Source organism: Cyrtonyx montezumae, unplaced genomic scaffold, assembly GCF_038088225.1.
Source record: "Cyrtonyx montezumae isolate F1298 unplaced genomic scaffold, pur_monq_1.0 scaffold_11, whole genome shotgun sequence".
Classification (NCBI taxonomy): domain Eukaryota; kingdom Metazoa; phylum Chordata; class Aves; order Galliformes; family Odontophoridae; genus Cyrtonyx; species Cyrtonyx montezumae.
This window is the reverse complement of record NW_027071837.1, coordinates 16,906,726-16,974,401: the sequence shown is the minus strand read 5'-3', so window position 1 is coordinate 16,974,401 and position 67,676 is coordinate 16,906,726. Positions and strand designations below refer to the sequence as shown.

The 67,676-nt window shown below is 47.7% G+C and overlaps 1 protein-coding gene across 1 annotated transcript; it reads left to right on the top strand.

The window, feature by feature from the left end:
• The first annotated feature begins 10,963 nt into the window (after positions 1–10,963).
• GPR50 (G protein-coupled receptor 50) lies at positions 10,964–37,296 on the top strand. The gene is made up of 2 exons (XM_065729687.1): positions 10,964–10,983; positions 33,883–37,296. Exon 2 carries the CDS (start codon positions 33,981–33,983, stop codon positions 34,746–34,748), a length of 768 nt encoding a protein of 255 aa, XP_065585759.1. The 5' UTR covers positions 10,964–10,983; positions 33,883–33,980; the 3' UTR covers positions 34,749–37,296.
• The last annotated feature ends 30,380 nt before the right edge of the window (positions 37,297–67,676 follow it).

Genomic DNA, 67,676 nt, shown 5'->3' with positions numbered 1-67,676 from the left:
TGTGCCTCCTGAGTCACGAGGGAGAAGACTGGAGATGGCAGCACGTGGAAATCTGATGGGAAGTGGTGGAGCAGAAGAGAAAAGCGATGGCATCGTTTCAGGAGCTCTACTGCTGGTCCTATTGTCTAGTTGGCAGAATCTCCCCTCAGCCACATATGGGAATTAGTGTAGATCACTGTTGTGCAAATTGGGCTTGGCTTTGAATTAACTGCTAGTGAGCTGAGTCCCTATTGATAGTATTAGCAAATAAGAGCTGGAGCTGGCACCTCTTTGTCTTCGTTATATTGGAAATCCATTGTGTTGTGTGGCTTGATGAAGGTCTTGGGCCATAGGCACTACCTATTCCTGCTTGGCACACTGCTGAAATACAGAGTGCCTGGGGATGATACAATGCTAGCACAGGACTCCGAGGACTTGAATTTGGGTGTTGAAGACGCAGTGCTAGTGCTTCTATCCCCTTGGTGCTCTGCCATTGATAAAAACCCCACCACGGATGTATGTAAATAACATAGGATTTTTCCCCTGCTCCCCCCCCCCCCCCCCCGCTGTGATTTGTGTTCGGAGATGTTGTCATCTCAAATATTGGGATCTGCTTAATTGCACGCAGCTCAGTTAGAGCACTCTGACATGCTTGTGGTGTTCCAAACAGACGGTTCTGCTTTGGGCTGCTGTGCAGCTGAGACTCCTTGCTCAACCATACTCCAAAGCCGTGCGGAGTAAATGTGTCTCTTATTAGCTCCACTCTGTAAAGAAGGGTAATGATGAAATAGATGGAGAGGAGGGATGGAGGGAGGCTTCCCGTTGTGTGACTTTGCTGGAGCTGGCTGTGACACGGCTTTCATTCCCAAAATGTGCTCCGTTGCATCCCCCTGTGCCTGCCCAAGGGGAGCTGGTCTCAGCCTGCACAGCAGCTGCAGGACCCCTTTGCCTTTCTGGGAAGGCAGATGGTGGCTGGGCTGGTTGGGTCCCCTCTCTGGATGCCTAAAATATGGAGTAACAGAGATGAAATTGTGGCCTTTGCTGGTGTGTGTGGACCAAAAGCGCCAACTTCCCTCACCACGTGTCTTGTCTGTGCTTGGTGCTGCTGGGGGTGCTCGGGCGTGCTCAGTCCTGGGGGCATGCTGACTGCCAAAACATTCCAAGTCCTCAAACTGAGCTGTCTGGGGAAGGTGTAGCACAAATGCGGCTGCTCCAGTGCGGGGTAGAGCCTGCCCTTGCCTAGCTCAGCCCTGCAGTATGGCAGCAAGAGCTGGGGCTGCAAAGTGATGCTCTCCTGCTGCTCTGTAGCCCATACAATTGTAAATCCGGTTGAAGTCTGGTAAATGTTTTGTGTGAGCTGAATGCACACCCTGGGACTGGGGCGGGCTCCCAGGTGGAACCGCTTCAGCGCAGCCCCAGCATGGGAGGGGGGTTGGCCCTCAGCAAAGGCAGCACTAATGCATGTGTGAGGAAGCAGCGAGTTAATTTTTCTGTCATAATATTAATTACAAATCCAGATCCAAATGCACACAGAATCAGTTGGCAGCAAGCAGCTCTAGCAGAGACCCCAGGAAGGTGGGAACCTGCTGGGCTGGGGACGTGGCAGTCACACCTCTCCCTGCTCCCCATAGCAGGCCAGCTGGTGCCTACCTGCGCTTACTGCCTTGCTTACTGTGAGGGCTGCTGCTGGCTGTGTGTCATTGTGCAGCAGTTGGATGCTTGCAGCTTTAGACCTCCGTCTTGCTGGGCTGTGATGCAATGGACTGGACTGCAAATTGCAGCTGCACTGTAGAGCAAAGCAGAGGGGACCTGGCTACCAAGCAGTTCCTCTCTGAGTGTAGCACGGGTCAAACAGCCCTGTGCCTGGTGGGGAGTGCTGCCTCTCCCACTGTGAGTGCCTCATGCTCTGGAACTGGTGGGGAGTCTTTCTGAGCAAGCCGCGGGGTGAAGGTATCAGTGAAAGCCTTAAGGAGAGCCCTTTCTTCAGGGGCTGCTCTGGAGCTGGGATAAGCCCTGAGGAGCTGCATCCAGCTGCCTCACTGAGGATCTGTTGTTCGTGCTGCTCGTTGGCTGGGGGTGATGGTGGCCCTTGTGCCACCAGTGTGATGCTGGTGGTGGGAGATGGGAGCAAGGAGTGGCAGAGGCACGTCCACTGCCTTGTGTTTGAATGCATGTAGCAGGAGCCATCTCCCAAGTAAGAACAAGAAGTTTTTGCTTATTTATTTACTTTCTCTGCAATCTTTGCATTTTTCCCTTGTTCCTCGAGGAGCATAAGCAGCACTCTGTGTACACATGACATAGCAGTGCACAAACTCCCTTTGTGACTTCTTTCTTTCGTGGGGGAGAAATGCATTCAGGGAAAGCAGGGCCCTGACAACGAGAATCCAGCGTTTCTAAATATGGACATCCCTTTTTGGACTAAAAAGTCTTTTTTGTAGCATGCATATTTCCCCTGTTAATCATTTCCTTTTGTTCCTCACAAACTTTGGTCCTCCGATGTTATGGAAGGAATTACATACAGCTGCTGTGTTTGTAAACTTTCCTTTACGTTGTGTTAGCTGGCTTGTATATTCATGGATCTGCTGAGTTGTTCTTTTGCACTGTGGTCAGGAAGGCCAGCACTCTGATCGCTCACCTTTTTTTTTTAAAAAAAAAAAAGTCATATTTGGCCTTGTCCTGTCTTGAAATATTGGGCATTTTACAGGCCAGTGAGCTTCTCTTGGTCCCATTCACCGCTTTTGTGTCAGACTAATTGCCTCGATAAAGGCGGAGCTGGGGCTGGTGAAGTGCTTGTTCTCCAAGGTGAAATGTGAGAGGGAAGGGGGAAATATTCAGATGTTCACTAGCAGCTGGGTTAAGCTGAATGCATCAGAAATCAGCTAGAGCTCAGACAAAGTAGGGGATTAGAAGTCTGGGGTGGGAGGGAGGCCGGACATCTGGAAGCCTGCTGCACAGGGGCAGCTCAGCTGGCCGCTGGGCATGGCTGTTGTCAGGGATTGCTCCAAAACCAGTTACTTGTGCCATGTGTAGAGCAACCCCTCCCCTTGTGAGTCCCCTGTCTTTAAGGAAAAAACCATTACCACTGCAATCACTGTGCTCAGAGCTCCCTGTTGGCCCCGCACTGGGGGGCCCAAGGGCACCTTCATACCCAGCTCCTGGCCCTCCCCGGACCAGGGTGCTGGGGCAGGTTGGAGATCATCTTTCTTTTCTTTGACGATGGAATGGGAGTAGAAAAAATGTTTTTGAAAGCAAAATATTAGAGAAGGAATTCACGTGTTGTGAACTGAAATAACCCAGTAGTGGCTTGACTGTCATCGTTTTGCTTGTTTGTTTACCTGGGTTTTTGTTGTTGCTTTGTTTTTCTTCCAAAAGCCTTGCGTCTCAGTGTGTGCTGTGTTTCTTCATCCTCCTTCATGCCTGACACTTTGCTTTGCCCCTGCTTCCATCACTTTGTAGTGCATGCAGGTGTGAGAGCACAGCTCCTTCTCTTACTGCCTTGTTCCACACCAGCTGCAGGACATGGACGGCTGTGCCAGAGCTGCTCCTGTGGCTGGGATGCTGCCCTCCCCTTGGCCCAGCCCCGAGGAGAGCCTAAAGCCTCGGTCAATAATAAGCTTATAAGGCAGTAAATCTCAGTAATGAGAAAAATAGAAGACGGCATCTGCTCAGTATGACGGTGCTGCGTATGGTAAACAGCCACGGGATCAGCCACCATCATCACAGGGGCTGTGGCTGAAATGCTGCATTTCCCGGCAGGAGCTGCAGCGTTCGGAGGGTGCAAATGAAGAATGCTGCATTTCCCCATTTTCTCCATCTTCAGAGATGTCAAAGTGAGGTGCGGTGGACAGCAGGCACATGGGGAGGAGCAAGTCGTGTGGGGCTGTGTTCCTGTCCCACATCTGCTCTGTGGGGTCTCCCTGTGCCTGGTGCTGCTGGTCGCCCTTGGTTAAGTCAGGTCTGCAAAGTAGGAGAAGGAGTGAATAGTCCATGGGAAGGGATCTGCATGTGGTGTGTAATGCTTTTATGAATTGGGTCTTTAATAATTTACAGTGCCAGTTTAATACTTTGAATACAAATTATCTCACCCATATGCTGTGCTGACAAACATAAAAATGGAGTAATCAAAGCTGTAATAGCACTACAGCAAAAAGACATAAAATGCCACTAGAAGGCTTTGGATAAATTATTGCACGCACACGCTAGCTCTATGGCTCCCTGGTGCCAACGGATGCGTTGCAATTTCTTCCTCAGACTTCACATTCTGGCTGGAGGACTGGTGCAGTACCAGGAGCTCCGTGAGCCGGGCAGTGCTGAACAAAGAGGAGGAGAGGGAGAGGCTCCGACCTCCTCGGTGAACACCGCAATTTAAATTCTGCTCTGGCATTCCATGGGCTGAGAAGAAAATATGGCCCTGGTATTCGTAGGGAGCCCCTTCCTCCTCCAGCAGGGTTATTTGCATGTATGATAAGTGGCAGTGTTGGCTTGCCATCTTCAGGCGGCTGTCTCGAATTGCGCAGCATCCCGAGCAGCCTCATGCATCCTGCACAGCCCTGGGCCCACTGTACCCATACCATGTGTCTGCCCACGGATGGGCTGCGGGTGCTGTGTCCCACCAACTGCCCTGAGGGACAGCCCGGGTGGTGGGCCAGCACTGCGCTGGGGGAGCTGTGAGTTTTGTTCTATTCCCCTCCTGTTTGCTCTCATGCGTCCAATGCTGAGCTCTGTGGGGCTGGAGGAGGGGAAGGGGCTGGGTTGCAGTTAGGGCAGACCTGGGTGCTCCCAGTAGTGGCATCTTTTTGGTGACCTGTGCAGCAGGGTGAGTGGGAGCACAGAGCTCATGGAGACAAGCTGTGTTTGTGGATGGCAGTAGACTGTGTGCTGTGCCTTGTGGCAAAGGCTCTGCTCTGACATACTCATCTGTTCGCTGGTGCCACATCACAGAGATGTCACTGTGCTGGCTGATCTTTTGTAGAAAGAGCCATTTAAGGCTCGCATATGCATACATTGAATTTCTCAGCTATCAAGGTTATTCCATGTGGTAATCCGTCCCGCGCTTCTAATGTGATCAGTGAGAAATGAGGTTTCTTCCCAAATAAATCAGCAGCAGCCACGCTGTGCAAGTGCCATGGTCCTTCAAGCAGGCAGAGGAGCAGGGCAGCTCATCCAGCATGGCTGGGACACAGCCCTGCACAGTGAGGGCCCGCTCCTTCGGCTCTGTATACGGATCGGTTGGATCAGGACCATAGTGAGAAACATTCCCACCCTCATCCAGAGAGGAGTTCTCGGCGTAAAAGCCTTGTTATGACTCATAAAGCATAACATCTATTTCTGCACACGAGGTAAATATTTCCCCCTCCGAACGTCAAAGCAGTGCAGCTTCGTGTGATGCCCTCCGTTTGCTTAAGTGTGGGGATGACAGTAATGCCTGCCCGGCCCTCCCCAGACCCCATGCCCTGCTGCCACGTGGTTGGCCTTGTTCCCAGCGCTGACTGCCCACCGTCAGTGACTGTCCCACACTTTCCTGTGCAGAGAAAGAAGCACAGAGCACCTCAGTGCAGCCCTGCTGGGGAGGGCAGGGGGAGTTGCGTAACATTTAACCCTAATAAATGATATCATGGACACCTTGCCTGCTGTGGCTGCGGGACCTGTCACTGTGCCCTACAGACACTGCTGGTGGCCAGAGGTCGGTAGCGAGGAGCCCTGGAGCTTTGCTTTTTTACAACTTAACAGCGTCCTGTTTGCTTCTTGCTGTTCTGGAGGGACTGAGGAGGTTTGGTCTTTCGGGGGAGGCAGAGCCAAGTGCAGCCCAGTGATGCCCGCATCATTTCCAAGGCTGCTGGCCGTGCTCACAGTGCTGCAGCCTGCTTTGACTGTACATACCGTGCTGTCTCCTTTGCTGTCTGCATCTTCCTTTTTATTTTATTCTTTCCCCTTTTTTAAAGGACTCTACATCTGAGGCTGCTGCACAGAGATGGCAGTGTTATTGTTTGCAGTGATTCCTATTTCCATAGCTCCAGAAGAGAGCAGACCCTGCTGGGCTGAGTGCCGCACGCACCGTGACAAAGAGACAGTCCCGGTGCCAAACAACTTGCAGTCTTCTCCTTAATGTAAGGAATGTGAAATTAAGATCACTATAGCAACACCCTGCTCACACTGAAACGCCTTGACAGTCTTTATATATATATACAAATGTAAGATATATACAAGCTCTAAATGTCCCTGGCAACTTTCTCCCGCTGTGGAGGTGATGTGTGGGTCACAGCCCTCTGCCCTGCTCCCTGTGAGCCGTGTCCCTGCAGGGGCTCTGCCTCCTGCCCAGGTGCCAGGGGCTGCTCCTCCATGCAGAGACATAGGGCAGTGCTGCCCAAGCTGTGCCCAGCCTATAAGACTTCACAGCTGGATTCGAAGCTCCAAACTTACTTCCTTCAGTGTTTCAGGGGCGTGGAGTGAACCTGAGACATGCAAGTCCATCTCTTTTCTCCTCTTCCCATTTCCCTTTTCTAAAGCTAATGGTTCAGCTCTGTTAAATGAAATTTCACACCCGTTATGAAGCTTGGCTCTGGCTTCTGTATGGCTGCACAAAGCCTGGGCCAGGGTGTCTATGGCAGAGCAGGGTGGCAGGAGGCAGACACTGGCAGCTCAGTGCTACTTTGCTTCTCCATAAAGCCACAGGAATTCGAGTGTGACTTTCATCTTGCCGTAAAGGTAAGTGCAGCTACCGATCAAGGTGAGCTTTTCCACCAAAAGAATCCCACAGGAGGTGCTGTCCCAGGTGGGAGATGTGTGGGGTGCCCACAAGGAGCAGGAGATGCGTCCCCAGCAGTATCGGGGCTGGGGGCTTCTCTGGGCAAGGCCTGGCTGTGGTGGGCAGAAGTGCTGCTGGGGAGGATCAATACTGACCTGCAGAGCCTGTGGAAATACTGCTGGGTGAGGAGCTGGTGCGGTGGTGGAGCTTGTGTGGGGAGAGCACTGTGGTCCAGGAGGTCATTGGCTAAAACATGGCCAGCAGAGAGATGGAAAAGTTGGTCCCGCAGCGCTCTGGCTGTGCTGGGGCCGCTGGTGAGGCACTGTGTTTCTCCCAAGCTCTGCATTTCCATTTTAGCAAGTCTGCCACCAGGAATGCAATCAGGGCCCTGCGCTCCTGTTTCTGCTTTCACCCAGCAATTTGCAGCAGGCTGTAGAGCACTCTGCTCATAAGTGACAGCAGAAAGCAATACACTTCATAAAAGGAAACGTCTCCACTGGTGGCTGGATCCCATAATGAAGACCAAGAAAGGAGGCCCTTATGAGCAGCCATGGGTAGTGGAGCCCCTCACTGTGGGCACAGCGGTGCTGCTTGGTGTGTGATCAGGAGCTGGGTGTCAGGAGCAGCCGTGCCACACTGCCCCCCACCCATCACGATGAGGTGCTTGGTGCCGAGTGTCCGTGGTGCTGCAGAGCCGGGGCTAGAAGGAAGAAATAGCAGAGCCAGGGAGGAGAGGGGCTGACAGGCACGGGGCAAGCAGGAGCCACCCATCCAGCATCTCCTGCAGAGCTGGGGCTGCACGAGCAGCAGGATCCCTGCCCGCAAAAAGGACAGGAAAGTGAGCGGTGGGAGGGAGCTGCCAGAAACCTCAATGGGAACAATACCAAGTGCTCTGTCTATTTAACTCTTTTTTTATATATATTTTCCTCTTGTTGCTCAGGAAGCCTCAGTATCATGAGCAAGTCCTGCCCGCAGCCAGCCCCACGCAGCCGCTTGTCCAGGGGCTGCATTCGGGCTCAGGTGTGAGAGGATGCCTGCTCTGCCTGCTCTTCCTGTTCCTTGCAACAAGCAGGGATGCTGTGCCACTCTCCAGGGAGTGGCTGCCAGGGGCAAGCTTTCCTTTTTCTGTATTTATTGTCTTCTGAGGAGCACTAAGCACCGAAAACAACTTGTCTGCTGTAGGGCAAATGTAGGAGGAACAGTTTTCTTGCTCAGGATCTAAAGCCCTGGGCAACTCCTCACCCAAATAATGAGTGGGAGGGGTGCTCCCATTTGAGATTTTGGGCGGGATACAACGAGAACATTCACAAAGCCATTGTATCCCAGTGCTAGAGGAGTGCAGCTGGACCGGCTGGAGGCAGCAGGGTGCTCACGGGGTGCCCCCGTTCAGGCTGTGACCCTGCAATCAGAGCAAGGTTTGGGTCGCTGACGCACTGCAGGCTCTCTGCACATGTCACAAGCACTGGGGTTATTTGCCAGCAGAGCCACGCAGATTGTGTGCACAACGTAGCCACTGCCTTTGTGAAAAGCAAGGTTTGGTGGCAGCACTTTGCAAGGTGCTCTGATGGCAGGTGAGCCCCTGCCTCACTCCTGCACAGAGAAGCTGTGGGGCCCCATCAAAAGGCGACGAGTTCCGCAGAGCCAGCTAAGGGATGTGGGTATGTCTCTGCCACTGAGCAGCCTTGGCCAAAAGCACAGGCTAAATTGGGCCTCACAGTGCCAAGCAGCATAGTGGCACTTGTGGAGAGCAGCTGTTATCTCCGTGTATTTGACAAAAGTGAATAGTCTCTTTTACATTGACAAAAATCAGTGCAGCAGTCAGACCGTCCCATATAGGGGGAAGAATCCTTCATTTATAAGTGATTCATTAAGTAGCTTTAAAGCTGTCTCTGAAGACAAAATAATCTTTTTAAAGAGGACTCAAGGTACTGAGAAGGAAGATTAATGCCTCAGCTATCTTTCAATTATGCAAGCTTTCATTTGTTACCATACACCTGGTTAACTCTTCCCAAGTTGAGCGTGGTGGGGAAGGCAGGAGGGGAAGGTAGTGCTCCAGGCCTGTGGGCACCAGGAGCATTCTGCTCCATCTTCCTCCCAGTGTGTGTGTGCCACTTGTGCTTTGGGAACCATGGAGCTCTGCTTGCTGACCCTCATTTGGTCTGCTTCTCCTGTGATCACATTCGCAGTTCTTGTGCAATCAAATGAGCCTAACACTCTGAATACTTTAATTTCAGCATGATTTACATCAGAGGTTCTGGCAAAGTGTAATTAGGAAGGTCTTATTGATCCATCCAGCTTCCTTTCTTTTCTTGCCACTGATTCCTGGCACACCAACTTTATCTTAATTGAAACTGTGAAGAGTCCATTTAGCAAGGAAGGTGGGAGGAAACAGCCTGAGAACGATCCATCTCAATTGCTCCACCGATGAGAACAGTTGCTTGCTCCATCTATCATAATTTCTTCTGAGTGTCATGGGGAGATGGGCTCTGTAAGCGTGCAGATGTGCACACGCCTGGCGGAGCCGGGCTGCTCACCAGGGCACTGCTGTGGGGAGCACACTGCTTGGTCTGTTCTGCACCGAAAGAAGTGATCAGGTGAAAAGAGCATTTCTTCATTAAAGTCGCACCGCTAATTAAATATATATGTATGTATGAACACGTAAGTGAGGTCGAAGTCTTCATTGGGCAGCTTCAATGCTTCCAAGGGCGCTCTTGCCCAGGACATTCCCCAGCAAGCAGCTCTACCCGGCAGCCGTGGGAGCAGTGGGTTTGTGGTGTCCTGCGTTCCCTTCCCAAGTCATTCAGCAACTGGTCACACGTCGGCACCGCAGGACAGGACCCCATGGGCACCCAGCTCAGCACCGCCTCGCTGGGGGCTGGGGCAGTGCAGGAGGATTTTGTGCTGGCAGGAGATGATCGGTCTGGTGTGGTTTTGCTGGGACTCTTGAAAGCCTTCCAGCTGGAGGAGAGGCAGGTGGGTCGTGATCGTGGATACAGAAGGCTGTAGAGAAAGATGTTCAGCAGAGATCGAAAATATTTGCAAAATTGTGTAGAGTTGAACAAGTTCATCCAAGGGATAGAACAGAAAGAAACTGAACAGAATAGCTACGAAGGAAGGAACCTTCCTGGAGTCCAACTGCCAGTCTTCCCGAGCTGAAAAAGTCAGAGCGCATCAGTGAGGGCATTACCCAAACGCCTCTTGAACACTGCAGTGCTCGGGCCAACAACCCCTCTCTGGGCAGCCCGTCCCACGGGCGCGGGGCAGCCGCTGCTCCCCGCATCGCCACGATCACCCCTTTCTGGCTTCCGCTTACTTTCCAAACCGAGCTGAGAACGGATGCGGCCGCGGGACGGCAGCGGCGAGAACGAACCCGACGGCGGAGACTCGCGCACGGTGGGACGGAGCGAAAGCGAACCCGCACGGCACCCCACGTCCCGCAGGACACCGCCGGCGGAGCATCGAGCGGGGCGGTGCCGGCCATCCCCCCCACCCCCCCCCCCCCCCCCGCCGCTCGGGCGCATCCCACCGCCGCCGCGCGGTGTCGCCGTCGGACAGCGCTGCCGTCTGCCCCGGCCCCGCTCCGGTCCCCCCCTCCCCCCCCCGCCCCGCCCCGGGCCGGGCCGCGGCACCGCCCGGGGGAGGGGGCGGCGGGAGCCCCCCGAGCCGCGGCGGGGAGGAGCGGGCGGGCGGCAGCCGGAGCGGCCCCGGCGGGGCCGGGCGGAGCGCGCATGGAGCGGCCGGGGAGCAACGGGAGCTGCTCGGGCTGCCGGCTGGAGGGGGGTCCGGCGGCGCGGGCGGCCAGCGGCTTGGCGGCCGTGCTGATCGTCACCATCGTGGTGGACGTGCTGGGCAACGCGCTGGTCATCCTCTCGGTGCTGAGGAACAAGAAGCTCCGCAACGCCGGTGAGCGCGGGCGGGCGGGGGGCGGCGGGCGCGGCGGCACCGTGCCCGGGGCTCCGCCGCCCCGCGGGATGGGCTCCGGCCCCGCACGGCGGCGCTGCCCCTCGGGGCGCGGGGCGGTGCGGGACGGGCGCTGTGCGGTGGGGCCGCCCGCCGCTCCCCGCCGGCCCCGAGGTGCTGCCCGGGGCTGCACGGACTCACTGTGTATTTTGTTTTTTCCTTTTTTTTTTTTTTTTCCTCCCTTCCTCACGTCGCTTTTTTTTTGTTTTTGTTTTTCTTTTCGCCCTCCAACTTCTTCGAAGTTTTGTCTCCCAGAGACAGCTGCACATAAAGGAGCCCGTCCTCCGGTCGCGATCCAGGTAAAGCCCTCATCGGTTTCAAGGAGAAGAGAGCCGGGAAGGAGCAGGGGAAGCAGGCGGCGGTAGCGGGACCTCTCAAGCAGCGGCGCGGGCGACGATGTCCCCTCCGTGCGCACAGCGGTGCTCCGCGGAGCTGCTGAGCTTCGGGTGACCGAGCGGAGCGGAGCGGAGCTTCCGCACGGTGCTCTGAGTGCGCGCTTTGAAGCGTTGTGCGCCGGCTCGCGTAACGAGTTAAATGTAGGGAAGGGATAACGGCTACGCTGCTGTTAACCCTTCTAAGGAGAACGGTCTGTTTTGAGGGTGTGCTCTTTTTCGCCTTCGAAGTTGTGTTGTCTGGATCGAAGTACGGAAATGGCTCCAAGGGGAGCTGCACGGTGCTGCTGGCGAGCACCGCGGTGTGCCTTTTGCCGAGGGTACACTGACTGCTTTTACAGCCGGAGACAACGAGTGACCTTTACTTTTATAGCTTGTTAAATGGCTTGGATGAAACGTTTCCAGTATTTATAACACGTAAGCGAAAGTGAAAAGCATTCTGGAGATGCTGTTCTTCTGTAAATGTGGAGTTGCTCAGCGGGGCTCCGTACAGGATGGGTAGGGGCTGCACCGGGAGCGGATGGGACAGCGCCTGATGGCTCCTGGCAGCGCGGTGAGGTTCTGCCTGGGGCCGCTGCGTTTTCACCGGCACACAGAAAGCGCCCTATGGCCTCCGCGGGACGTGAGCATGCTTTAGGTTTTCTGTTGTCTTCAGCTTTGTTTCAGAACGTGAGCGGTGTGAGCTTGGGGGCGGTGGGAAGGACGGGCAGAGCCCCCAGGCACCCGGTGGTTTGTGCTGTCAGCTTGGGGAGCATGGTGAGCGGATTGGGAACTGTCAGCTTTCATCACCTTTCACGCTGTTCACCCCTTGGATGGGTTGCATGTTGCAACACCATCTCCCCTGTGAGCTAAGTTACTGCCAAAGTGGAGGGGAACGACTTTCCATGATACTGGAGATACTTTCAAAATCTTTGTCCTGTTGAACAGCCTGTGGTTCTGAGAAAGCCCCAGGAGCTACAGCTGAGGCCAGCACAGGTGAAGCCCTCACTGACCATCACAGATGGATGGTGTGCACAGAGCCTGAGGTGCTCTGTGCAGAGCGGCGGCAGCTGGTGTCAGGGGACCTGTCCTGCTTCGCTGCTGTGGTTGTGGTGTGATGGGAATGGCAGCGGAGGGGCTCAGCAGCAGGACAGGAGGTGGTCAGGCAGGTGGTGGTGGTCTGAAGTTCATCAAGGCAACACATCCAACCAGCATCCGATTGTTGTCCTCTTGTTTGGCTGAGAGGATGGTGTGTGTGGAGGATGGCACATTGGCACGTGCTGCCCCTTGGCTCCTGAGCAGTGAAAAGGATGCCATTGTGGATGTGGCAGCTCTTGCCAAATCTGGGTTGCACCAAGTTCTGTTGCTGGAGCTTGTAGGGGATCCGGCTAGAGAACAGCTGCAGCACTGTCCACTGGAGCCAGCGCTGTGCCCAGGCAGAGCTGGACCAGGCTGGGCTGTGAAGCTGGCACTGCACAGTGCGTGATCGCTCTCGTGGGGATGGGGATTTGGTCCTGGGCAGGACTTAGCACAGTGCAGCGGGCGTGTGCGTGGCTGCCACTGGGTCTGCCTGGGGGGCAGAGCAGTTGCCCAGCATTGGATGAGTGCAGGAGGTGATGCCTGGGGGCAGAGGGGACCCAGGTTCATGGAAAGCTCTGGGCTTCCCCGGTAGTGGTTGGTTCAGCATTGTGCCTCCCTGGAATGCCCTGACACCTGTGTCTGTGGAGCTGCTTGTGTGGCCAGGGAGCTTCAAACAGAATCTCAGGCTTCAGTCTTTGTGTTCAAGGTGCAGGACACTGAGAAGGCTGAGACAAAGGGCATGGGGCAGAGCTCTGCTCCTCAGATGGGAGAGGTGTCCATGTGCCTTTATGGAGGCAAATGAGGCGGAGTGAACTTTTCTGGAAGCTGAAAGCCTTTGCATTCTTAAGCTGTCCAGGAGAAAGCACTGTGCTCTGCTTTCCCTGTGGGGAGGAGGACATGTCAGACAGGTGATGGTGTTCCTGTGTTGTTGCTGGATGGAGCTCAGAGGGCTGAGCATGGCTTTAGACCCCGGTGGGAGATAACAGGTGTGTTACATGGCACGTGCAGCCACACGCTGCTGTGCTTCTGAACACACAGGATGTCGTTTGTGGATGCTGCCAGCTTTACAAATGTGAAAGCTGCACTCAGATATAGTCAGCATACTCAAAGAACGAGCCTGTCCTTCGGGCAGAGGCTCTGGATATGCGCTTCTGTAACCCTCCTGAACTTCATGCAGACAGAGGCACGCAGCCAAGATGTGCATCTTTTGAAAACCCTGTGCAGCCTGGAGCTTCCCCGTGGAAAGCTGCCCTGCTGCCTCATGGCTCTGTTTGGTGCTAGAGACGTCGTGTGTTCGGGGAGCTGGGGCTCCATGGGACACCACAGCAGGACCCCCAGGCTCTGCTGGCCCCCTCTCGACTCACACGCGTTGTGCCAGGGGTTTTGTGGGAGGCTGTCACCCCGACCCAATCCAAGTGCCACGCACAAGTCTGCACGCGTTATGTCAGCACGGTTACCTTTGTCAGCCAAATGTGCAGTCTGAGAGGAGCTCGCAGATGGGACTGACAGGCCCTCCTCCTGCCGAGCTGTGCTGACCAGCACTAATTGTGTTTCCGCCTCCAGTCCTGTGCTGCTTGCTCTGCCCTTCGCCTGACCCTGCGGGTTATCAGCCCGCGCTTCCTGGGTCAGCCCTTCTCCACCCAAGAATGTTGGCATGGCGTGAGCTTTTGTGCTTGAGTGGGCTTTTATTTATTGTTCCAGGACCTCCGGAACTTGCGCACGGCCCCGTGACATGTTTCTCTGCTTTCTTTCACGAAGGTCATTCGGGATCTGGGGAGCTCCCTGGCACGGCCTCGCTCCTCGGTTTGCAGACATGAAAGATGTGCAGTAGTGTTGAACACTTTTCCCACTTGCTTCTGGAGTTCAGAGGACTCAGTCCTGACTGAGACGTAGACAGGTCGTTCCTATCTGCAGCAGTGAAGAGAAATGCCTCTGCTTTCTACACCATCAGGCTGTTGTGTTGACAGGTGGTCGCTTCTTTTCCTGACATACCTGTAGCCATTACTCCTTCGTTACTGTTTAGCTTCCTTTATAAAATGTGTTATTTCCAGCTATAAATTGTGGGTTTTCTATGTGTTATTTATTTCTCCATTTGGCTCCCATCTTGATCCTTATTTTAAGCAAAGTAAACTTGTTTGAACGTGGCGTTGCTCCTTTTGGAAGGAGGAGGGCTCTGCTGAGGTCTCTTTGAACATCTCTGAGTGAACACTGCCACGTTTGTTTTTATTGAGGTGTTTTCGTTCAGTCATTTTTGTGTCTGGTTGGTTGTGGTCTGGGGAAACTGACCTTTTAGAAGCATCATGTTGGACCGTGTTCTGTTTCATCTCTCGTATGCATCTGGGAGCTGTGGCTGGTTTCCTCACAGCTCCTGCAGGATTTCCTTGTCCTAGAAAGCTGCCAACTCCAAGTAGGTGGTTTGAGAGTATTTTTTTTTAGCACCACAAACCCTCCAGCATCTGCTACAAGCCTGAGATGACATAATTTCTCTCTGTACTTTGTGGGTAGCTGCTTTAAGGAGCTGCTCGTCTGTTCTGCCAATTCATTTGCGTGATGCAGGCTCCCACCATGGCCACTGATCTCTCCTGGCCCCCTGGGATGCAGGACTCTGTTGGGATCACAGTTCCCTGCTGGGCTCAGCCTGGGAGAGATGCTGCTGGTCATCCCTTTTTCTCTCTTCAGCGAGGCTGTAGCAAACACTGGGCTGTGGTGCAGTGCAGTGTTCCCCAGTTTGCCCCGTGGGCTCCAGAAGCGATGGGGTGGGTGTGCTGTGGGGAGGTGGTGGTCCATCCTGTGGCAGCGGTCTGGCCAGAGCCTCCTGGCACTGCAGGTCCCTGCAGGCTGAGTAATTCTGCAGTGGCTGGAGGTTTGAGTTTTCTTCCATCCAAGTGAGAACCCTTCTCTCAGTGCCTCCTGGCAGGCTGACAGCAGCACCAGCACCTCCTGCCTTGCAGCACCGCCTCCTGCCTTGCCCCATGCCTCAGCAGATGCCCATGCTCTGAGGGCTGCTCTGCCACGCGGGCACAGTGCTGGCTGGGCTCCTCATCCTTCTGCACAGAGCATCTGGCATATGGCAAGGCAAAAACAGAGTGCACTGGGTGAGCACCTGGCTGATGGGTCAGGTCCAAAGTGACACAGTGAGTTCCATCAAGCTGGCAGCTGGTCGGTGGTGGGGTTCCCCAGGCCTCTGCTTTAGGGAAGTTCTCCTTACTGTCTTTGTAAATGAGTTGGATGTAGAACTAGAAGGTGTTCTGAGTAAGTTTGCTGATGTCGAGTGCGGAGAGTGCCTCTGGAGTGCCTCTGGAGAGATCCAGACAAACGAGAGACCTGAGCCATCATCGACTGCATCACATTTAACAAGAGCAAGTGCTGGATGCTACACCTGGGAAGGGGCAGCCCTGGCTGTACATACAGCCCAGGGAATGGGACACTGCAGAGCAACCCTGCCGAGAGGGAGCTGGGGGTCTTGGCCGACAGCAAGGGGAATGTGAGGGGCTGAGGGGAGGCCTCATGGTGGCCCAGCTCCTCACAGGGACGCCCCAGCAGAGCCATGCTGTGACACAGTGCTCTCAGGACAGGCTCAGTTTAGAGCAGGACGTGCCTACAGCACAGTATTTGTGCCTATATATATTGTGCTGAGCTACGTGATGCTGCAGGTGTCCACACACTATGGTCGGATTAGTTATAGCGAAGTTCCTCTAATTAGGAAATCTGTGTCAGACTCATCTGCGTCCCCTGGGGGCTCTGCTCACTGAAAGAAGAAAGCTCGTTTCTGTGTGGTGTCAGGAAGAGAGAAGGTGGACATACGTGCTCTGTTTGCTTTTTTTTTTTCCTTTCCTTTTTTCCATTTCCTTTACATTTTGTTTGCTTTTCTTTCCCCGCTGTGGATGGGTAATGTTTAATCCCATCCAGAGGCTGTGGCAGAAGGCAGCAGGAGGATGGGCTGGGGGCGAGGAGCAGAGTGCTGTGCCAGGGTCCTGCACAGCCCCACACTGCTTTGTGCTTTCTCATGTTCAGTCATTCTCGCTCCTGAACATTGAAGTTTGGGTTTAAGCACTGAGTCGGTGTCTTCTGCCACCATCCACTCAGTGTCTTCTGCAGAGACCTCAGGTGTGGGTGTGTTAAATGATCTCAGCACTGCTTTCGGGCACAGTCCCCCAGGTGCACTGTCTTGAGGCTGGCCAGACACCCTGGAGCTCGCTGATGGGTGCTGGGCAGCCAGCCCCGAACCACCAGGGCTCAGCAGAGCCACCAGCACACTCTGCTCGCTGCAGGACAGCCCTGGTGACCATGGCACAAGTCTGGGTGGGCACCAAAAGGCCGAGTGATGCTGTCTGCCACAGCTCCAGGACGACAAGATGCTGCCAGCCTGCAGGAGTGCCAGAGGAGGGGTTTCTGTGCAAGGAAGCCAGGGAGTCAAACTGCCTTGCCCTGCCTAATTAGAACAATTAGCTAACTAGCTAATGAGAGGAGCCTTCCCGGTGTGGCTTTACCCTCGGAAATTGTTAATTAAAATCTTGGTAAATCCCAGCCTAGACAAAGCCTCTGCGATTAGTGTGGGTGGGTGAACACCAGCACTGTGTCCCTCAGCACCGGCACAGCCTTCTCCGCCTTCTCTGCAGAGTCTTTAAAATAATAAATTTGCTTTGGAATAAATTATACAGAAATGGAAGTGAAGCTGCGGGCAAGCAACAAGTAGGTCTTACAAGGAGCGAGACTATTTCTGCCTTCCCGCGGTGGCATCTGTCCTTCCTTATTTACATTTTGACTGCAGTTCTCTCCTCTCTGCTTCCTTTTTTGAGTCCTTTTTTTCCCCCCCCAGAGCAGGCTGCAGATCTTCTGGTGGATCCTTAACCTTACAGAGCAGTTTGCAGCTGCTGGGGCGCTCACATTGCATTGACCAGCAGGTCCTTCACCATTTTCCTACCTTCCAAAGTGATGCTTTTGTCCATTTGCACTGAGTGTTGAAAGGTGCCCACTTTGCCTTGCACGTGGGATGAAAGCAGGCTCTGATACTTCTTTTCCTGCAGTGCACTCCTGGTTTGTAGACAACTGCTTTTTTTCTTGTTTCTTTTCAGTATGAAAATCATATTGTAATTACACGGCAGTTAAATATGTGTCATTTCTTGTCAGCAGAGTATCTGGGAAACTTATAAAGTCTTTTTCTCTTCTTCCATGGTTATTTTTGCTTTGCAATTGAGTCAGTGGAGCCAGGCTTTTTTACTTTAGAAAGTGGAGGAAATACTGCAGATTAATAGGAGATATTTTATTAACGCCACCGTGGGGGAAGCCTGATTCAGATTTTATCAGCAGAAATTTCATGCTGCCTGGCAGACTTCCTCCCGGTTTTACTGTTCAGTTCGAGTGGAAAGCTTTACTTGAATGTGGGCTTGAACTTGAGCTTGCCTGTGAGTTTTATTGAGATCCGAATGCGCACATGGAGACAGTAAGAGTTTAGAAGAAACCATTAGCAAGAGATCGCTGTAGTTAGTGTTTTAATTCATATGTCTGTTCAGAACAACTTTGTTCCAAAAGCTTGTTTACATTTCAATTGATTGCTTATGGCAACTAGACAGTAAGACACTGCGCAGAGCAAAAAGCCACCGAGCACGCGGGGTTACTGAGCCACAGGTAGGGCCGTGGTTCACATCGGCTTGCACTAACGATAGTGCCCATTTAAAGAAAATGCTGTAATTTTCTGTAACACCCTGTAATTCAAAGTGTTTCAAAACTGCTACTAATAATTACATTCTTAATCACCAGGAGGCAATGTTTCGTTCCCTTACTGCTGAGGAAATCTCAGTGATGCAGGTTTTACACTTCCCTAAGGTGTAAGCCTCTCATTTCTCCAAGGCACCGGACGTATACTGTTGTGTGGGGTTATTTCCCTCTACTGAATGGAGAAAATACAAGATTGCAGATTTGGTCCTGTGTGATGTTTTGGGAAGTCAGTCGTTGGACTCTTATTTCTGCAGCAAGGTCTCCCGTACTTCGTGTAGAGATCTTTGGCAGCAAGCACAGAGCCGACACCTGCAGTGTGTGTATAATGGATGCAGCTTGGGCCATTCTCTGCATGATGGGCTTTACTCTAGGCAGGACATGCACCTGGCCTGGTTAGCCAGCGCATCTGCAGGGACTGCCGGGCTTCTCCCACTCTTTGTTACCTGTGGAGCCTCAGTCCCCCAGGCAGCCATCGCCCAGGAGGCACGGCTATGGCTTTGTTGGAGATCCCTGAGCTACCACCAGGTTGGGCTTGTGTGAAGCAGGCTTCTCTCAGAAGAGACTCATCAAGATTTGCCTGCTTTGTAACAGTGTGTTTTCATGGAATCTGTTATGTTTTCTGGCCACTGTCTGCACCTGGGCCCTGGCAGCATCATCTCAGCACAGCACCTTCCCTCCCTGCCTGGCCTCAGCTGCTGCTTCCTCTCCTTATCTCCTTCCCCAGTTAGCTTCATTAACTTGCTAAGTGAAAGCTTTATGCGCCAACCGCTTTGTAAAATTTTCTTGCATATTTACCGGAGCAGCGTTTAAAAATGAGTGCTCTCATTAGAAAAGCGAGTACGTTTTATTAATATTGCATGTGAGCGTGGAGTGCCTGGCTGTGTGTCAGGAGGAGTGCTCCCCAGGGCACGCTGCTCACCGCAGCCCAGTGCGCGTTCCCTGGGAGGCAGCAGCTGCTGCTGGCGGTGGGAAGCGGGACAGATGACCCCCAGCTCTGCTGCGACTCTCCTGAGAGCGTGCGTGAGCCTCCTGGTCTCCATGGAGTAATCCAGCGTGGTGAGTATGGATCTTATTTCCTTGGCTTTCTGAACACTTTTCGGTTCCAGTGGTACTCACAAAGCCCAGGACGTGGTTTGTATTCCAAGTTGAAAGTGCAGTGTACCGAGGCAAAAGGAGAACAATCAAAATATAGAACCTTTCTACAGCCTGCCCAAGATGGCATGTCTTGCAGCCCCTTGCCTCGGGGCTTGGTGCCATTTCTTGGGCTGGGGCTTTTTACATTTGAAATACTGTACAAATTAATCCCCATTTAGAGGGGAAATTTGAATTGTCTAAGAATGAGCAAGCACTTTCTGCAGTTTTGATTTTGTGCGGTGATTGATGCTCTTCTCCTAAAACCTGAAAATGAGGTGGTTCGTGCTTATATGTGGGGATGGGTTGGAAGAACAGAAAAGGCCCAGAAACAAGAGCTTAACTTGTGATGCTGCCTGCGCAGCACTGTTAAGTACATCTGTCAAAGCCATCCTTCAAGGCGATGCTCCCGATGTTGCTGCTGCAGAAGCAGTGAGATTGGTCGTGCTCCCTCAGGGAACTGCACTGCTGGGAACGTCCCGGTGAGGGGGAATCGCTGTGCTGGGAGTGATGGGAAGTGCTGCAATGGGTTTGGCTGCAGTGGTGTCTGGCTCTTCCCTGTCCTTTGAAATACAGAAGAAAGCAACAAGGGCCGAGGTAGAAATGGGAGGAGAGGAACAGCAGGAACTGTGGGACGTGGATTTATGGCTCTCATAATAGGACTTGTGTTTGCAAATGTCTTCCTGCTTTTCCCAGTAAGATACGGCAGCCCAACTCTGCACTCCCTAAGAGAAAGATCATTTACGCTCTCAGCATGGATGCGATTTCCAATTTTCCACATCCTTTCAGTGTCTTAACAGTCTCTTGTGAGGATACAGTGTGTTTATTCTTTTCCTGATGAGGTTGTGTGGTGTCCTCCCATTAAGGCCTCTGTGACTGTGTGTCTCTGGGAGTTGAATGCAGATAGGTAATTATTTGTGTGATATCACGTGCTGGAGTCTGTGCCTGTGCAATTATCTAAAGATTGAATACCTCGCGAGCTACAGAATTGTACAAGTTTGTGACTTCTCATCTGGCCTTTATCCAATACCTAGTTTTGTCTTGGATGTTCTATGGGTAATGAAATATATTTTGCATTATGTCATTCTAGTTTCCAAAATATGTCTCCAGAGCATTGGTAAACTCTGAATTCTATTATCCTGGATCGGGCATTGGAAGATTTCTTGGATGCTTTCATAATGACTATTAATGGTAATTATAAGCATATCATTTTTAGGCTCTTGAATTTGTATCCGTTGGATGTTTGTGTGCCTGTTGCAATAGCCACAAGTGTTGGTGTAAAAGAGCATGTCTGTGGAGAACAGTCTGAATAGGCAGGAGGTGGCTGCACGCTGTGGAGCAGGGCTTTGCTCCCCTGCATTTACAGTGGCACCAGAGCTGTTACCTTCCCAATACATTTTCACTTTCACTACTTGGGCGGAGCGTCAGCTTTGCCTTTCTTCACAACAAAACTCCCAGTGTGGATAACAGTCCCAGCATCACTTCTTCAGAGTCCTGCAGAGTCCCCTCAGCTACCTTCAGCTCCTCCAAGGAATGAGACAGGTTAGGTATCGCAGTGAAGTACTCCTCCCTGTAGTGCTCATTCAGAAGCCCTTGGCTGATGGATGTGCTGCCAGTGACATTCCCTGCAGCACCGATGTGCACACGGGGCTTCCAGAACACAGGACAGGGTGTGTGGGCTGTGCAGTGGGGTGCCAGGCAGCCAGAGCCCACGTGGACATTGCCAGCCCTCCCATTTTCATGTTTCTGAATTGCCGAGTTTCTCTTTTGTCTTGCATGGAATGACACAGACCCAGCTCCAACAAGCAGCCTGCCTTCAATGGCCTGATAAATTGTCCTTAATTTTCTGGAATAGGTTAATTTCATTTAGGTAAGGGGAGGCAAAAAGAGCAGACTTCTCAGGGCACTGCCAAATCAGAAGATTAAGTCAGCATCAGATCCATTAGCGAGCCAATTTGTCTGTGCTGGCTAGCACTACTTCAGCCTCCTTGTCTTGCTTTTTCTTTCTCGAGTGGCAATTTAGGTAACCCTCAACCTTCCTGCTGTACTGCGGCATTACGCAGCGGTCGTTCCACTTAAATCTAGTTTTGCTGCCCTCCTAACGTATATATTTTTAGCAGGTTTAGCTTATTTATTTATACTGTGGCAACTGTTTCTTCTGCAAGGGGAGCGTTTCTCCAAGAACTCATGGGAATGAATTCCCGGAGCATGCAGTCCTCATCGCTGCAGGCTGCTGCACAAAGATGCTGCCTCTATTGATTGCACGTGCGTGCCCCTCACTAATCAGTGCCAGCTTGGGGCTTCCCCTCAGGGGCCCTGTTCCTGGTCTCCTTGCTGGGCCTGGATTTGTCTCACTCTTTTCCCCCCGTTTTGTTTGCTAATGGGCCCCATGGGCAGAGGCTCTGCTATCAGTTGGAGCCTGAACTCTGATGGAGACTTTCTCTGCTGCTGGGACATATGTGATGCGTGTCTTCTGTGGATTATCTGCTGATTTCCCGGTCTTGGAGTGTGCAAGTTCAAAGAGACGTCGGTGCTGAGTGCTGCCTTCACTAGTCCTGCTGAGCAGCTGGGGCCTGGAGGAGCAAATAGCTCCATGCCCACGATGAGACATGCGATCCCTCCTTTGGGCTGAGGGATTAAAGATGGGTTAATTCAACCCGAAGCTGGCAGTGACATCTCACCAGCACTGTTATTACCTCTGATTTTTCAGGTTTTGAATGTCATTCATACTGAAGCTGAGCTAATCCTCGAGCTCTGTTATGAAGCCAGTTTTCCCAGTGCCGGTTCTGCATTGTGTACATATGAACTTCCACGGTCTGTAGCTTTGTAAAACCTGAATGCCCTGCTTTGCTGGAAACCTTGGGTCACCCTATACCTTTGAAACGAGTGTGATCACAAACAATATCCCCTCTCTGCTGGAAACCATTGTTTCCATTGTGTAGAAACCGTTTACTTTTTTTTTTTTTTTTTATGAGTCATCCACTCCTCTATAAAATGGGAATGAAGCTGGCCTTCAGAAACAAAAATGATCGGGGAAAGGCAGGCATCATGATCAGACACACTTCATTTCTCGAGGGAACTGACGGGAAAAGAGAGGAGCAGCACTGACACTCTGCAGTTTGTACACAAAAGGGATGAGTTTCTGCTGGGCTGTGAGCGCAGCTCGCTGTGCTGCCTGCAAAGGATTGAGACAGAGAATCAGCTAACCTCTCATCCATTCAGCCCTGTTATATGCACTTCTGTGATGAGCAGAAGAGACTTGCTGGAAGATGACTTTGTTGTAAACGCTGCCATTACCCAAAAGTGCTGCTGTGTATGCTTCAGCTCATGTCAGTTTTCCAGATGGTCTGAGGAAGCTCTTGTGTTTACCATCACGATTCACAGTGCTGTGTCCTCCACAATGGCTGCTCCGTTTGGGGATTGTGCCAAAAAGTTCTGACTTAAAAAAAAAAAAGTCAATAATTAGGAAGAGTGACGTGAGGGGGAAGGTCTGAAGTGCAGCTGCAGCCACTGCTGGTGCCTGGGCTCCATCGCTTTGCATCTCGGCCATGTGTGTGCCCAATGCTGGCACGGGGAGCAGGGCGTGCTGTGCGTCACGCTGCCTGCACGCAGCACGAGGCACCTGGCTCCTCAGTGAAAATGCCACCTCTCTGTGCTTCCTGTGTCCTTGTTTCTTGCCTGGGTGCCGTGGTCCTAGAACACCACGCAGTGCAGTGCTGGCAGGTTGAGCCGTGTCATTCCTCCCTACAGTCACGCAGTGCTGCTGTGACAGCCAGGGACATGATGCTGTGCTGCTGTATGCGAGTGCCAAAGCTCTCTGTCCTGGCAGGTGAGTAAGTGTTCAGTTCCTGGAAGCCAAGAGGTGTGTGTGAGCTTTTAGTTCAAGTGAGGCCCGCTGGGAGGTGTGCAGGCAACAGGAGCCCTGGGGGAAACTAGGTTGTCCCTTAGAAACCAGTTGGAGGGGTTTCTCCTGAGCAGACCTTGGGGTGCTCTGCAGCCTGGTGCAGGGCACATGTACCAAAGTGCAGACAGTCCAGGTCCAGGCTGTGTCCAGGTCCATGCTGTCATCCAGCTAAGAGCATGAAAGGTTCCCAAGCGGGAACAGCAGGTCAGCTCCGGGTGCAGCAGTCTGTGTTGGAATTTGTCAGGAGCTCATCTGGTCGGCACGGCTGCCATCATCATCCTCTGTGCTGGCAGAGCAGGGAGCTGAGATGCCAGGTGGTGGTTTGCTCAGTGCTGCATAGCAATTACCAGGCAAATTCCTTGCTGAAACCCCAGTGAGTCTCCTGTCTGCCTCTGCGGTCAGCGCTCTGAGCAGGGCCTAGCTCCAGGTGATTCCCTGCAGGACTGCCTGGTGCCGTTGCCTCCTGCCTGCTGCAGAACTGCAGAGCTCAGTCAGCACAGCATGCTCCTGCTGAGGGTAGTCTAGGCCTGGCTGGCAGGTTAAGTATTTTGTTTGTTTTTTCAGTATTTATTTTGGATCTCATAGAAGCAGAATGCTCCCATCCCCTCTGGAAGTCAGCATCCTTCAGGCAAAACTTGTCGCTTGGCTTACAGGACGCTTGTCAGTCCTGGGCATGTTTTGTAAGTGATGCTCCTGACCCATCAGCATCCCTTTCTCCCAGTCAAACTGTTTTTAAGCGATATTGTAACACCAAGTGAATAATGGTGAAATTCATTCTGGCAAGATTTATGACTTTAATATTGGACGGTTCCAGTTTAATACCAGATGAATGTATTCCGAGGGTTTCAGCCACCGCCTGGGAGTTAACAGTTACCTTTCAATCTGAAATCTTTGCCAGGGTCTTGTGTCATGTCTGCACTAATGACGCAGTCTTTATAAAAGGTTGAATTTCTTTTCATGGTGTTTTGAAACTAAATATGAAAGGGAGAAAGTGGCCCTTAATTTTAACAAGTTCCCATTAGGTTTAGCAGCTGCTGTGAGCTCTGTCTCCCCTTTTTGGCTGTATTTGCCACTTTGACAGTGTGTTTCGGGCTGTCAGGGTCTTAAAGGGTTCTAATGAAGTGCGACACTTCTTTCTGTTCCCCACAGCTGTTATTTGTCATTTGATATAAATCTGCCTTGTTACAGTTTCATTCCCGAATAAATGATAAAAGGACAGTATCAGAAGGCTGCGCTGGCATGAGAGCTCCGGCTTTGTTGCTAACGCAGAAGAAACCATTGCTCTTCTTTTCAAGGCTTTGTTACGTAGCTGAATTTGGGAAAGACTCTGAACTGTTGGGGAGACCAAAGCAGACTTCTTGCCCTGTTCTACCCTTCACTCTTGCCTTGTCCCAATTAGTGGCTCAATTGTGCTCCTGATGCTGAGATGCTGCTTCTGGTGTAGGCTCTGTGTGTAGGACCCTGCTACCTTCAAGCTCTGATGTTGCATGTCACCCCTGGGTCCCTTGAAGTGCATGCAGATGCTTGCCTGAGCTATTTCAGGCTGTTGATAGCTTCACATGGAGTGCAAGGACAGTCCTGTAGGACTGAAGATGACCTCCTGGCTCTCGGCTGTCAGTTGAGCTGCATCGGTGGGGGCACAGCCGCTGTGGGTGCGTTCACATCCCCGCCAGGGAAATGCACTCACATCGACCGTGCTGCCAGCTCTGCTCACAAAGCACGGGGCGTTTACTGGACTCTGCTCAGTTTCTCATTAATGTGCAAAACTCTCACACGTTTCCGGCAATGGGCCAAGCAAAATTTCTGACAGAACTTCTGTGAAGCTCTCTGCAGCACGCACTATACTCATCTTAGATCTGCCTGTCCTGACTGTGTTCCTAACAGCTTGATATGGGGGCTCCCTTTGGAGAAGGAGGTGGGCAGCGTGCTGTGAGTTTTTGTTCCCTGCCTTGGGTCGTGTGTTACTCTCCTGCTGAGGACTAGAAATTCCCAACCTTTCTAACCCTGTCAAAGCAGCCTCCTCTTGGAGAGGTATTTTTAATGATATGTGATACTGCCCTTTGGCACTAAACACTTCAAGATGAATGTATGACATCTGTGTTTGCATTTGGATCAAAGATCTCTCATAGACACCTCTGTATTAAGCCCAGCCTTTGTTTCACTCTAGTGTAGCTCCTTAGGCTCTCTGTCACTTTGGAGCTTGTTGATAAAAATGTGTCAGCAGGGACAGCTAACAACATGGGATTTCAGCAATGAAAGGCAAAACTATCAGTGAATCCTGCTGAGCAGAGGAAATGGAGGGTTACAAATGATTCTGAAGAGTCGGGGAGACAGGAATTCGTATCTTAGGTTTGACAAATGACAGCTCTTTAACAATGCTGTTTTTAGACAAGGAAAGCCTAGCAGTGAGGAAGAGGGCTTTTCAGAAGTGGCTGAGTGAGTGAGGTTTTTCTCTCAGAAAAATAGGAATCTTGACCATTGGTCTTGTCTTTGGAGAGAGTGGCAGATGAAAGGGTGTCCTCTAAAGCCTTCAGGAGTTGTAGCACCTCGGTAGCTCTTCTCTGCTTTGCCTTGCCCAGGTGAGCTGGCACGCTGGCTGGAGGTGTTGCTGCATTCTTCCCTTGTTTCTAGGCTTGCTCAACCAGTACACAATTAAAATCTCTATTTGCAGCATGCGGGATGGGAGTCTGCTTGGATTTGAGTTAAAGGCAACGTCTTTCATCTTCAGTGCCCCATCTTATTGGTAATGTTTGGGATGAGAAGCTGTGCCTGCAGGGATGGTCAGCCGACCTCTGAGGTGGCTTTCAGCTGTGTCTCAGGTGAGTTTCTTGGCCATACTCCAGCCCTGCAGGCACTGGAGGGGAAAGCAGCCTCCCCAGCATCCACTGACTGCCTTAAATGCGGGGCTGGCATTTGAACGTAGTCCTCTCTCTAAGCCTCCCTGGCCTGTGATGGGAGTCGTAAGGCGAAAGTTTCATGGTACCACTTTGAAGTATTCTGGTAGGAATGTTAAATAGTTTCAGAGAGAAGAAATCCCTGTGATTTATTTCTTGCTGAGAAAACTTCAATAGAGATAAAAAGGGAAAGGGCAGAAGAGTTTAAGGAGACACTTAAAAGCCCCATCGCTTTTTGGTGATTATGCAACTCTAAAGTAGGTCTGCCCCCATCATTACAGACAAGAAAGTAGGACTCCAGGTATTTCAGGATTAGGCAACCTCAGAGTTTCTCTGGTTCACAGGGATGGCTTTTTTTTTTTTTCTTCTCAGAATCTTTTATTCTTTCTGGTGTTTGTTGGTTGGTTTTTGCTGAGGTTAAGATGTTGCTGTGTGAGAGCAGAATCCAGCAGTGTGCTCTTGTGTTGGAAGCTGTTGGTAGCAGAGGTGTCTGCTCGGCCCCGTTGGCTGTGCTCCATGAGTGCAAGAACTCCCATTTACCATGTGTATATCTGCCCACACATGTGAGGTCCTTCCGGCAATTTAGGTGTCAGAGTCCCATAAAATCTTATCTCTAATCATCCAGTTGGATATTAGCTGCTGTATTAGAGTTCCTATTGTGATCAGCGTTGGAACATAACCGTTTAAACCACGTTCACGTGAGCTTATGTTGGAACAATTTTAGCATGGATTGCTTTTCTCTTTTAATATCTGCATACATTGCACCTCGGAGATGATTAAATGTCAGAAGGCATTGGGAAAAAAAAGCCACAACAGAGTAGATGTCCTCTTGTAAGTCGCTTGGGACTCCCCATTCCCAGGAGTTTCTCACATCATCAATAGCTGTTTGTTGCCCATCCTGGATTCAGGCTCGACTTGAGTCCTGTAAGCCCCATGGAATATCTAAAGCAAAGATTTTGTTGATGATCTGGGAAACATTGTTTTTGGACTAATTTCTGGGAAAAGTAAAAAGGTCCTCTAGGGCTTGCTTTGTTGTCTTTTTTTGTCTTTAATTTGAGGTAATTTTTTCCAGTATCCTTATTATTATTAAATCAGCTTGAATTGTTTGCACTGGACTTTGGCCAGTGCAATTGTATTGGAGTCCCTAAAGTGTTCCCAGGTGAAAGGAACTCAATTTCAGTGGGATTAGTAGCTAGTTGTGAATGAACAGAAGGTCTAGCAAAGATTTCCTTTCTCTTCATGGTCTCCTCCTTTACATGCACTGCTTCTCTCTCAGTTCTCAAAGCTATGGCCAGGCCAATGAACGACAGGTTTGTTTTTCTCCATCTGTGATGCAGGCAACCTTACTCCTCTGAGCAGACTGCAAAAGCTGTTGGAACAGTAATTGAGAGAGCTCAACCTTTTTCTGTGCGGGGGAAGGAACAGTTTTCTTTAGCATTCTAAAGAAACTAAGAATGGGAAAAGCAGACAAGCTTTCTCTGAGTCCTTAAGCCCATGTTAGCATCCCTGAGCTGAGGATCCTCTGAACATAGATGCTCTATTTTAGCATGTGTACACAGCATAACTCTGTTCTGTTATCTCAAGGTCTTCATTATTATTCTTCTAATTATTGATTTAGGCTTAGTCATTTTATAAATCAATTTTCTTTTGTCTAGAAATGGCCTTGGTCTTTATATGACAACCGACTTATTTGGATGCTCTCTCTTGTTCTTGCAGGACAGAGTGCTCAAGGTGCAATGCTGTCAGGATCAGTATGTGTTAGAGGGCTGTCCTAAGCCACCATTAGAAGGTGAGGTTGGATTCAGGGCAGCATTTTGTGTTGTGCTGATCTGTGTCCAGGCTGAGCTTTTCCTCTGTTGTCTAAGTTCAGCTTTCTCACTCCTAGAGCTGAGTGTTGCACAACACTGCCTTATTTCAAGTCTGAGTCTGTAAAGAGGTATTCAGGCGCATCTTGAAAAGGGCGTCTGAATTTAGTACTACAGCATCTCCTGAAGGCTGAAAGTTACTGGCACCAGAGGACTGACCCTATTTTAAAGGTCCAGAAGAGAAGGGAATTCAACTCATTTTATTCAGCTGAGAGTCAGTGTCCACCTTTTATCTGCAAGTACCAAGGGAAGATGCGCTGGTGTTTCTGTTGCTTCCCATGTACTGGTAAGCAATATAAGGGAAGATAGGAAATGCTGCGAGCAGGGCTGGTCTTCCATTTCCAGCCCATTTCCACAGGCTGACAAGCTCGGATCTGACTCTGAAGCTGGCTGGCTTTAGCCAAATGAAAGTTGTGAGTCTCTGGAGTGTAAACAAATGATTGCCCTTCACTGCACTCAATTAGAGCGGCTGAAGGCATGGCTCAGCTATGTTTTTGACAGCAATACAGTTAAAGGTCATGACCTAAAAGTGTCTAAAATCCAGTCCTCTGCCTAGCAGTGTAAGCAATTCCTTTCTGTAGCTAGCAGTCAAAATAATACGTGGAGCAGAAAAAAATGAATGTGATGGAAGTGCTTGGTAGCTGGTCCTTTCTACCTCTGTGATTATGGTGGGGTTTTCTCCTCCTCCAGGAGCAAACCTTTCTCACAGAGCCAGAGGGCAAGGAGCTTCCTTGTGGCCACGGCCACAAGCTGGTAAGGTGGGCCCCGAGGCTTCCAGTCATGGTGCCAAAGGGATGCTGGGCTGATGTGCCCTCACTCCTGCACAGATGTGGTTCTGCTGCAAGACAGGGCAGCACTGAGTGCTCACCTTTCCTTTCAGGATCAGTACCAGCAAGACAGGCGATGCTGCATGCAGAGCTCACCGCTGCTCTCTGAGGTCAAAGTCGTGTGGAGAGAGCTCAAAGAACTTTTGCCAAGAAAAAGTTAAATTATCCTGCAGTGTTTTACCTTTGTCTGGGACCTTCACTGTGTCCTTACATAGGATATTTCCACATTCTGTAACCTTACATCGCGAGCACGCTGTGTGCCCCTGGCTGTTCATTACCCTCAGTATCACTTTATGCAGCACAGTCAGAATTTGAGAGTGGCCTTGTCTGCTCGGCTGCAGGAGACCACGCTTTGTACCCTCTGAATCCTGGGGGAGCAGCAATGTGGGATAATCGATCAAATGCTTCTTCCTTTCTCTTGTTTATTCCTGTCTTGGAGCAGCCTTCCTAAATACCCAAATCCTCAATTAGAATTTATGGATTAATGAATTAAGCAGCAAGGTTTCTTCCTGTTGCTGGGACCTTGCGGAGAGTTCCTCACATTTTCGCTTGAGCTCCCCTGTCAAACACTTCCCCTTGTCAAGATGTCAGTCTGGACTTTATTTGCCATTTTGTTGCCGCATGTGCAATGCTGTCAGGGCAAGCACCCAGCAGCCCAGAGCTCGTGTGGAGCAGCAGCACTGAGCACAGGCCCCGCAGGAGGCTGTGCTGATGCTCTCTGGGCGGGCGCTTACTTTGTGCCCTGCAGTCATCCTTTGCAGCTCCTGATGCTGGAGATGCTTGACAGTGAGGGCTACAGGACCAGGAGCCACAAGCACCACGAGGTTATGATCAGTCCAAAACAGCGGTGTGTGACAGTGAGACTGAGAACGCTCACTGCCATCTTTATATTAGGAAAAGAACGAAGTTGTTCTGAAAGGGGTTTCTGTGAACTGCTGCTTGGTGCAGAACCGAGCTTGCGCTCTGTGTCTGCAGAGTGGAGGTCGGTGTAGTACAAGCAAATGCTCAGAAAGTGGCAGGTGGAAACAAACACAGAAAGGAGGCTGTCACAGCTGATAAAGAGTCTTGTTGTGTACTGAATAAAGCTTTTAAGACTTTATCTATCTTGCTTGGGGCAAGTGGTGCATTTTTCCTCTGTTTTGCAGTGAGGGTAAGCTTTCAAAGGTTAAATAGAGAGTATTAGCTTATGGTAAGTGGTCATCAGAGGCTTGCTTTACAGTTCTGTCCTGTTAAATTGTTTATCAAACCCTATTTTATATACATATAAAATCTCTGAAGCAGATGCGGGTCTCAGTTCCAGTTTATCTCCTGGACATGAGTCATAGAATCTTTCACATTGGAAAAGATCACTAAGATCACCCAGTGCACCCCACCATGCCCACTCCCCGTGCCACATCTCCATGGTTCTTGAACCCCTCTGGTGCCACGGTCTCCCTCAGCTCCCTGGGCAGGCTGTTTGTTATAAAGAAAAGCATAAAGGTTAAAGTGCTTCTTATTGCAAGTTGCAAATAGAGAAGCGTCACCGCAAGCACACTGCTCACCCCAGTGAACTTCTGACATTTTGTGTACCTTAGCATGTTTTCTCAACATATGCTCTTGCACCTGCTGCCCTCCAGCTGTCAGTCACTGCCTGCAGCTGGGCAGAAGCGTGGCACCTGCTCTGGCTGCTGGGGTAGCCCCATGGCACCTGCGTCCAGCCCGCTCCTGGGTCAGCTCCTCCCTGCAGGGCTGTGACCCCTCTGTTTGCACAGCGGCACTCGGTTAATCTCTGTAGAGGAGTGATGTGTCTGGCAGTCAGGTGGTGGTCGGGCAGCCTGCCATTGGAAACCTTCCTTTGTGGGCAATTGGTTTGCAGAACTCATTGCAGGACTTCCACGTGTGTGAAGGCTAGTGCCAGGCCCTGACAGTAAGTCCTCAGATAACCTGTGTGGTCAGATAATGCAGGCAGAGTGGGTTCCGGGAAGCTGCTGTGTACAGCAGTGGCTGCAGTGAGCAGAAGCATGGGTGTGGGAGCATGGCAGTGAGGAGGAGAGCTCACAGAGGGCACCCTGGGATAACCTGCTGCATTACCTGCACGTGCTTATAGCCTGCTCTGCTGCCAGGCTTTGGGCTGTTCTGTGTTCCAGGTAACCTGCGGATTACACTGTGAACTGTGTTGTACCTCTGTAGTCCATAGCTCTGTGTTGGACCCGTGGCACGTGGAAAAGTTGCAAGTTTCTCTGGAAATGTGCTCACTTCTGCACTGGGGCAGGCCGTCCCCACCACTTGAGATCCTGTTTTTCACAACTAGTGAGGATGGAGCACAGGGACACACAAACCAATTCATACCGTGTTAAAAACATGATGGAGAGTGTGCAAGTCAATGAGGAATTACAGTTGTGTGCTCACAAAGAGAAAAAGACACATGAGAAATGAGTCTTACAGCAGCAGATAATTTTGAGATGATGTCCTGCTGGTATTACTCCTTTGTTTTCTCTTAGAAGAGAATAAAAAATTCAGTAGTGAAATGTAAAAGATGATTTGTAGAGACTGTTTACGTTCTGTAAGAGCTGCGTATTAGATGGCTTTGCATTCACTGCTGAAGTTCACATGTTTTTTAATAAAAAGCAGCAAAATTTCGTATGTTGAAGGGCCTGTTCTGCTTGGAGGTGTGCAGTGTGCCCCCTCAATGGAGCACTCAGTCATTAAAAATGCCCTGATTGCCAGGACTGGCTGGCAAGGACCAGCATGCTATATGACTCTGATCTCTATATTCACCTCCCAGGAGAAAAATAGGACAAATAAAAGGGAAGATGAGTGTTTTTCTGCAAAATGGTGCCAAGTTAAGCTTTCTGACTTTGTTTTCAGGTACCAACACCATGCCAGGGCAGTTGCCCTTCTTGCTGGTAGGAGGGCTGGGAGTGCAGGGAGCTCAGAGCAGAGCCTGGTACGTCTGCTGTCCCATAAGAAGAGTTGGATTCCCAGTCTTGTTCTGCATTGCTTGATTCAGAGCCAGGTGTTGCACATGGGTGCCTTCTAGCCCAGCAATGCCAAGGTTTGCAGTCTAATGTGTTCAGGAAAAGCTTCCTAAAAGGAGATTCTGGTGCTGAGGACCCACTCTGCCTTTTGCTGAGGTGACGTGTTAGTGACCGCAGGAATGTTTTTGTTTTGCTGCAGAGCAGTGCTCCTTCTCTGGGTGCCTCCGTGAGCTCTAAGCCCGACCACAAGCGGTTCTGCACTTGACATGAGGCACAAGCAGAGCTAATTATGTGGGGATCAGGTTCGGTGATTGCATTTTAAAAAGCTGCAAGTGAGGTATGAAATCAGCAAAACGCACAACACTGAGGCAGGGCAGCCCCAGAAGTGGAGTGCTGTGTTAGGGCTGTGCACATGAAACCTCTCCTGCTGTGCTTTCAGTCCTCTGCCTGACCCGTGCTAATATTTGCTTTAGAATGATGCTTCATGTCAGCTATCTGAGCTCCGTGCCACCATGGGCCATTCTCAAGTCTGGACTGTTTTCCAGTCGGTGTGAAGTGTGCTGTGCTGCCTGATGGGAGCTGTTGACTGGCGCTGATGGTTTTTTATGGGAACAAACGTAGCAGTGAGCCAACTGCATTGACAACGCAGCTGTGATTTCTGACAGCCCTTGGGTATGCTTTCCAAATACCAAAGCCAGTGACCCAGCTGAATTGAGCTCACACAGAGCTTCTTCACATATACTACAGAAAAAAAACCTCTTTTTAAATTTAAATTTAATTTTTTTTCCCTTGGGTTGAGATAATCTGGTAGACAGCAGGCCTGAGGGTTTGAAAAGAGGGTGCAGACATGATTGTTGGGCTGGGGTCTTGCCAGCAACACAGGGACATAGATGTTAACACCTTGCATGTATTAAACATATCCTCTACCCATACTCTAGTAATGTTTTCCTTCCTGCTCCTGCAGACGTAACCTGCAGGTAGTGATGTTGGGAAAATGGCTTTCCTCAGTGTGCTGTCCTCTCAGCATTGCTGAATTCCACTGCAAGTGGTGATATGTCTAGCCATCAGAAAGCTGCAGTTTGGCAGATAATCCCTTCCAGCATTACGGCTGCTCCTGTCGTTCTGCCAGCTCCCTTAAGACCTCACACTTCCTTTCTTAATGTGCTCCTCTGGTCTGACTGGCAAAATGAACAGAAAAGCTTTTTCCCTACCTAAAAATACACCAGACTCAGAAATATGAGTGGTAACCTCTGCAGCCCTGGGAAGGAACAGCTCTTGGCCGCTTCTCCATCTCCTTGGCTTCCTCGTGCTGGCTCTGCTCAGCAGTGCCTGGCCTTGGCAAGCAGCAGGGCCCTGTTGCAGAGGTGACAGTGTGACTTGCACGAGTGTGGCCTCTGCTCTTGTTGCATCTATTCAGCGTGGAGTCACAGGACTTCTGATCCTTTTGGAAAGATTGTTTAATTTAGTTTCAGGTGCAGTTTTCAAAACCAGAAGAGTTAATTCCAAACCTCTCAGTGGTGAGAAGGTGTCCCTTACTTCTGCAGGCAATGCTTGAAGCTTTGCAGCCCTTCCCAGCCTTTGGAAGCCACCGTGGGAATCACGGGTTGCCCAGGCCATTGGCTGTCCATGCAGCGCTGCTGGCAGATGTCTTTCCATGCAGTGTGCCACATTCAGTCCAGCAAGGGTTAAATTACTTCATGTCTGCACAGACTCTCTGCTCTCCTGATTTTAAAGCCTAAGTGGACAACCTGCAGCATACACTGCAGAGTTGGCTGACAGCAGCTTATTAATCATATCCCCTGCATAGGCCCAGACGGTGCAGGAGTGATTGACCTTTTCTATTGCTCTGGATGACTTTAAATATTAAAGGAGCAGGAAGAAGTACCAGATAAGGTAAGCACATAAAGGCTGGCTGCACTGTCTCCTGGAACGCATGCTCCTCAGTGTGAACACTGTGAAGTTGTGGTGAAAACGTAGCTTTTCTTATGCGAATGGACAGAACAAGCCTTTCCCATGCTACTGCTGCCAGTACAATGAACAAACTGCTGAAAACTTACCCTGCCTGCCCCAGCTCTTTGGGCCATAATGAGCAGAGCTTCTGTGGAGCTGGGGGTTGGACCAGACGGCCTCTAGAGGTCCCTTCCAATCGAATTCATGAAGTGTCACTGTACAATAACACACCAAGTATCGTGTTCTGTGTAGTATGTAAAGTAATGAAGCTCTCTGCAGGACAGCGAGTGCTGTGTAGCTGTCGGGTAGCTGCTACTGTGCTGGCCAATGCACAAGGACAGCAAAATCTTACCCACCTTAGAGGAAATTTTCTACAATTTCAGACTCCAAATGATGGCTGGAGTGAGGGCTGCAAGCAGTGAGGCTGAAGAGGAGCTCTGAGCTGGAAGCTGTCTGTCGGATCTGTGCTAACCACTCATGGTTTCTTCTCCTTTTTCCTAGGCAACATCTTTGTCGTCAGCTTGTCTGTCGCAGACTTGGTAGTTGCAGTGTATCCGTACCCTCTGATCTTGAGTGCCATTTTCCATAATGGATGGACTATGGGAAACGTTCACTGTCAGATAAGTGGGTTCCTGATGGGCTTAAGCGTCATCGGCTCCATTTTCAACATCACTGCGATTGCAATCAACCGCTACTGCTACATCTGCCACAGCCTTCGGTATGATAAGCTCTTCAACCTGAAGAACACCTGCTGCTACATCTGTCTGACCTGGACGCTCACGGTGGTGGCCATTGTGCCAAACTTCTTTGTTGGCTCCTTGCAGTATGACCCCCGGATTTACTCCTGCACCTTTGCCCAGACGGTGAGTACGTCGTACACCATCACAGTGGTGGTGGTCCACTTCATTGTCCCGCTGTCCATCGTGACTTTTTGCTATCTTCGGATCTGGATTTTGGTGATTCAAGTCAAACACCGGGTGAGACAAGACTGCAAGCAGAAGCTCAGAGCTGCTGACATCCGGAATTTCTTGACTATGTTTGTGGTTTTTGTCCTTTTTGCTGTGTGCTGGGGACCATTAAACTTTATCGGCCTTGCTGTTTCAATTAATCCTTCCAAAGTGCAGCCACACATTCCAGAGTGGCTTTTTGTCCTGAGCTATTTTATGGCCTATTTTAACAGCTGCCTCAATGCTGTGATCTATGGGCTGCTAAACCAGAATTTCCGAAAGGAGTACAAAAGGATACTGCTGATGCTCCGGACTCCCAGGCTGCTCTTCATCGATGTGTCCAAGGGTGGGACGGAAGGGCTGAAAAGCAAGCCGTCCCCAGCTGTAACAAACAACAACCAAGCTGAAATACACTTATGAATCAAAACAGCACTATTTATTCTGGGTCACACTTGTATATATAATATATAAGAGCCTTTCTGCCTGTGTATTTCACAGCTGATGTTGCTGGATCCTAAACAGCCGTCCCTTCTCATGCAAGGGAGGAGCCTGCAACCTTTTGTGCCCAGCGTATGCTCATGACAGCACAGCTTTGAGTAAGGGTTTCCAGAAGAGTAACAACTGACCTTTACCTTTTATTTTCCTGTGCCATCTTTCACTGTGTGCCTAATTAATTGCTTTGGTTGCTTTTGCCACAAGCATGCCGATACCCTTGAAAAGGGAAGCACTCAGAGTGCATGGACAAATGCATTTATATTTGAAATGCAACTTGCAAAATTGCCATATATTACAAACCAGCCTTTCCTTCCTCCCTCGTAATTCTTTTCTAAAGAATTAACATCAGAAGCATTAACATCACCCAACTACAGCAATCAAAGTGTAAATGCATGACCTTCTTGGTTAGGTTAGCACCAGTATTCACCAGCCAGCAGATGCATGAGCACGTTGACTTCCACTGCGAGTGCTCATTTTCCTTTTTCTTTTGTATTACTGTATTACTGGGCTAGATATGAAGCAAGCAGAAGCCAGACCTCCTGAGTGTCAGATGTGCTCATTTTAATTGAATCTCTACAGATATTAAGTACCCTTGCACTCTCCTTCCAGGCCATGAATAAGAGTATAGCACATGACATAATCTAATTGCAGGAAGATACTTGGAGCTTGCTTCTAATTTAGGCAGTATCCTGTCATGGTCAGCATTCATTCCAAATATCTCTCAGAAGTCCCTTCTGCGTGAGCATCGTACAAAAGATTAACGTAGCGGGGTCCTATCCATTCAATGTATGTGGAGGCTTTTAATAAAAGAAGAAAACTAGGTTCCAGTTATATTTACGCTTGCAGATTAAAGCAAAAGGGGAAGAAAGTGTTGGTTTCAAACATCTCTCGTTTTGCCCACCATATGGCATGAATTTGATGGGGAAAAAAGCAGGGAATTTTCTTCCATTTTATTCATGTACAAAGTAGTGATTAATTCACACGAGCTCAGAGGGGAAAACTTGTTAAACATGTTCATGCATCTGTTTTCAGTTAAAGCCTGACCTCTGTTGTGCTTGTTGCTGTAACGATGTTCTAAGTGCTAAGGCCAGCATCACATTAGCGACAAGCACCGGGGCAGAGATAAGGCTGTTCCGTTTAGTGGTGTGTGTGTAGCGAGGCTGGTTGCTGTCTGTAAATATGACTTTGTTTTTCCCTAGCTTCATTGCATATTCATCTCCCTGTGGTTTTAAATGAGTGAATCCTGCTTTGAGACAGTCCCATTAAGTCAACACAGAAGTGCCCTGGTGCAGCTCTGTCCTCAGGCTAGCAGACCTGTCCTGGTGCTGGTATACGGGGGTCATGGCTAGATCTGTGTGATGGGTGGGAGCAGGTCTGAGCCCCCTGGGTGCATTAAGAAGTGGGAGCAGCCCTGTTCCTGGTTAAGGAGAGCTTTCTTAAGGCACTGAATTGTAGACCAAAGCAGGACTGGTTCCCAGGGCTAAGCCTTGAAACACTGAGAGCCAGACTTTGTAGCAGCAGGTAGGTGCCTTGAGATGGAAGTAGGTAGGATTTACAGAGGACCCTGGGCAAACCAAGTGTCTAGTGCTTAGCAAAGTTAAGCCATTTGTGCAACACTTGCTGAAAGTGTCTTATTGCTGAACATCCCTCCTGCTGAATTCTTTGAGGGAAGAGGAGATTAAAGAAACGAAGCCCCTTTGTAGATCAGAGCAAGAGACACTGCAGAGTGCATTGCTTCGGTGAGGTCTGCTGCAGTGTGAGTGGGTGTCTGTGTTTGTAGGGTGCCCTGGCACTTGGTAACATTTTCAGACTCAAACATCTCACAGCTTCAGATAATTATTGTTTTAAAATGCACTGCAGCCAGCATCCCATAATAGGAATCAAGCTGAGTTCTGCTTTGGCCTCTTAATCTGCCTGAGCATGGCCAAATAAAGGTATATTGACCCTCAGAAATAATGCAGTCTGATTGCTTTGCAGCAAAGCCAGTCTGGATGAATTCATGCCATTCTGTGCAAACAAAGTCTTTTTGAGTCAAACTTGGATAGGAGAAGCACTGAGGTGCCCAGAGCTGCAGGGAACTTCTCCTGGCTCCTGGGGAAATGTCCGTGTGCCATGACCACTCCTCAGCCCAGTGTGCAATTGGCCAGCAGTGTTAGACAGAGTCACGTTAGATTTAACTGCTCAGTACCGACCCAATCCTAAAGCACTCCTTTAAGGCAGCCATGAAGGGTACTTTATAGGTTTGCCAGGTGTCTCATAATCCCCCACAGTGGGGGTTTCATCCTGTGGTTTGTTGTCTTTGTAGCTGAATGTTCAATGCAGGCCGCATGGTGTTCTTTCTTTAAGCTTGGATTTGCACTGTTTCTTATTCAGGCTCCAGGGTAACAGCCAGTGAGCATTGAACCAAACCAAGTAAGCCAAAGAGTTCCCAACAGGCAGACAGTGGATCCTCTGCTGGCGCCTGGTAGGACGAGGAGCACCATGGGCATCTCCTGGGGACTCACAGGGTCACTGCTGAAGTGAACTATGCAAAGTGATGGGACCTTTGCTTATCTCCTGCCATAGGTCTGAGCCCAGATCCCGTGCAGGGCTTGCAGGGCCAGGCTGGGTGAGGTGGGTCCTTGCTGTCCCCAGCATGGGGATGTCCATGGCGATGGGCTCCTGCACCGTGACAGCACCAGGAGCTCACCCAGCACGACCCTGTCAAGGCTCTGGGCGTCCCGGCAGGGGATTGCCTCACCATGGGTGAGCTCCTGAGGGAAATCCTGTGTGTGTGTGTGGGGGGGGGGGAGATGGAGGGGGTCCGCAGTGCCCAGTGGTCAAAGCAGGGAGCATGGCTTCAAACAGAAAACACTGTGCCATTTGCTAGCACTTTGATATAGAGACAGTACTTAGGATAGGATAGAATAGATTTTTATACTGAGTTATTTTAATACTGCCCAAGCAGTTCCTTATTTTTATGTTAAAAAATGGTTAACAGGGTACAGAGAGTTTATTTTGTTAACATTTGTTTACAGAAAAAAAAAAAAAAAGGAAGTGTTTCTTATACTGGGAATCCTGAGCAGAGTTGGTTTCCCTGTGAGAATCTAGCTTTAATCAAATTTGAGCTTTCAAGGAGATCCCACAGCTTAACCTGTGCTCTGCCGGTTCCACCTGTCTCATACCCGACCTTGAATCTCAGAAATAGGGCTGACCTCTCCTAGGAACAGGATTTACATCACCTGCTCTGGATTTGATGTGGTGGCATTGAATAGAGCCTGGCCCCAGGTCCTGAAATTGTCACAGTGGAAATGAACTCCTGGAGAGACAGTATTGCCATGAAGGAAGACAGATCTCCTGCCACAAAGAAGTACTTTGGCATGTTGGTAATGAACGTTGTTTAATCTATTTAAAAGGAATGTAACTGAATGAATATGAATATATATATTCATGTTTATATATGAATATATATAAATATGCTGTTTCCCCTTTATCATTGATTAAGAAATTTTCTATATTATTCCTACTGCAATTTTTTGTTCATAAAGTAGATTTACTCCCTTTACCTGTCAAACTGTAATAAATTTCCCATTGGGCTGTTTATTGATTTTTTTCCCCTTTGCAGCTATTTTTTAATAAATATTTGAAACAACACCTTGGGTTTTGTCGACTGCCAGGAAGCGGATTGAATTGACAAATATAATTGGTTAAAGTAGAGACTGAGTTCAGCCGTATGTGGTATCCAAGGGTTTTTCTTCCACCCTCCTGGAGCAGGCAGCTCAAAGCACTGCAGCTGTCTGTATGGGAACGAAACATGACTGAAATGCGCAAAGCTCCTCTTTGAATTTGTCCTTTAAGGCAAGGACTGGATTGAACTTGTTGAGAAACCATATAGATAAGTTCTTGTTGGTAGGAAGCACGTTTTGGTCGTGGATGTTGCTGTACTCATACAGTCCTCCAGCTGCTACATCCTGTCCACAGGTCGCAGCAGGAGATTGCCATGCTGGTTTGCCTGGAGGTGTTTTGTCAGAGGTCTCAGTGCTGCTGCCAAAGCAGGGGTGATGGGTATACAGATGGGGATCCAGTCACAGCTGCAGTTGGAGATCTCTGATTTATTACACAGACAGTGCCTTGCTCCTGTTTCCTAACCAAACACCGTGTGTAATCACCCAGAGGATACTTATGGACGGTATTTACTTTGCTCCAAATGTCAATGCGACCTCATGGGTATCAGTGACCACTGTTCAAATATATACATCGGTGTATTTTTTACTGAATCTCCAAGTTTACTTCAACGTGGCTATGAGCGTATTTCAAAGCAGGCCAGACTTCTGGTGAAAATAGGTTAAGCAGTTTAAATTCTGCTAACCCATATAGTCAGACAGCTCCACTGAGAAGCAAATTTGATCACAGAATGAGTCCACTGAGTTCCGTGGAACAGCACTGAGGCTCTCTAACGTAAAAGCATCTGCAGATACGCAGAGGCTGAAGCTGGTGCTGTCGCTGCGATTTATGGGGCAGTTGCCTGAACAGCCCACAAGCCACAGCAAAACAAGATCAGCTGCAGCTGCAGTGCTGGGGTAGGGAGGGCTGAGATTTTCCATTGAAACCAAAATTGCTGAGCAGCCGTGGAACAGTCGTGTTGAAAGAACAGGAGGTGCTTCTTGTTCCATGACATCCCAGGGCAGTTCTGGTGCTTCTTTTGCTGATCTTTTCCAAGAGGTGTGGAAATTCACCTGCTGGTTCCCAGTAGAGCCTGCAATGCTCAGTAGTGCAACACATGGAAAGCTGTTTTTATGATATTTGCAGATCTCAAAATGTCTGTCCATGTAGTTATCCTAGAGCGTCCTTGTGCTGACTCCTGTACCCGCTATTTCTGCCATGAATGAATTAAACTGTCAGAAGTGAGGTGGTGTTACTCATTTATGTACTTGCCACAAAGTATTAGTAGCTGGGAGATAAGATACAGCTATAAAAGACAAGAGGTGCCATAACTCAACACTGGGATAAGACCTCATTCACGGTGACTGTTCAGAAATCAATATTTGTCCTCATACATTTACTCTCAAGCTTATAATTTACAACATGAAGCCAGTCAATAAAGACCTGCTGCATATGTATTTAGACTTTTATCAGCAAAATGTAAATTACTGGGCCTAGTGCAATATTTCCTACCATAAAAGCCCCAAGATAAGGAATACAGAACAGGTTCTTGTAAGAACTCTGTGATGAGGTATGCAAATATTTTCCTTGGTGGTAAGAGCAATAAAATGTGTACCACTCGAGAACTACATTTGTGAATGGAAGCTCTGCAATATGGTTAATGGAATTTTCATTTTGTGATGCTTGTTTATGATATCCATTATTCATATTCTGTAAGTAATGCAGTGCACAGCAGAGATAGAATTTACAGTATGGGGTCAGTTTCCAAAGCAAAAATGATTGGTTTGAATCATTAATTGAAGTATGTTTCTATGCGATCTCCTAAGCACAGTCTCCAGATAAGGTTTTTAACTCAAATAATAACTTGTAGGAAGCCAGGGAAACTAATGTATTTGAAATTATAGGCAATGGCTGTGCAGTCACTGCTTGCTTAGATTGCCTCTTAAACAGACTGAGCCATCAAACCGTATTATAAATCTTCCCAGTTGAAACATCATTCATTCTGTTTAGAGATTATTTTATAGGAAACACATTTAATAAATAGTGGTTTATTGCAATTGTAAGTTTATTTACGACTTGTAATCATATGATCTGTTGTAATTGTAAATACTGTCTGCATTGTTATCTTCTGCTGTGAACAAAGCTTCAACGTTTCTCTAGGAGCACGCTGCAAAAATTGTTTTCTCAGGTGCAAGCAGATCCCTTTGTGTTGAGGTTGGTTTTCCACTGGTTTTGTAAGTGTGTAGGATAGAGGTATTAATCCAGCATCAAAATACAGCCACTTCTTGGGTGAAAAGTCACAGCTGTTTTCTTACTAATTAAAAAAAAAAATAACAAGCAAGCAAGCAAAACCAAACCAAAACAAAACAACAGAGCAGTCTGCAGGAAGGAAATTGAAGTGGCATTCGTGGTTGGAGCGAGAGAGGAATGTGTGTGTGGCGGGCCTGTGCTTGCTCAGCCGGGCCAAGATGGGGAAGCTATTGAGGATGTTTGAAGAAGAAATGGCCATGGGATTTCCATGGCATGGGGGCACATGGCTGGCCTGGAGCACACCTGGAGCACATCTGGAACACACCTGGCAGCAGGTCCCGCTGCTCGAGAGGGCCCTGAAGGCCGCAGCTGGTTCACCAGGGTTTACGTTTATGAGGATGACCATGGCAGGAGTAGCAAAAGGCTGTGTCCGCCATTCCCCTGCTACTTCATCTTCCAAGCAATGGCAAGGGCTCATCTGCAGGAGCCCTGGTCAGTGGGCCTCTACCAGCAAGGTGGGCCTGAAACCCTTGGCGTCCAGGACAGCACCTACCCATGCTCTTCTCATTGCATGGAAACATACATAGAGATATACAAACCTACTAGGTTTTCTAAAGGAAATCAATACTAATCGTAAGTTAGAAAGCGCTGACTATATAAAAGTTCTGATTTTTTCTTCAGAGCAAATGAAAAATGCAGCAGAAAACAATGGTTTTCTGCCCTTGGGAAACATGTCACAGTCACCTGTGTATCTTGTTAACTTTACCATTCTACTGCTCTAAAATGCTCCGTGACATAAAAGCACATGCAGGGTGGTTGGAGGTGAAGTCTTACAGATTTGCTCATACTTGAACAACAGAAAAATCAATGAACTGTACATAACAAAACAGTCCTTTTTGTGCATGGGGAGGAGAGTTGGCATTTTTATTTTTACTGGGGAAACTTTAGATAATGACATTGAGGAAAGCAGGGATTCACACTTTGTGCATTAGTGACTGGGGTACATAACATGAGCTTTCCTTAGCTGCAATATAGTTGTTTTTCCTTTGCTTATTTTATCATAGAATTAAGGTTTCTCTCTTTCTGACAAGAAATTTTTCTAGATATCCAAACAGTCCTATATATCCTGACATCAGTAGGGAATGGAAATTTTCATTTTTATGGCCTGTTCTACAGAACCCCATGAAAGAGTATTTGGGGGTTGCTAAAAAAGAAACTGACAACATCATAGTTTCAGTGTGCTTAAAGACTGATGTTTGTACAAGAAGAAGAGCAAGGGGTAGGATCTGCACAGTGCCTTCCTGCACCTGGCTTGATAGGAGCTCAAAAATGGAGATGCTTTTCTCCCCTTGATTGCTCTCTGTTAGACTGAAGGGGTTTGGTAGGCTTCACCTCAAGAAGGAAATAATTTGCTTGCAACTGTGGGTCCGCAGGCTGACAGCCAATGTCTTTCCAGATGCCAAACCTTTCCCCTGCTCTGTTCTCTGATGCTAGAATTTTTAAAAGCAAAGATTATATTTTTGATTCTCTACAAGGCAGCATCTTGCAAGTGTTTGTAACTGGTTGCTTGTCTTGGAGCATGTCAGTGGTTATTGTTGTTTGAAGAATCAGCTGTGTGCTAGTTACCTCTTTAAAGAGGCACTGAGCTGGGCTGGAAAGGCATAGCCAGTGATAACAGCTGGGATGATAACTGCATGATCTCTTGATCTTCATGCTTCATTGGGTATGGTTATCAGCCTTTGAGTAAGGAATGAATGCCACCCCTCTGAAACCATGCTGTAATCTGGGTTGGTAGTATACAGTGCTGTAGAAATGCTAAGTCATGGCCTGAAGCAGTGATGGAGCACCTGGTGGGAAGGCAGGGCCAACCCAATGTACCTGAGTGACTGGAAGGGCTGGAGCCAGCATCCGCTTCCCAGTCCTCATTTAAGGGCTGGCAGTGGAGGCAAGGATATTTTGCTGGATATCCCTGCATGCCTGAGGTCCTCAAAAGGTAAGCAGATTCTTCTGTTAATTTCTGTGCCTACAGCTGTTGCATTTGAGCACATCCTCCCTTACTGCAGCCTAGAACCTCGCTGCTATGCTGTTACTGCTACACTTTCCATAGCATTGCAAGTGCCTAATAGAGGCTGGGGTGGATGTGTCGTGACCACCTTGGAACAATTTATGTAGGTCTCTTTGTCCAGACTGAGATTCGTTCATACCTCAGTTTCCTCATCACATAGCCATATTTGAAATTCAGCTTTGTTTGAGCCTTTCAAGTGAAATGAATACAAAGCCCAGATGCCTCGGTTCAGAGCTTTCAGATGGGAGAGGTTTGGCTCAGTGTTAAACATAAATTAATATTAGCCATTAAACATTTCAGCTACTAATTAAATGGACTATTTGTTAAACATAAATCATTCATATTTTCACTCTGCAATCAGATAAAATTTCATTAGGACACTTAAGTAACAGTGAAGGGATAGCAGCAGCGAGCATTTTGGGGTATTTGTGGTTTAGTGTATCATGTTACTATCTTGTTCTGATTGCTAAATACTTCAATGATGTGTCTGGTAGAATTTACTTTTGTTTTGGCAGGGGCATTAGGATGATAAATAGCCCAGCAAAGAAAAGTAAATTACAGCTGAGCTCAGAGATGGGATTTGGATATTTAAGTCCATAGCTGCTGTAGCCATTACAAGGATATGTAAAGGGAACTAGATAACTTTGTGTACAAGTCTATTTGTCAGACTTATTACGTACCAAGCGCACAGATACGAGCTGCAGTTTATTTATATGATCAGTGCTGCAAAGCCCCCTTTTTCCAGCCTCTGTTCTCGTTGTTTTTTATTTGGGAGCTGGCAATTTTCTGGTCTTTGGTTTTCTGTTTTTTTTTGTGTAAACTTGAAGAGTGGATACTGCCTAGTAGTTGGGGCAGAGATGACATCTTGCTTCTGTACTTGCCTCTTTCCTATCTGTTTTGTGACCTTGAAATGAAGTGTGCTGTAGTTTTTCCCCTTTGGTACGGAGGTACAATTAATTACACTGCAAAGCACTGAGGATGGGACAATTAACGTTTATCTGAGGGAATTGCACGATGATTAAACCTTCATTTGCTATATGATTTCTTTCTTTCTCATTAACCCTGCTGAAGCAGGAACTTTGAAATGAAAATCAAATGTGAACATCATTCCTGGAAATGCAGAGGGCTGAATAAATCAGCTGAGACAAGACTCTGCAGACCCCAGCTACTAGTGGCATTGGACAAACCCCAGGAGTGGTGTTTCTGCACTGCCTGCTCCCCTGGTTTTTCTGCTGATGCCCTTTAGGAAAGGGAGGTGCAATGAAATAATGTGCCAACAAAAACAACTCACACAGACAAAAAAGACTGGACAGAATGGGAATAAACCCTAAACACCACGTGGCAGAAAACACTGACACTAAGTAAATGGAGCATGATGAATTCTGAGATTTATTCTTCTAGCTCATGGTTTTCCTGTGGATATGGTATATGGAAGGTAAACGTATATGTACTTGGCTACTCTCTGATAGTGTTTTTTGTTTAGCTTGGATGTGGGTTTGACGGAGAGGATAGCTTGTCAACAGCAGCTGTGATGATGGGGAAGTTATCTTAGCAGGACACTTGGCTGGGGGACAGCAGCCAGAAACATCCATAAGTACCTGTATGAGGTCTGTGATCTGCTTGGCCTTGAGAGGAGCACGATCCTTTTGTCTGTGATGTTGCAAGGGCTGGGATCAACCTCTAAAGTGTGGGAAAGACTGCCCAATCTGCATACCATGCTTAATTTGATTAAATGTGTAATTGTCAGTAATACATCAGAGTTCAGCCAAGCTAATTTATAACTTCCCTTATGATTTGTTGAGTTGTTCTAATGCAGTCAGGACTAGATTTTATTCTGGTTTATATCATGTTTATACTAATGCATACTGCCTGCTTCTTTTATATGCAGTCTTCTCTATCTAAAGTGTGTCTGTTCTTTTGGTGAAATTGATTAGCAGTAACTAAGTGCTATCAAATTTGCTGCAGTTCTCTTTGTCCACTCTGGGTAAATCTTTCTCCTGAAGTTAGGGCATGCATGTGTGTATACCTTAAACTCCTACTGTAAGTGCAGTGGGGAGAAAACTGCAGTGCTGACCATTTTCCTTTGTTTCCCTGCAGAGTAAGCATGGCTAATTCTGTTGAAAGTTGTGATTACACTAGTGCAATGTTAGTGCAGGAGCTAAAGCGTCCCAATCCAGTATAAATTTTCTGTTAGTTAGAAGCTAGAACTATTAGCATACCTATGCTGTATTAAAGACAACAAAGAATGGAAATGAGAAACGATTGAACGATGGTGGTAAAACTAGTTAAAACAGCCAGTCTGAGATGGTTATAGGAGTTGATTGGCATATAATGTGAATAATAGCTATCGTGTTTTGGGGGAAAAGTGAGGTCAGGTCAGAGCTGGCATACAGGAGCAGCAGCCCTTTTAAGAAACAATGCAGGAGCTGCAGTCTGTGATGCTGGAGGTCAGTCTGACTGTACCGATTCCTTCTGGTATTAAAAATTCATTTCTGTACTCAAATGGGTGTTCTGTTCAAATTTCTGTTCAAATACACTACGTTGTATTTGAATTGCATATCCTGAAATCTAATGGGTGATGTCTTGCGCCTGGCTTTTGTTAGCAAGCAGCTTGTGCAGCAGCTTCCCTTGCTCTTTGCTGCGTGCCAGCCAACACCTGCCTCTCTCCATGACCCCATCCTAAAACACTCTTGTCCTGAGAAATATGAGCCTGAGCTGGGAGCTGTCCCATCTGAGCACTGTGCTGGACTGGTTATGAGGATCTTTGTGCTGACCTGACCCACACTGGGCTACCTTTGGCTACTACTACAGTGTTACTGCTATGCTGCCAAAGGATAACATACAAATATTTATTTCTTCAATTGGGAAGTGTAATGATTTCTTCATGTGACTTATTTCTAATAATCAGCTGATTAATCCAACTATTAAGTAAGGGGAAATAAAGGCATTCATTTTTATACTCTATTCTGTTAACAATGGAAGATATAAATTAAAAGGGAAAAATTGCACTGACAAAGTCTGCAAAGCTGCAGGTGAGCAGTGAGGTGTCTCTGGTCGTGGGATCCTTGTGGCTGGTCTGTCCTGAGCTCTGCAATCACTTGTGCCCTCATCACCGTCGTATTGGCTTGGGACTGATGGTCTGGCCTGTGAGATGCACTTCTGCCACAAAGTCCTGTGCAGTCCAGAGCCCTGCTTGGGAAAGTCTGCAGAAGAGGCTCTGGTAGCCAGCCAAACCCAGGGCAGTGCTCATCTGATGTTTATTTTTAGGCATAAAATATGCTTGAGAGCCTCATGATAGGAAATTGGGACTGAGGAGTTTGAAGGAAAGAATGAAATATGCTGAGATTCCTGTCCCTGTCTTCCCTTGTCTCCCCTTTTGCCCTGTTGATGTATCTGGCCAGTTCTGGATTGAGAGGGGGTGTCTGGAGCAACAGTGACTCAGTAGATTACTATTGTGGGAGTAGTGCTCAACAAAGAGAAGTCAAAATTCCAGATTACATTTCAGGGTGAATAAATCTTAAAGGAGAGCCAAAAAACCTCTTTTTATTACAACATTAAGACTTAACATGGGCAGTCTGCCATAACAGCAATTACTGTACTTTTAGTGTCCTTAAGGCTCTCTATCAGACAGAACGAAGGGGTGAAACCATTTGTTATTTCCTCTACTATCCAAATAATATAAATGATAAGTCCTGTAACATTCAATAAGGCTAGATTCTTCAAAGAGATCAGAAAATCTCAATTATTCATGCTCTATATTAACATTAATATTTCATGGTGAAGAAGCAGCTTTTGTGAGGCTGAGATTTTTTTTTTTTAAGCCTCCTTCATTTTTTCTCAATGTAAGGAGAGAATTTAACTCTGGAAACTGATGTATAGACTGATAGAGTAGACTTGGATTATGTTCTGCACAGTTAGAGCTTTTAAAGAGATGGGGGGGTGATGCTATGCTGGATCTTCATCATGGTTTGAGGATTCCTTGTATATGTGACATTCTATATTCTATAACACGAGGCCTGAATTTATGAAACATGATGCTGCTTCACAATGGGGACTCCTACTCTTGGCTTAGCAGGAGGCTGTGGCAGATTTTTGTCCTGGATGGTGCTCAAGCCAACACCTCAGACGCTGTCACTAATGTCACACACCTGCATGTGACATAGATGCTGAGAAGGCAGCTTCCTGAAACACAGGTCACTCAACCCAGCAAGTCCTGTTCAGATGCCTTGTCTTGTCAACCTTTGGAGTCTAACCTTGGAAAATGGCGTAATCCCATCCAACAGATGAGGCAAAGGTGGCTGCTATGACTGTGTACTAACAGTGGTTAACCAATGGTCTTGGCTCTAACTTGTTCAAACTTGCATGCCTTAGCTCCAGCTGTGAGGAGGAGAAATTCATGTCCCTGGAACAACCTGAATTCCTCAGTCGGTGAGTGCCATAGTCATACATAGATAAAGGGGAGAAGCTTTTAACTGAAATGTGGTAATTTCTGCAGGGCAAGTCCATGTGGGTAGGCAAGAAGATTTTACGGAAGGAATTGTGTTCTTCCAGCCCTACAGTGCCATTGAGTATAGCTTCTCTTTGGCATGTCATAGCCCTAGTTTGAGACAGAGAGGTGGTGGGAAGAGAAACGTGTGCCTAAACACTGTAATCCACTAAAACACAGCAGCCTTGCTATTAAGCTAAATCCTTCTGTTTAAGTTCCTTGTTTGTGCTCTTCTTCATGTTGTAGTAAGGAAAAAAAGGATATATATGTTTTTGCTAATCCAATTCTAGTCAGGTCACAGCTACTTTCAAAAAACAAAGCAAAAAAGCATTATTGATCCTGTCTGAAATTTCCCCCTCATGCTATGGCTCAACTTAGATTTTGATGAGTTATTAGAGCTGCAGTGTTTACACTGCTGTAATAAAAGGCCAATTGGTACTTCCATTACAAACCTCAGTTCCTAAGAGTTTTTTAACTTGCTTGTGAAACAAGTAAATAGTTGTTATAATGTTAAATGGAGCTAACTTCTCCTCAGCCCTTCCCTCCCTCCCCTCCATCTCATCCAGAGGAAAAAAAAAACCTCCTAAAAGTTATGATATTTTAAGCAAGGAAGCTGCTGATGCTAGCAGGAGGGACATGCAGGGAGAGAAGCTTCGTTGTGTGACTTACCAGCTATAACTGCAGCCAGTGATGTCACATGCCCTATAATGAGCAGAACAAATGCTATCATAAAACTAGAAATGGTGGTGTTCCCTTTTCAACTCCTAGACAGCTCTGCTAGATTCCAGTCAACATGGAAAGTTGCATGTGTATGACAGTTTCTTTTTTGCAGTGTTTGTCTTAAATTGCTATCTTAAATTGCCTTTCCTTTTTTCCCACGTGCTTTTCCCACCATTTCAATAAAGCTGCTACAAACTGAGGTTCTGTTCCAAGGGTTGGAGGCATCGTTTGAAAAAATCTCAGAGGTTTACACAGTGACACTTTGCGATGTTACTAGAGCTGTGCAAATCACACAGCTAATGCTACTTCTTGGTGTTAGAGAAGGCACTAAACAAACTAATTTGTGTTTGCATGTAGGTTTTCCCTGGTTGCTGCACATTTTGTCTGCAAGTCTGAGTTAAATAGGGAAAAAAAACCTGGTGTCAGCTTGCCTCAGTCAATTGAAATGTCTAATATGTCTATTTTTTTAAAGAAAGATGCTTGTATTTCCACTGATGTCCCTGGAGGTATATCTATTTGTAATGCTGATTGACTACAGAAGGAGATATGCATCAAATTTGCTCCAGAGAGTCCGTATGTGTGTTGGTTTTCCATTCATTAGCTGCAGACAATAATGCTTTCTTTGCATTTTTATCTCTTATCTTCTATTTGCAAGAAGGATTGATTCTTGCTGTGTTCCTGCAACTACATCTAGTATTATTAGTCTTGAATTTAGCTGCAGGTCCTGGGCTCTCTTCCATTGCTAGTACTAATTGATGTCAGTTTTCATTTATGAATCCCTTACAGTTTGGATGTGTTTGTATATATCCACTTGTACAGAATGCCTGTCTAAAACATCATGTCACTGGTGTCTGTGGGAAGCACTGTGATTTCCTGTGAAGCATCTTAATTAGTTTTGCCTTTCATGTTGACATCCTAAATTCTAGGCCTGAGTTATTTACTAGACTTTCCTCCTTGTTTGTCAAAACAGAGCAGTTTCTTCAGAGCAGAACATAATGCAAATGCTAATTAAAACTGACAAGTCAAATTGACACTCATTTCAATTACAGGAAAAAAAAAACCTACTAAGAAAAGCCCATTCTGCTCTTACTGAAGTTGGTTGAAATTATGGGATTCTGTGGAGGCAGACAGAAGACCCTGCTCTTTTTCTGCTGTTTCTGGGAGCAGGTGGCTGCTACTCCATGGGGTAAGGGTAGCAATCTTGCTCCCACGGCCTGATGTCAAAGCTGCTGTGCTGCACCTGGCAAAAGATCCCATGGAGGTGTCTGCTGGCTGACCTGTCCAGACATCAGGCAAACACTGAGAATGGAGATCATCAGCACTCTCTCCAGAGTGCTCTGGAGGAGCTCCTTGGCGTAAGCTATGCAGCTCTCAATCTACATGAGCCTTGCCCATGCCAGTGCAGGCAGGCTGGTGATGCAGCCTCTTTCTCTTGGTGTTTGGCAAGGGAATAAAACAGGCACTGCCCACAGAGTACTGGCTGCTGTCATAGCTGACAGGAGTGTGGGAGCCTTCTTCGTGTAGCAAGGAGTTTGGCTGGCTGATAATTACTACCTTCCCTCCCTTTCTGAGAGGCAGAAGGTGGTGCAGGCACCTAATTATCATATAAACTTAAGGGGTTTTTTTCAGTTTGCATCAGGCTTTCTTCTATCAGAGCTCTGCATCATTTGCAGTGCATTCTGACATTGTACTTACAGTGTTAATAGGCCAATAAATACCTAATGCTTATTTTTTGGGGGTGTATGTGGGTCTGACAAACAAAACTGGACATATTTATTTGGTAGAGATGTGTAGATATTAAGAAAACTTTCTTATCCAGATAGACGTCTTGTGTTGTGTAAATCTAACATGCATCTGCCTTTATAAATATATGTTAGATGTACTTTAATCGTGTCTTAAAAAAGCATCTGTGGTATGATTATTAGTATCTTTCAGTCTGTATCCACTACTAATGATAGCTTTTAATCTATTTTTTATCATCTCTTGGGAAGGTTCTTCCACTTCCCTCCAAAAGCCTGGTTCTTTCTCATGGCCATCACTCTTTAAGCCACCTCTGGGACCCATTGCTGTGTCAGCTTCAGTGCCAACGAGATGCTGAGTACCAGAACAGTTCCCTAGTGAGTGCTTTTCTTACTCTCCTTCCAGCCTTTCTTGCCTGGCAAGTAAAGGCAGCTAGGAGAGAAAGCCATTGCCTCCTGCTTCCTGCAGATCCAACCCTGTCTTACAGGCATGACAGATTATTCCTTGTGAAATACTCATTGCTTTTATTTAACTATTTGAACTTGTTGTGGTTCTTAAAAAACAAAATTCTTCTTTTCTTCTTCTATACCCCTGTAGTTTATTACAGCAGCTTGATTGGGTTGGCTCTCTGCAGGTTGAAAACTGAACTTCAAGTATCAGCTTAACTTCTTTTTAACAGCACTTAACACCTGTTGGTTAAAAAGTAAAGCAGTTGCAAACAAGTCCTACAAGTGAGAAGCTCCATGACTGAAGAAGATCTTCCTCTCTGAGTGTGGTATGTGGAGTCAGCCAGCAGAATCCACATCCTCCCTCTTGATACGGCAGTAAAATAGAGATGGCTGAGTGCTTAACAACATACCTTAGAGCATAAGTGCAGTCCTACAATCGAGCCTTGATGCGTAAAATACCTTGGGGGAGGCATTGGGAGCAGGAGGAAGAGCAAATGACTTAGCTCTAGAGCATGTATCAGCAGACTGATAGCTCTGTAAGGACCTTCACCGTGGCCTATATTCTCACCAGACAAACTGCTGCAGCAGCAGTTGGAGATCAGAATGGTGAATAAAAAGCTGAGGAGAAGCAGTCAGTAAGTCATATTGGAGATGTAGCTGCCTTCAACCCTTAGGGAGATAATTCAGCCCTAAGTAACATCATCAGTGACTTGGACCTGTTTACAGAGGAGTGTAATAGTGTCACAGATTTACTGAGAACCTTGGAGGGAGCATATCTTGGCTGATTCTGCTTGCATCCCCACAGGATCTTTCTGCCCTCAAACCCAGACTGCTTAGCCAGGCTGGGAGACAGCTACATACAAGGTGAAGTCAAAGACAAACCATGGTGGAATTCGTAACAGTGATCTGTGGGAGATTGTGCCTGCAGTAAGTTTTTTGAAGCTCCAGAGTGGCAGTTAGCATGGAGTTGGGGTGGTACATGGGGCTTTGTTTTCATATCTGAAGGAAGCGTTATAGAGAGGGATGATGTTTCTGCATGATGGGTCTTTTACTGGAGAAATACTGTGGAGACAGCTCCCATGCGGAGACCATCAGTCTCCTCTTGGATCTAAAATGCAAAACTCAAGAGACTTGCAATGAGGTGGTGTGGGTGGGCAGCCCTCAGCTGTGCATGGAGTGCTGCATCACTTGGTGGGCAGTTCCAACCCAGGTGGGATGTGCCCCTTGAAACATTTAACCAAGACTCTCAAATGAAAATGGAGACTACTGGATTAGGACTGGAACCACTTATCACAAGGATAAATAAATAAATAAAAAGAGGCAAAAAATATAGCGTGAAAAGGATTGATCCTCTTAGGGAAACTGTGACACATTTATGAATTAAGGTTCATGCAGGGATCAGTAGATTTAATTAGGAGACGGGAACTGAAATCTTATCTCTGTCCTTCCAGATATCATAGTCTAACACCACTCCTTAATCTTGATTCATTTATAGCCTGGCTGGGACAACAGCTGTCACTGCATAGTGGCATATGGCACAAGGCAGTTCGTGTAAGGAGCACCAACTACCAAGTTCCTATGGTGTTTATCACCTTATGTGATATCACCTATGATATCCGGGGGTTGTCTCAACTCTTCTGTCCTTCAGGTTTTGCCGCTCACATTTTTAACTTCTTTCAATTGAAGTAACTTTGCTATGAAGCAGGTATTTGAATGCTGAAACAAAATGTCTTGTGGTTTAGCAACCTGTGGCTGGTGGGGGAGCTGCTCTGTTTGTACTGCTGCAGAGCTGGACTTCAAAAATGACTAGTGAGGTTAAATCCAGCAGAGAAGCAGTAGAAGATGGATTTTCTTAAGCCTGTGCAGTCAGCAGCAGTCTCCTCCCTGGCTAATGCAGTCTCTCATCACAGCAGAGTACAGCAGTAACATGGGCAGTGTCTTGCATACAGCTCCCATAAGCATAAATGAAATAGACACACAGCATCTGGAGATTGTTTAAACATACATTGATAGGCAGGGATATCTATCTGTAATCGTAGGTAGGGACCTAATCTTCTCTTGGTAGTCAGCCTTATTTCTAGTGATAATGACAATACTATTTCATGCTTGAGAAATGCCCGGGGACAGAGCTGAAGGAGTTATCTGGGCACTTCCAGCATTCCCTCCATATTTTTCCAATTTTGGCAGTGGTGCGTGCAGGAGATAAAAACTTTGCACTTGTTGGAAGCGACTCGGTGTGATGTGATCCTGAAACACTATAACAATTACCACTGTAGTAAAACCAACTGGGAAGAAGCCTGTATTGAATAAAAGTGAAATCTCAAGTGAAGATGGGACCAGCTTCCCACACATTGCACAAAGTTGGGATTTGTCTGGCCTGGGCAAGCAAATGGTAAGTCAAGCTGTGGGCAAGGGCAGCTGGAAGGGTAGGATTAGGGAGATGCTGTGGCTGTGACCTTTGTGTCTGGCTCTCCTTCCCACCAGCTGCTTGCCCCAGACAACCTGTGCCTAGAGCCCAGCTGCGACCTAGGGCAAGCTGAGAGCTTCTGAGCTGAAAACATAGCAATGTGAAAAACAGATGTTAATCAGTAATGGCTTGTCAGGTGCAGCCCGCTGCAAGCGTGTAGCTCTTCCCAAGGCTGCAGTGTGATCCTGGAGAATAAGAGCAGTTTGCTTGTTCCATTGGTGCTTGGCTGCAGGAGGATGGCTGCAGGAAGAGGGCTTTGGAGTGGGGGGCAGGGCATGCTGCTAGGGGCTGTTGGGTTTGCTGGATGTACTGTTTTGTTCTGAGACACAAAGTCCTTCTTTTTCCTAGTCTCTTACCTTATCATGGTACTGCAGTCCAGTTGAAAAACTGAGTTAGCATGCAGACAGATGTGCCTGAAGCTGCATTTGCTGACTGTTTTATTCTGAATGAAAGCTGGCAAGCATCCCATGGGCTGTAAGCACAGACGGCTCATGGCATGCCCAGTGTGCATGCTTAAACGGTTTCAGTAAAGTAACTGAACAGTGCCTCTCAGAGGGAACTATCCTTTTCCCATGGGATTTTGGATGAGAGCGTTATTTCTTGGGGCCCAATTTCCTAGATTGAAATTCTGAGTTATTGTCATCTGTGAAAACTACCTACAATTGCTGAAGATCTTTTGGCTGAGAGGAGCTCAGCCCACATAACTACCAGCCCTCACTTTGGCCAGAGAGGTGCTGGTACCCTGGTTAGGGTCTTGGTTCACATCTGAGTGAAGCTGGGAATCCACTTACCAGGCGTAGAAAAGGTCTGTTCTAACATCTGGCCAGTGCTACTTGCCAGTAACACCAAGCAGACAGAAATCACAGAGCCTATTTTGCAAATGCATGGAGTAAAATGCAATTAAATTCATGCCCAGTTCCAGTTGGGTGTTTCCAGTTGTGGAAACACTTCGTGCAGTTTTCAAGGTTAGTATTTCTGCTGGTGTTGCATTTGATTACTAAGGCTACTACAGCAATCAACAGCAGATAAAGACAGAATGTGTAGCAGGTTTCATTGATATGCAAGCACTACTGGAGGTTTGAGACCGCTGAAATGCTACTGCAGTGAATTACTGTGCTATAAACAGCTTTGCACATGTAACTGTGCTGATACAAAACAGTGTCTGGTATACTGGTGTCCTCTCGAGGTGGGGAAGTACAGTCGTGGGGAGGTGCAGGTTCAAGGTAGACACTGTAAGTTCGTAACTGAGACACAAGCAGAGACCAGCAGAACTTGAACCTGAAGCCAGGTGGCAGGTTAGGTTACAGCCCTGGTGACACTAAGCTCTCACACGTTCCATGAATGTAGTTTCCCTTTCTCTTTAGAAGTGACAGAATTATCTGCAAATAGAGAGCTTAAGCCTTCATGACCAGTTCAAATGTAAGTTTTTGAGGTGAAATGCATGTAAGGTTTTGGTTTTACCTATTGGCCCAAGCACTTATTGAATCTTGCGGTGCTGTATTCAGTCACTCCAACAACTTTCGCAGCACGTGCTGGGGCTCTGGCACTTGAGCAGAGGCAGCTATGGGGTGAGGAGCTGCATTTCTCAGCACCGGGCACTCCTTCCATGTGCCCCTCCAGCTAGTCCAGCATCCTGACAGCTTGACCTCAGCTGGATTTTAAAGGTTTCTGGACTGAGACCAAGGGTGGGTTTTGTTTTGCCCTCTGAATGCCTGAATTACGTCAATGGCTTGGATTTAGCTGAAAATTTAGGAAGGAAATGGGGCAGTGGCAAGGGGGAAGGCAGTTGAAAAATAGATATGACTGTGGCTCAGTGAGAATTAGAAACAGTCAACACAATATTTTTCAGCATTGTTATTATTACTGGAAAGCAGTGTCTAAGTGGAGGCTGCATTGACCCCTTGTACTTAACCCTGAATCAGTCAGTGAAGTAGGGCCATGCACCATCACTTGTGCTGCAAGAATCATTCGTAGATGCTTGATGTAGAAGTGGTGGTTTGATGGCTGCCATGGGCTCCCGCTGGGATCAGCAGGGCAGGCTCATGCCCTGCTGTAGCAAAAGGAAGGTGGTGTAAGTCAGAGTTTACATTTTTTTTTTTTTTGTTATTTATTTTTTCCACTTGCTTCTTCTTCAAGGAGTGTAAATATTAAAAGTAGGTTGTTTTTTAAGGAAACTTTCAGCACAGGCACTCCTATTGTAGAGGAGGGGAGAAGATGGAGTGATTTCACCCAACTCTTCACTGGAATGACACAAACACGTGATTCCTTCCTCCGATGCCTGGCATTTTGCAGGGCAAAGTGTATACTCTGAAAGCATACACTCAGGGCTGTGTAGTGCCAGCAGGAGGACACTCACCCACAGAGCTTGTCCAAAACAAACCCACTTTTCCAAGATCTACATCTGTGGTTACAAATGGAGCTGTCACAGCTCTCAGAAGGATGTGTCTGGGATTCCCAGTCATGTTTCACTGCACAGAGGTCCCCTCCTCAGCAGGTGCTGTCTGGATGCTCTGGGTTCCCCACTGCTGCTCATGGCTCCTGAGTGCTGCTTGCTGACAACACCTTGCAGCAGGGGCTTGTCCTTGCTCCTCATGCTGCATGCTGCTCCCTGCAGAGCCACACTGAACATCCCTATGGGACGCCGTGGGCTTGTCAGTGGCCTCTTGCAAGGACCACATCCAGAACCTCAAGGAGCAGGGGTTGACAGCACAGGAAGCTTGCTGCATGCGTCTCTTTAGGAAGAACTGACTGCCCAAGGCCCCAGGATAAGATGTATGGGAGTGCTACGTGTGCACGGGGCATCCCTCAGGTTGTTCTCTTATGCTCGATCCCACGTTGAATTAAGTCAACATGTAGATTGTATTGCAGTGCTAGCAGGTGAATGTTTTCAGCACCTATGTTCTCAGGCAAACAGCAAGCCTAGGTTTGTGACAATCAGGATGTCACATAGTTCTCTGCCATGATGATCATGCAACTAACCAAAGCAGAGATAATTAAAGTGCAAATAGCAGTGCATGCTGTAAAGGTAAGGAGATTCTGCTGCGTTCCACTAGTAGAAGTGGACATATGGTAATTTCCTTTTCTCTCCTCTTTGCTCTTTACTTTCTGTGTTTCTAACAGCAATCAACCAGAAATAAAGTACTCAAAAGCCTTTTCTGTGCCAGCTCCTGGTGTCGGTTCACAGTATTGCAGGTGACAATGAACTCTCCAGTGTATCTATGTATATGTATATAAATTTATAAAAAGATAAAATAAATTCTTCTCTGAGGAACTGAGACTAATTCAGATTCATAGTTTTAAGACTCAGATGAACGCACAAACCCAGGTGTATTCATTATTGCTGAAAAACTCTTTTAATCTTCAGAAGGCATCATGTTCAGTAATTGCTGCTTGATGCAGAAGTACTCCTTCCCCCTCATTAGATCTCACCTTTCCCATTTGTAGAAGCCTGCAGCTATAAGCCCACCTCTCATGTGACCTTGTTATTTGGGGGGAATAAATAGGATGACATGGGGGAGGGGATGGCCTGGGGTTCCCCCTTACGGGTGGGAGAGGAGTGTGATGCCTGTGGGGCTGCAATGTGGGAGCAGGTGGACTTGGGGCACAGCATGAAATAAGGAAAAGCTGAAATGAAACAAAAGAGCAGGAGGCTGCCCGGGCATCTCCTGAGTGTATCTGGTAGCTGGGGCTGGAAATCCTTCCCCCTTGTATGCCCAGAGATACTCAGTAGGTGAGTTAGCACAGGGCAGGTGATGCTGGCTGTAATTCACTAAGCACTACAGAACGAGGGTTTCCTTGTAATGCTGAAAATTGCTGGAATAGGCAGTTGTGGCATGCAAATTATTCTCACTCTCTCCTCTCCTCTGCTGCTGAAGAAATGAGTCATGGGAGCTTTCCCTTGTAGCCTACGTGATTACATCTGATGTTTCTTCACATTTTTTTTCCTGCTGGTTTTCAGCAGACAAGATAGAGGGTTTGTTTTGATGGGGGGAAGATGTGCCAGGCCCAGGCGAGGGGCTTGTTTGCCCTCTAACACTTCTCACTGCATAGCAAATGCTGTCTTTTCCTGGGAGATGGATCCTGCCATCTGGTTTTTGTGAGAAATGCTCTAGCTTTGTAGAAGGAGAATTGCCTTGAGCACTTTCTGTTTAGAAGGCAGCTTGATCGGGCAGAGAAACGTAGGTTTCTTAACTTCTTTGGAGTGTAATTATATTCAGGGCCAATTGTGCTTTGTCCAGGAGCATCTCATGAAGTCAGCTGCAGCCCTAACTCTGTTGTACAACAGTGAATGCAAGCCATGAGAAAAAACAAAGGATGTGGTCCTCTCTTGACTTCTTTTCTGAAATGATTGCTTGTGTTAAAAACTCTTGGCACCAGTTTAGTTCCAAATTACTGTTAGTGATTTTTCCCATTTGTAATTGTAGAGTGGCTTGTTGCAATTTGCAGTGGACCTGATGTGAAAGCAGTGTAGAGCAGGCCTGGTGTGCTTTAGCTCATGCAGACCACCACAGTAAGCTACTTCTCCAGCCTGGGCTCTTGGAGCAGTGTGGTCAGAGTATGGAAAGCAGTGCTGTTATCTGAGATCCAGGGTGACTCGTGTGTCATCTCGTCCCTCTCCCGTGCTTGCAGCTCACTGTCAGTGCTGCTGGCAGTTGCACTAAGCCCACTCAGTCCCCTCGTGTCTCCAGCCCTCCCCTGGGGCACAAGGCAGACACCTCTAGGCTCTCTTGGCAGCACTGAGTTTGGAGAGAAGTTTATTTCAACCTGAGCACTGTGGGCTCTGCCAAAGGACAGCAGGGCTCCCAGGCAGTGACTCTTGTCCCAGAACATCCCCTTGTGTAGCAGGGATGAAGGCCTTGGCACTGCCTACCTCTGCTCCTGAGATGATTATCTTTCTCAACGCAGTTTAAACACTTAGTAATGACACTGCTTGTGGAGTTTCCTCAAGCCCTCCTTGATGACAAACTGCCTGAGGGTGTTTGGTACATACTAGTTTGTCACCTTAGGTAATCTGTGAGTTATGAAGAAATGCATGCTACAGCAATTATTCTGCCATTAGGGTGATCAGAGCAAGTAATGAAAAAGCTGAGAATCGTGCAACCGTAAATTCTCTTGATCCACAGTCAGTATTTTAAATATTTAGAAACACAAAATTTCTCATATTATTCATATTAATGGTATCCTAAATGTCACAGTTTTGTGATCCTGTGTCTCCCACCTCAGCAGCAAGCCATTACATTTTATTATTTAGGATAGAAGGGTCTAATAAAGTAAAAAATATCCTCTTTCACAAATAGCTGGGTTGTATCATAATGCAATCAGAAGGGACTGACTTTATGGGTAACCTTATGGAAAGTCACTGTTCCAAATGATGGCATCAATGATTAGCAGCACCAGGACAAAGTCTGCTGAGGATGGAAAAAAATCATAGCACGAAATGCTTCTTGGAATTAATTTATTAACGTTGTCTTCTCTCAGTGAAATAAAAATTAGATGTCTAAATCAAAACTAATTAAGCAAGGCACACAGGTGATCGTGAAATCTTAATCTTGCGTTGTGATGCTCATTTGTTGTACAGCTTAATGGATCTGGGAAATGTAACTAGGGTAGTTTATAGTGATGAACTTTATGGAAGTGCCAGCGTTTGCTGCACCACTGCTGAGATTTCCCATGTGAATAGTAACTGAATTTACCACCTGAAAGCAATTTTCCACCTGAAACGTCACTTGCAGGTAAAATTTATCATGTTCTGTATGCTGGGAAGGCTTTCTCTCATGTCTATGTTTTGCATGTAAACTTATTAAATAGATGATGTGTGGAAGTGGTTCTGGTGACTTCAACCTTTCCTCCCTCTGAATCTCTTCTCTCACCCAGGATCAGTGCCCCCTGGCACTGTGCTTTCTGGCTTTTCCATGCCGACAGTCTGACCTGGGGATCTGAGCACAAGCCTGGTTTTGTTCCTGTGATTTCGCACCTCCCATCTTTGACTCAGAGCTGACCACTCTGGGAGGGATTTCTCTATGCCCTAGCACCTTCTGCCTTCCATTGCCAAGGGTTGCACTGCAGGGAGTGGGTCTGCAAGGTGCAGAGACTCCTGGACTGCACCGAATGGAGCGTGCCCAGCCCTGAGCTGTGGGATCTCCTCTAATTGGTGCACACACACCCTGGGGTTAATGGAAGTGTTTTACATGAACTGTGCAGGTTTTGGTGCGTGCATCTCCTCAGGGTTTGCAAATTATCTTTCTCCAATGGATTTCAACATGTTGTACCACATCCAGGCTGACATTTTGATTATGTATTATTCACTTTGTTGAAGGAATTAACATTTGAAGCAGTCGAAGCTTTTGAGGATATTTTTTCCCCAAATAACAATTTTGTCTTTTGAGCGCCAGCCAGATTCTCCATATGGCTGAGATGTACTAGAACAGAAACACAATTAGCATGGCTTAATAAACTTCATGCATGGTTTGCTATTGCAATATCAGAAAGAAAACAAATATAGCCAGTAGTTCTCCTTGGAATTACTCTGCTAAAATTACTGCTGTTTGAAATGAGCTTTTTTGATAGCTTACAGCTGATATAATTTGCATTGTTATAGGTAAAGCACCCTTCTGTATGCTTAATGCCTTTGGATTTGACACAGGCCTGATTGGGTCTTCCATAAATCCTCTCTCCCACTGAGAGGGGAAAGGCACTATGTTGGGTTTTGGTGTGGAGCAAAAAGCAAAAGCTCTCAGAGGCACTGGGGCCCTAATGCTGCAGTATGGAGCACAAGGTTTCTTAGAGGCTTTTCTGTCTGCTTTCAGTCTAGCTGACTTAAATGGGTTTTGCATAGCAGTGTATGACAGTTCAAAATGAAAACCTGTTTCATCTTTGGCCACATGTGATCCACAGATGTGCATGTGGCTCGCACGGTGCAGGGCCACTGTGCTCCCTGGGTGTCTTTGCACGGGCTTCTTCCCAGCTGTCAGCCTCAGCCCAGTTTGCTTTCTGTTGTGTTTTTTGTCTATATGAGGTCCTCAGGGAGAAGTTTCAATTCCCAGCTTTTTCTTTGAGAGGGGATGCAGTGTCTGGTGCATTCAGCAGGCTTGCACAGAGCTGTTCTGCTCACGAGCAGGTGTCTGCCCATCACCTGGCTCTCCATGGGCATCTGGAGCAGAGGGCCCTCCCCCCCACAGCCCTATGCTGTGTTTTGAAATTCCACCAAGGGCCTTGCTAACCTGCTGAGCTCTGGTTCATTTCTCTGTCTGTCTGAGGCATTTAAAGGCTGCCTGCAAAGGGCTCCTGATAGCAGGCCCAGAGCATGGCACGACAGTAAGTGATAAACTGTCCTCTGGGGCTACCAGCTGCAGAGGTGACCTGCACATGGTAAGTGCAGCTCTGTTTGCTGTGCAGCAGGTGGGCACTGGGCTGTCACAATTCTGTGCTTCAGTGAGTAGCAAATCCATTGGTTCCTGAACTGTTGCACTGAGGCTGCCCAAAAGCTAGAGAGGGAAATGTGCAGAAACTCTCATTTGTATCCCCTCCAGTCCAGGGCAAGTGATAACACTGCCTTGTTTAACATATTTATTGCCTTGTTACTGATGCAGTCTGTTTTGTTAGTTTTTGTGAATGAGCGCCTATGAAAACTGTGTTTTTATAGGGCACTGATTAGGAAGCATGTGATGTTTTAATTAACTTCTAGGGGCTCTGGTCTGAGCTGTTTGCACAGCTATTCAACCCTGCTCCGGATCTGTGGTTTCAGAGCACATCCATCCTAATGCCTTCAAAGCGTATGAGTGAGTTCAGATATTACAGATGGGCCCAGAATGAATGTCTCTATTTCCTCATCATCATTATCACCATTTTATTCCTCACTAGTGGAGTGACAGGGTGGATATAATCAGATTTGATTGTGCAAGATCGCAGGCATTAACTGAGAAGATGTTACACTGGGTCAGGCTGCAAGTCCCTGTCCGCATCCCTTCCACAACTAGAGCTGGCAGTCTGTGGTGCAATGCTCTTTCTTAGTTTGTTGGGGTTTTTTTTAGCAACAAAACACTGCTGGAAAGCAGCCTGCCCTGGGAATGCTTCTTGCCAGCCCTCCCGGGGCTGAGTCCCAGAAGGATGTGGTTGCCTGTGCATCCCTCTGCACCACAGCGTGTGGCACTGCTGCAGGCAGCAGATGGTCTGCATGCCTAGAATGGGCATCCCTCAGCTGATCTGTTCCATCAGGGAAAACACCTCAGGTAGCACAGAGGTCAGTATTACTACAGATAAGCCTGTAGGGTTTCTTACCTCACCGTGATGGATCCCTCTCCCAAGCTGTTTCCTGCGAGTAGCTCTGCATCTTGCCAATGCCGTGCCTGTCCACGTTCCTTACCCTTGGGAGGGCTGGTCTGTCTTGCCTGCAGTATTGTGTTCCACTGTTTCCTGCTCAATATTGTTGATTTATCACCTCTGCCAGAGATGATTAACAAAAGTGACAACAGCAAAGTATTTTCTTGTTGCTTACAGTACTGGGAGCAAGCACCATGTCTGACAGTATCTTCTTTCCTGCGCTGCTACTCTGCAGCTGGCCCAGCTCTCTTGAAAATATTGCTTTGGCACCCAAAGTGAGCCTGTTCAGAGCATGTCTGTGCCACACAGACAAACCTGCAGGGTCCTCAGCAATGTCTCCTGATCCTTGTCCTTGAAGAGTCCTTTGGGGACGTCAGGGAAAGCTCCAGCTTCATGTGAAGGTGGTGGGGAAGTGGGGCTGTGGGTATGAAGCACCTGGCCTGCAAAGCTTAAGGGTCAGGCATTGTGCCACTATGGTCCTTGTGATAATGCTAGGCTGAAATCTGCCTTGGCATGGTTCTGCAGAGCCATTGTATCAGCACCAGTACAGAACTGAGCGCAAAGAGTGGTTGTGTTTGTTGACTGTCTCTATGAACCACAAAGCCGCTCAGTTTGAAGCATCCAAGAGGAATGATGTGCCTAAACACAGAGCAGAAATAATTAAACGGGAAGCGCGGTGGTCCCATGCCGGTGTGTATAAATATTCATGTTATTCCATGAATCTGTCATTATGTACAAGTGTTTCATCTTTCCTGACTTCACTCCTGCCAAAAGGTTTCACTCACGGAAGCGTTCGGTGAAGGCAATCAGACGATCGACACGACCAGAGGGCCACGGGAGCTCTTGTAGCAGCCAGACTTACAGTGGTAGTTTATTCATCATTGCTGCACACAAGGGAAAAGAAAACAAATTGCCTCAGCTGCTTTGGAGACACTTCCCCGCTGTAGGTTTCCTACTTCCTGAGGGCTGAATGAAACCACGGAGCTCTCCCCAGCTGCTAATTGTCTCTGTCTACTTGTTAGGATCAGCGGTGGTGGTGAGGTAAGCATGTGGGGCTGCATCAGTCCCTGCTCCCTGAGCTGCTGCTTCTGAGGTTTCCTGCCTGGGGATCTACACTGATGGTTGCCCCCAAGAATGGCTCCCCTGCTCAGTGTTATCCCATCTGCCAATGCATGGGTGAGATGGTGGTGGGAGAGCACCTCAACATCTACTTTGTACTTATTTTCCTGCAGGAAGTCATCCTTGTTTATGTAGCTAAGTGCATTCCTGTATTCAGGCCTTATGAAGGGGTCTGCTGAGCCCACAGGGGCACAAACAACCTCCCTGTCCACAGGCAGCACCATCTGGGGCAGTGGAGCACAGGCACAATTATCAATCTTGCTTTTACATATCCAGCAGACTGTAATAGCTGTAATCCTTAAATATGCATTTAATCAAACAATGTGTGAAAATTCATCTATATTGTTTACCGGGTAAGCAGGACAGACAGTTGTACACTGCAGTTTTATTCCAGTCCATTTTTTTCCTTTGGAAAACAGCAAAACTCACTGGACTGCAAAATGGGCTATTTGCTGCAAAGTGTCTTTTTGCTATCAAAACAGATATAAATCGTGAACACAATCAGCTCACTGATATTGACATACTTGCTTTTATCTTTTTTTTTTTAATTTATTTACATATTTATTTACATATTTTTTTATTTAACAAAAAATAATCTCACTAAGACCGGAACAGATTCACGATGCCTACAGTTTCTGCTTAGCTAAAAGCAGTGAAATTGCTGTATATTGCAGTGAATGGGGTCTTCTCTTGGTGTGGCTGATGGGCCCAGAGGCTGTGGGCACTGTCATCCCTCCAGAAGCCTAGTGAAGGGAGAAGGACCAGATATTTTGGTCTCTCGTCCAGAGGACTGCTGTCTCCTGCTGGCATCAGAGCTTCAGTAGGAATCTACCTGTGGCCCTAGACATGGTGCTTTGAACGGGACCTCATGCAGCCATACCCCAAATGCCAGCGTTGGTGTAAGTGGATGCTGCTGCCCATTGCTGAGATGCAGCAGCTGGCCATCTGGGCACGCCTGCTAGGCTGCACTCTGAGTTTGCATAAACGAGTCGCAAACAGACACTGTGATAAATACAGGCTGATGCTAGAGAGAAGGAATCAGCACTTTCCCATATGGCTTTCACAGTCGTGTGGCTCATCTGTGCTGTTTCTATGCCTCCTCACACTTAAATACCAGTGTTGAGTGTAAAAGAGTGTAGATCAATATGAACAGAAATGCTGGTGCCAATTTTAACTCCTGTTGGAGAGAGAGGGTTGGCAGATTTCCCAAAAGTATCTTTCCCTTTATTTTCATGTTTGTGTAGGGTTGCTCATAGAGGTAAGACAGGGGTTTCATGCCCTAAATATATCCCCACATCAGCCCACATGGCCCAACCGTGGGAGCTGGTGCTGAACCAGTGAATACAGCTCCAGGTTGGTTCCAGATCCTCCTGGCTGATGGTTTGTGTAGGAAACACGGAGCTACGGAGCAGAAAAAAAACAGCACGTGTGTGCTGGGGCCACAAGGCCTGGGGTCGCACACAGAATGCTACATCACAAGTGTCAACGGATGCAAGCTGAAGATGAGCACAGTGATGATGAGCCATGGAAGGTGGGACTTCCCCCTGCTTGTGTGAGGCACTGTGGGCAGGGCTGGGCTGGGTGGTGTGGCTGTTCAGCAATGCTGACCCATTGGGCTGTTCCAGGTGGTTCTTTCCCTGGTGGGCATCCATCTGAAGATTTACTTAACTGTACCAATAGCTGTTGTGAAGCTTCAAATGAAACAAACAAATAGAAACAACAAACATCAACCAAAACTAACCAACAAAACAACCAGCAAGCAAAACCAACCTACAGATGTGGAATGTGAAGCTGAGATACTGCTTGTACAGCAGCTGAACAAGAGACACTTTCTCCTCGATTGATATGCAAATGTAGCTTGGTTAATTGGCTTTCTCAGCTGTCTGCAAAGAGCCCATGTATAATTTATAAAGGACGGGATAGACTGCCCTGAGAACATAATAGCTATTAACTTTGAATATTCATGAATTCTGCCAACTAATAAGGAGGCAAGCCCATAAGTAGTTTTGACACATTGGAGTGAACCACCACAATCTGTTTTTGTTTGACTAAAATATTCTACAGCCCTTTGGGTCTTCGAAAAGCATTCAGTTCTCTTCTAATCCGGAATGCTTAAAGACTTTGTAGATACTGGCTTGAAGTGGCCTGTAGTGATTGAAAGGCGTACTGTGGGTGTGCAGTGGGTGCCCTAGACACAGATAGATCTTGCTGAGGCGTAAAACATTGCAGATTTTCCTGGCAGAGCTGGGTAATGTCTTTATAATCCCCCATCAGGTTTGCAGCTCTGTTTTATTGAGGCATACTAGAAAATAGATGTTTGGGGAGAAACAAACAAACTGGGTTACTGAATGGTTTCAATTATAGAGAATAACATTTACTTAAAGTGGAAATCTTAAGTTCCAGTGTATGGAATGTATAATTGATGCTGCAGAGATGAAGGATGTAGAAAAGCACTGCAGTTAGGAAGAAATGGGCTCAATGTTTTTAGGCTATGGATCTGGAAAACTTGGATGTTTAAATATAGATGATTTGTTATACTTGTATTTAAAGCTAAAACTCAGAAGCTGGAGGGAGTGATATCAACTGCTCTGTAAGTACACCGAGGGCTGTAACACTAATCAGACTGCAATCTCACGAGGGTTAGAGGCTACTCTTTGACTCAGATATGAGGTTTTTGGCCAGCAGCTCTTTCTGCACCTGCCCGTGCCAATAGGGGACCATTCAGTGTGCTCCATGAGAGGATACATCCAACAAAGCCCACAAGTGGAGTGGCCAGTAAGGAAGGGAGAGAAGATTTCAGAACATCATGAAGACTGTTTTTACCTCTAGAAAATCAGCAATATTTCAGAGGAGGCTATCTGCATGTCCAGACCTCAGATACCTGCTCCACCTCTGGTTAATCCCAGCACGGTGCCTTGGGATGCAACATTCATGCCATGGATGTGAACCTGGCAAGGATTTTTTCTTGATTCAGGAACATGAAAAAGGGAAGACTGATACTTAGGTGAATTCCACAATTCAAAATAGCCTCAGCTAGCTTTACCTCTGTTTTCCTTGGCTTTTGTTTTAATTCTGCTCAAAGTAGACTTCTGCCAGTTGAGATGAAGCAAGGTTCATGGAACCTCTGCTGGTGGATCTCATCTTCATCTGACAGCTTTCTCACCTCTCTGCAGAATGAGCATAGCTTACCTCAAATTCTGGCCACTCAGTTTCTCAGGGGACAATGAAAGTGACAAGGAAGGCTCCAGTTTTTTTGGTTGTTTTTTTTGGGTGTTTCTGCCCCACGTCCAGCATCTCTGTTTGCATGATGTGGTGATTTAATGCAGGTGGCTGCATGAGCTGGCTATGGAACAGAAGGTTGAAGCTGCACTGGTTCTACACAAGGAGTCTTTAAGCACTGCAGAAATCTGACCTGTGCCTGACACGTGCCCGGATTTCAAATGAGGGGCTTCAAAACCAGTGCTGGACCCTCGGTGACAGGGGTGTGAAGTCTCCTGGGATTTAATATGCAGTGTGTACTTTGCTTGATGCGATCAGAGGGCAAAAAGCAGGCTTGTGTGAAATAGGAACTGGATCTGAAATCAGTATCACTAACTATCCAATTTTCTTTAAAAGGAAGAAAAATCCTCCATCTGTGTAGAAAACAAGCCAGTAGCAGCCTCTTCTTTGCTCCTTAATGGAAAATTGCTTGTTTTCACTTACAGGCACATGATATAGCAATAAATCCCAGAAGAAAGAGCAAAATGGAAGAAATTCAGAGGAATAAAAAAAGATATTCACAGACTGGAATCAATCAGTGTTGTCAGCTACAAGGAAAGCTTTACCCTAGTGGTGAGAACTGCTCCACAACTTGGTTAGAAGTAGAAGGTCTGAGGACTTAGCTTCTTCTAAGGAGATTGCCACGTGGAAGTGATACTGTGCTGTATCCGAGAGTCTATTTTCTGCTTCTTCTTGTTAACAGCAACAGGTAGCTTTGCCTGTCACTGCCTGGTCACTTAGTTATTGCCTCTCAGAGTGTGTATTCCATGATCATACTAGCTGTCTGGTTTTTTTTTGGATGCCAAGCATCCATCTGTCTGTTTTCTGCCAGTGCCCATACAGTGTGCTGGGGGGGTGGTGGTGTCTTTGGGCAGAACTCTGATGCCCCTGGAGCAGCCCAATATTTTATCTGTTATCTGCAGAGTGTTTGCCAGAGGATCTGGAGTCAATTTCAGGCTGCAATGATTCCTTGTGATGTGCTACATCTCGATGGGATTGAAAGATGCTTGTGGTGGATTTTTGTAGCTGTGGGCCAAGGAGGAACTCCAGGGCTTTTTATCAAAGGGCACCCACAGAGCTGTTCAAGTGTTTGGCTCGTAGGAGCTGAGGAATTTAGATCCCAGGCTGTGGGAAAGAGGGCCCATGCAGAACCTGTCTCCCTTGGAGCCTCAGCCCACCATGTGCTCAGCCACGGAAACGTTTCAGAAACTCATGCTTAATTGCATGTACCAAGGTTGTCTGTGACTTTAAATGGTATCTTTGGGACTGAGAGCTTAGTCCAGTGGAAGTGCATGTGGCTTTGTGTGCTCTAAACTGAATTAGTAGAGCTAACTGCACAAAAGTGTCTCTCTTTATTATGTCCCAGAGTGGCACAACACTGCACATCTGGTGAGACTGTGAGGGAATCTGAAAGTGCCATTATTCCCCAAGCAGTGTTTGCTAAATGCTGCTGCACTGCAGGGAGGGAGGCACCCAGGTGAGCCTAGATGGGATCAGGGGAGCTGGATTAGGAGCAAAGCCTGTCTCACATGCTGGCTGCACTGTGCTCTGTAACTACTACAAGGCTCTTGTCTCTTCTGTTTGCTGGAGACATTACTTTAAATTCAGTGGAAGCATTATTCAGTAACAGATACAGTTTTATTGTTGTTGGGTTTTTTTTGGGGGGGGGAGGGGAGAGGGGAGGGGAGAGCGGGCTGCAAAACCTTTTTATTGTGTGGATTTAAGTCCTGAAGATAAATGTGGCTGCAGATTCTCTGGTGTCTGACGGGATTTATGTTGCACACAGATTACAAACAGGCTGAACCATACAGTTCAGAAGATGACATTTATTTTAAGTTCACTTTTTGTGTCTTTGCTTTCCAGCAGATTAATGTTTTTGTTTTGAACAATAGCAAGTCAGGGCTGTGCCAGAAATATCTTCCGTGAGGAATGGCCAGAGGGCATTAGAGCATTAGGGTGAGCTGTATCTCTGATAAGATCACTGAAATGCTCCTTTAGCTTTAGTGGAGTTACAGTGAAGCGCGGGAATGAAGCAGGAGATATCAGCCAAGTCTGTGTAATGGTTTCTGCTGTGACTTGGTGTATGGGAACTGTTGAATCACGGCCTGAACCTCTGATGGATCACCTGAGGCGAGCGCTGAGTCAGCCACAGGAGCACAGGTGAAGGCAATGCACCTGTGTGACCAGAACTTCAGAGCCATCTGCTAGATCTCTTAGGTCTCTGTCCTGCACCACATAGCTGGTGTGTGCCTGAGTGCTCCTGAGAAGCCTGGCCACAAGGCATGGACAGACCAGCACCTGGAGAATCTTCCTGACTTCCTTACATTTCCATTTTGTA

Bases quoted from the DNA above. Each gene is read 5' to 3' on its own strand.
- GPR50 (XM_065729687.1), top strand. From the start codon at position 33,981: ATGGGAAACGTTCACTGTCAGATAAGTGGGTTCCTGATGGGCTTAAGC.